Source organism: Catharus ustulatus, chromosome 21, assembly GCF_009819885.2.
Source record: "Catharus ustulatus isolate bCatUst1 chromosome 21, bCatUst1.pri.v2, whole genome shotgun sequence".
NCBI lineage: Eukaryota > Metazoa > Chordata > Aves > Passeriformes > Turdidae > Catharus > Catharus ustulatus.
Genome location: NC_046241.1, coordinates 11,257,701 through 11,328,175, shown reverse-complemented (window position 1 = coordinate 11,328,175; position 70,475 = coordinate 11,257,701). Strand labels below are relative to the sequence as shown.

General features: G+C 41.1%; 3 protein-coding genes and 1 long non-coding RNA gene across 10 annotated transcripts in view; 2 read left to right on the top strand and 2 right to left on the bottom strand.

The window, feature by feature from the left end:
- LOC117005818 overlaps positions 1–4,793 on the bottom strand; it is an 8,461-nt gene extending 3,668 nt beyond the window's left edge. Inside the window, exons 1-8 of one of the 2 annotated variants that reach the window (XR_004419881.1) lie at positions 4,747–4,793; positions 4,097–4,218; positions 3,447–3,568; positions 2,799–2,920; positions 2,150–2,271; positions 1,499–1,620; positions 848–969; positions 195–316 (exon numbers count right to left, since the gene is read on the bottom strand). This is a non-coding gene — a long non-coding RNA (uncharacterized LOC117005818). The remainder of the gene's footprint in view (positions 1–194; positions 317–847; positions 970–1,498; positions 1,621–2,149; positions 2,272–2,798; positions 2,921–3,446; positions 3,569–4,096; positions 4,219–4,746) is intronic. The other variant, XR_004419882.1, reaches the window with a different exon arrangement.
- Positions 4,794–18,022: 13,229 nt separating this feature from the next.
- Positions 18,023–50,788, top strand: GARNL3 (GTPase activating Rap/RanGAP domain like 3). The gene is made up of 29 exons (XM_033077424.1): positions 18,023–18,211; positions 20,340–20,409; positions 21,744–21,818; positions 23,108–23,207; positions 23,636–23,754; positions 24,396–24,460; positions 24,728–24,791; positions 24,985–25,011; positions 25,338–25,413; positions 25,998–26,096; positions 26,638–26,741; positions 27,914–28,022; positions 29,348–29,393; positions 31,262–31,368; positions 32,186–32,307; positions 32,966–33,070; positions 35,613–35,687; positions 36,604–36,715; positions 37,451–37,549; positions 38,444–38,560; positions 39,227–39,399; positions 39,709–39,867; positions 40,567–40,633; positions 41,268–41,375; positions 41,797–41,915; positions 42,141–42,276; positions 43,324–43,533; positions 43,840–43,951; positions 44,674–50,788. The coding sequence occupies exons 1-29, from the start codon at positions 18,156–18,158 to the stop codon at positions 44,828–44,830; spliced, it is 2,988 nt and encodes a 995-aa protein (XP_032933315.1). The 5' UTR covers positions 18,023–18,155; the 3' UTR covers positions 44,831–50,788.
- Positions 50,789–50,875: 87 nt separating this feature from the next.
- FBXW2 (F-box and WD repeat domain containing 2) lies at positions 50,876–60,293 on the top strand. Of its 2 annotated transcripts, none has more exons than XM_033077425.2 (7): positions 50,876–52,410; positions 53,935–54,444; positions 55,671–55,865; positions 56,663–56,796; positions 57,362–57,448; positions 58,088–58,257; positions 59,559–60,293. In XM_033077425.2, exons 2-7 carry the CDS (start codon positions 53,955–53,957, stop codon positions 59,845–59,847), a joined length of 1,365 nt encoding a protein of 454 aa, XP_032933316.1. In that variant the 5' UTR covers positions 50,876–52,410; positions 53,935–53,954; the 3' UTR covers positions 59,848–60,293. The 2 variants fall into 2 exon arrangements, with proteins under 2 accessions (XP_032933316.1, XP_032933317.1); XM_033077426.2 differs by having other exon boundaries at positions 52,230–52,410; positions 54,027–54,444.
- On the bottom strand, positions 59,958–70,155 carry LOC117005590. 5 transcript variants are annotated; one of them, XM_033077428.1, is made up of 3 exons: positions 70,071–70,154; positions 69,390–69,464; positions 59,958–64,251 (listed from the first exon to the last, which is right to left on the bottom strand). In XM_033077428.1, the coding sequence occupies exon 3, from the start codon at positions 64,189–64,191 to the stop codon at positions 62,896–62,898; it is 1,296 nt and encodes a 431-aa protein (XP_032933319.1). In that variant the 5' UTR covers positions 64,192–64,251; positions 69,390–69,464; positions 70,071–70,154; the 3' UTR covers positions 59,958–62,895. The 5 variants fall into 5 exon arrangements, with proteins under 5 accessions (XP_032933319.1, XP_032933321.1, XP_032933323.1 ...); XM_033077430.1 differs by lacking the exon at positions 70,071–70,154 and adding an exon at positions 69,646–69,853 and having other exon boundaries at positions 69,390–69,494; XM_033077432.1 differs by lacking the exon at positions 69,390–69,464 and having other exon boundaries at positions 70,071–70,155.
- Between the last annotated feature and the right edge of the window lie 320 nt (positions 70,156–70,475).

The following is a 70,475-nucleotide window of genomic DNA, read 5'->3' as shown; positions in this document are numbered from 1 at the left end:
GGAGTTAGAAGTCAGTGTGCGTGTGGCTGGAAAATGCAAACTTGTGCTGGTATTTTGAGTGGCTCCGCCAAGCAAACTGTCATGCTAAGAAAGGGACTGTGTCACCCAAGGTGCAACATCTCTGGGGTGGCCTAGTGCCTCGGGAGCTGGCATGGGGGCCGGATGGGAAATCAGTGTTGGGCTGGTATACTCACCGTGGGGTGGGCTTCAAGGCTCTAGGATGAGAGCTGAACTGCAGCAGAGCTGGAGCCACGACGCACATGCTGACTTTCCGAGCTGCAGAAGAGTCCACTGGCAGAGATGGAGAAAGGCCCAGCTGGAGGAGCAGAGCAAGCAGTTGAATAAAGCTTGTGGGCTGAGCAAGAGCTGAAATCACGGGCTGGGTAAAAGGGGGACCCTAAAATCACTGGGGCTGGGATAAAGAGCTGCAAGCAGGGTAGATGCTGCAAGGGCTGACGTTGGGCCTGTGGGGATCCCTGTGCGCTGGCGTCGCTTAGGGCCTGCGCTGTTCATGCTGGGGGCTGCGTCTTGTGCCTTACCATGGGATTGGACGGGCAGTGCTGAGAAGGGCAAGTGAGGACTGCTAGGGCCTGAAAGGCCACCCACACTTGATTGTGGTATGGGTGGGCAAGTGGGCCGCAGTAGGGGCTGGAGCTAGAAGTCAGTGTGCGTGTGGCTGGAAAATGCAAACTTGGTGCTGGCTATTTTGAGTGGCTCCGCCAAGCAAACTGTCATGCTAAGAAAGGGACTGTGTCACCCAAGGTGCAACATCTCTGGGGGTGGCCTAGTGCCTCGGGAGCTGGCATGGGGGCCGGATGGGAAATCAGTGTTGGGCTGGTATACTCACCGTGGGGTGGGCTTCAAGGCTCTAGGATGAGAGCTGAACGGATGCAGAGCTGGAGCCACGACGCACATGCTGACTTTCCGAGCTGCAGAAGAGTCCACTGGCAGAGATGGAGAAAGGCCCAGCTGGAGGAGCAGAGCAAGCAGTTGAATAAAGCTTGTGGGATAATCAAGAGCTGAAATCACGGGTTGGGTAAAAGGGGGACCCTAAAATCACTGGGGCTGGGATAAAGAGCTGCAAGCAGGGTAGATGCTGCAAGGGCTGACGTTGGGCCTGTGGGGATCCCTGTGCGCTGGCGTCGCTTAGGGCCTGCGCTGTTCATGCTGGGGGCTGCGTCTTGTGCCTTACCATGGGATGGGACGGGCAGTGCTGAGAAGGGCAAGTGAGGACTGCTAGGGCCTGAAAGGCCACCCACACTTGATTGTGGTATGGGTGGGCAAGTGGGCCGCAGTAGGGGCTGGAGTTAGAAGTCAGTGTGCGTGTGGCTGGAAAATGCAAACTTGTGCTGGTATTTTGAGTGGCTCCGCCAAGCAAACTGTCATGCTAAGAAAGGGACTGTGTCACCCAAGGTGCAACATCTCTGGGGTGGCCTAGTGCCTCGGGAGCTGGCATGGGGGCCGGATGGGAGAATCAGTGTTGGGCTGGTATACTCACCGTGGGGTGGGCTTGGAGGCTCTAGGATGAGAGCTGAACGGCTGCAGAGCTGGAGCCACGACGCACATGCTGACTTTCCGAGCTGCAGAAGAGTCCACTGGCAGAGATGGAGAAAGGCCCAGCTGGAGGAGCAGAGCAAGCAGTTGAATAAAGCTTGTGGGCTGAGCAAGAGCTGAAATCACGGGTTGGGTAAAAGGGGGACCCTAAAATCACTGGGACTGGGATAAAGAGCTGCAAGCAGGGTAGATGCTGCAAGGGCTGACGTTGGGCCTGTGGGGATCCCTGTGCGCTGGCGTCGCTTAGGGCCTGCGCTGTTCATGCTGGGGGCTGCGTCTTGTGCCTTACCATGGGATTGGACGGGCAGTGCTGAGAAGGGCAAGTGAGGACTGCTAGGGCCTGAAAGGCCACCCACACTTGATTGTGGTATGGGTGGGCAAGTGGGCCGCAGTAGGGGTTGGAGTTAGAAGTCAGTGTGCTGTGTGGCTGGAAAATGCAAACTTGTGCTGGTATTTTGAGTGGCTCCGCCAAGCAAACTGTCATGCTAAGAAAGGGACTGTGTCACCCAAGGTGCAACATCTCTGGGGTGGCCTAGTGCCTCGGGAGCTGGCATGGGGGCCGGATGGGAAATCAGTGTTGGGCTGGTATACTCACCGTGGGGTGGGCTTGGAGGCTCTAGGATGAGAGCTGAACGGATGCAGAGCTGGAGCCACGACGCACATGCTGACTTTCCGAGCTGCAGAAGAGTCCACTGGCAGAGATGGAGAAAGGCCCAGCTGGAGGAGCAGAGCAGGCAGTTGAATAAAGCTTGTGGGATAACCAAGAGCTGAAATCACGGGTTGGGTAAAAGGGGGACCCTAAAATCACTGGGGCTGGGATAAAGAGCTGCAAGCAGGGTAGATGCTGCAAGGGCTGACGTTGGGCCTGTGGGGATCCCTGTGCGCTGGCGTCGCTTAGGGCCTGCGCTGTTCATGCTGGGGGCTGCGTCTTGTGCCTTACCATGGGATGGGACGGGCAGTGCTGAGAAGGGCAAGTGAGGACTGCTAGGGCCTGAAAGGCCACCCACACTTGATTGTGGTATGGGTGGGCAAGTGGGCCGCAGTAGGGGTTGGAGCTAGAAGTCAGTGTGCGTGTGGCTGGAAAATGCAAAGTGGTGCTGGCATTGTGAGTGGCTCCGCCAAGCAAACTGTCATGCTAATAAGGGACTGTGTCACCCAAGGTGCAACATCTCTGGGGTGGCCTAGTGCCTCGGGAGCTGGCATGGGGGCCGGATGGGAAATCAGTGTTGGGCTGGTATACTCACCGTGGGGTGGGCTTCAAGGCTCTAGGATGAGAGCTGAACGGATGCAGAGCTGGAGCCACGACGCACATGCTGACTTTCCGAGCTGCAGAAGAGTCCACTGGCAGAGATGGAGAAAGGCCCAGCTGGAGGAGCAGAGCAAGCAGTTGAATAAAGCTTGTGGGATAACCAGGAGCTGAAGTCACAGCCGGGGAAAGGGGGACCCTAAAATCACTGGGGCTGGGATAAAGAGCTGCAAGCAGGGTAGACGCTGCAAGGGCTGACGTTGGGCCTGTGGGGATCCCTGTGCGCTGGCGTCGCTTAGGGCCTGCGCTGTTCATGCTGGGGGCTGCGTCTTGTGCCTTACCATGGGATGGGACGGGCAGTGCTGAGAAGGGCAAGTGAGGACTGCTAGGGCCTGAAAGGCCACCCACACTTGATTGTGGTATGGGTGGGCAAGTGGGCTGCAGTAGGGGTTGGAGTTAGAAGTCAGTGTGCGTGTGGCTGGAAAATGCAAAGTGGTGCTGGCATTGTGAGTGGCTCCGCCAAGCAAACTGTCATGCTAAGAAAGGGACTGTGTCACCCAAGGTGCAACATCTCTGGGGTGGCCTAGTGCCTCGGGAGCTGGCATGGGGGCCGGATGGGAAATCAGTGTTGGGCTGGTATACTCACCGTGGGGTGGGCTTCAAGGCTCTAGGATGAGAGCTGAACTGCAGCAGAGCTGGAGCCACGACGCACATGCTGACTTTCCGAGCTGCAGAAGAGTCCACTGGCAGAGATGGAGAAAGGCCCAGCTGGAGGAGCAGAGCAAGCAGTTGAATAAAGCTTGTGGGATAATCAAGAGCTGAAATCAAAGGCTGGGAAAAAGGGGGACCCTAAAATCACTGGGACTGGGATAAAGAGCTGCAAGCAGGGTAGATGCTGCAAGGGCTGACGTTGGGCCTGTGGGGATCCCTGTGCGCTGGCGTCGCTTAGGGCCTGCGCTGTTCATGCTGGGGGCTGCGTCTTGTGCCTTACCATGGGATTGGACGGGCAGTGCTGAGAAGGGCAAGTGAGGACTGCTAGGGCCTGAAAGGCCACCCACACTTGATTGTGGTATGGGTGGGCAAGTGGGCCGCAGTAGGGGTTGGAGTTAGAAGTCAGTGTGCGTGTGGCTGGAAAATGCAAACTTGTGCTGGTATTTTGAGTGGCTCCGCCAAGCAAACTGTCATGCTAAGAAAGGGACTGTGTCACCCAAGGTGTAACATCTCTGGGGTGGCCTAGTGCCTCGGGAGCTGGCATGGGGGCCGGAGGGAGAATCACTGTGGGGCTAGTATACTCACCGTGGGGTGGGCTTGGAGGCTCTAGGATGAGAGCTGAACGGATGCAGAGCTGGAGCCACGACGCACATGCTGACTTTCCGAGCTGCAGAAGAGTCCACTGGCAGAGATGGAGAAAGGCCCAGCTGGAGGAGCAGAGCAAGCAGTTGAATAAAGCTTGTGGGATAATCAAGAGCTGAAATCACGGGTTGGGTAAAAGGGGGACCCTAAAATCACTGGGACTGGGATAAAGAGCTGCAAGCAGGGTAGATGCTGCAAGGGCTGACGTTGGGCCTGTGGGGATCCCTGTGCGCTGGCGTCGCTTAGGGCCTGCGCTGTTCATGCTGGGGGCTGCGTCTTGTGCCTTACCATGGGATGGGACGGGCAGTGCTGAGAAGGGCAAGTGAGGACTGCTAGGGCCTGAAAGGCCACCCACACTTGATTGTGGTATGGGTGGGCAAGTGGGCCGCAGTAGGGGCTGGAGTTAGAAGTCAGTGTGCGTGTGGCTGGAAAATGCAAACTTGTGCTGGTATTTTGAGTGGCTCCGCCAAGCAAACTGTCATGCTAAGAAAGGGACTGTGTCACCCAAGGTGCAACATCTCTGGGGTGGCCTAGTGCCTCGGGAGCTGGCATGGGGGCCGGATGGGAAATCAGTGTTGGGCTGGTATACTCACCGTGGGGTGGGCTTCAAGGCTCTAGGATGAGAGCTGAACTGCAGCAGAGCTGGAGCCACGACGCACATGCTGACTTTCCAAGCTGCACAAGAGTCCACTGGCAGAGATGGAGAAAGGCCCAGCTGGAGGAGCAGAGCAAGCAGTTGAATAAAGCTTGTGGGATAACCAGGAGCTGAAGTCACAGCCGGGGAAAGGGGGACCCTAAAATCACTGGGGCTGGGATAAAGAGCTGCAAGCAGGGTAGATGCTGCAAGGGCTGACGTTGGGCCTGTGGGGATCCCTGTGCGCTGGCATCGCTTAGGGCCTGCGCTGTTCATGCTGGGGGCTGCGTCTTGTGCCTTACCATGGGATGGGACGGGCAGTGCTGAGAAGGGCAAGTGAGGACTGCTAGGGCCTGAAAGGCCACCCACACTTGATTGTGGTATGGGTGGGCAAGTGGGCCGCAGTAGGGGCTGGAGTTAGAAGTCAGTGTGTGTGTGGCTGGAAAATGCAAACTTGTGCTGGTATTTTGAGTGGCTCCGCCAAGCAAACTGTCATGCTAAGAAAGGGACTGTGTCACCCAAGGTGTAACATCTCTGGGGTGGCCTAGTGCCTCGGGAGCTGGCATGGGGGCCGGATGGGAAATCAGTGTTGGGCTGGTATACTCACCGTGGGGTGGGCTTGAAGGCTCTAGGATGAGAGCTGAACTGCAGCAGAGCTGGAGCCACGACGCACATGCTGACTTTCCGAGCTGCAGAAGAGTCCACTGGCAGAGATGGAGAAAGGCCCAGCTGCAGGAGCAGAGCAGGCAGTTGAATAAAGCTTGTGGGATAATCAAGAGCTGAAATCAAAGGCTGGGAAAAAGGGGGACCCTAAAATCACTGGGGCTGGGATAAAGAGCTGCAAGCAGGGTAGATGCTGCAAGGGCTGACGTTGGGCCTGTGGGGATCCCTGTGCGCTGGCGTCGCTTAGGGCCTGCGCTGTTCATGCTGGGGGCTGCGTCTTGTGCCTTACCATGGGATGGGACGGGCAGTGCTGAGAAGGGCAAGTGAGGACTGCTAGGGCCTGAAAGGCCACCCACACTTGATTGTGGTATGGGTGGGCAAGTGGGCCGCAGTAGGGGTTGGAGTTAGAAGTCAGTGTGCGTGTGGCTGGAAAATGCAAACTTGTGCTGGTATTTTGAGTGGCTCCGCCAAGCAAACTGTCATGCTAAGAAAGGGACTGTGTCACCCAAGGTGTAACATCTCTGGGGTGGCCTAGTGGCTCAGGAGCTGGCATGGGGGCCGGATGGGAAATCACTGTGGGGCTGGTATACTCACCGTGGGGTGGGCTTGGAGGCTCTAGGATGAGAGCTGAACTGCAGCAGAGCTGGAGCCACGACGCACATGCTGACTTTCCGAGCTGCAGAAGAGTCCACTGGCAGAGATGGAGAAAGGCCCAGCTGGAGGAGCAGAGCAAGCAGTTGAATAAAGCTTGTGGGATAACCAAGAGCTGAAATCAATTGCTGGGGAAAAGGGGGACCCAGAAATCACTGGGACTGCGATAAAGAGCTGCAAGCAGATGTTGCATACCCTAAAACAACAAACAAAACACTCAGTGAGCTGGCGGCAAACCCTGTTCCATAACCATCATCCTATCCCAAACAAAGAAGAAACCAGGCTTTCCAATTATTCTGCATTACCTCATATCCTGCTTTTAGTCCAGTGATGCCCCTTTTTCCCACTAAGGCAGATCTTGCCAAATTACTTGGTAAGACTTCAAACTGTGGATTACTTCCTTACAAAAGCAGCCTCCAAATTGTTCTCATGTGGCTTCTAGGGCTATCCCAGACTGGATCCTGGGACAGGACAGGATGCATATATGAGGCACACATTCCCTCTGCAGCCAGTTGCACACTGGTAGCAGCTGGTACAACACCAACACTTCAAAGGCACCCAACCCAAGTCACCCCCAGTGTGATAATCCGAGGTCTCGAAATCCATGCTGTAGAACACGGCAGGGAACAAGGCACATGGACAGATCAATCATCTCCAGAGGAGTGTTCTGAGCTGCTTTGCCACATGCCTTGAACCCTGTCCCCTTCACCCAGTGCAATGTTCAAACCCAGCCCTGGTCACTGTGCTGGTCACAACACAGCAGCCTGTCTTCCCCAAATCCCAGATTTCCATGGCTTTGGTGGCCTCAAACCTTCTCTCCATGGATCCTCAGCCCACCTCACTCGCACTGCTCCAAGGCACTTACCCCTCAGGCAGTGGGCACTGGCTGAGGCATGGCTGGCTGCTCTGCTTTGCCACCTTGCTGCTCTGAAATGGGGGTGGTGGGCAAAATCTCTTCTTTGGGTTCCACAATGCCTGACAAAATTTGTATGTTTATATTTTAAAATATTATTTATTTATAAACTCTGCCCCCCATCAAGTAGGAAAAAAAAACCCCCTTTATTTCAAACAATATTTAAATATATTTTTTTCTTTATGTTTTTCATATTTACATCTGTAATTTATATATCTCTATCATGGATAGAAGAATTTATCCTATTAGTTACATCCTGCATATATATGTACTTTTATTTTATATTTATATATGCATATATATTTATAATACTAGTTTTACAAGTCTGTATATATTTATTGTATATTTATATTTTTGATTATATTACTTATAAAAAACCCTGCCTCTAACCAAATAACACCAATAAAACATTTAAACTGTATCTTTGTATTTCTATTTTCATTCTTATATGTATTCCTTATATGTTATGCTATTTACATTATTTATATAGTATATATTTCATAGAAATTTGTTACTTGTATTTGTTAATATGTTATATTCTACAAATATATTGATATTTTTATATTTTCATTTTCCTATTATTTATAGCTCATATTTATACTAGCTATATAACACCCCACCAATGAAATAAAAGAGAATAAAATATTCCTGTAAAGCTCTGTTTAAGTGCTTTTATATTGATATTTTCCCTGTATTCTACACCCACCCCTCCCTGTGCAGGCTCTGGCCCCCTCGGGTCCCTCTGCGGGAGGGCTCCCAGCGCCACCCACCCCCCATTCCCACTCACCTGCCCCTGCCTGGGACTCGTCAGTTAACATCCGTCTCCATAAAGCCCCTGACACTGCCTGCCCCTAACTCTCAACAAGGGAGGAAACCTTGCCCAGCCTCCTGACTCTGGCACCTACACTCAACGACTGCAGTTACACAGGATGAATCTGTGCCCTTGCTCCTCTCCATACGCAAAATAAAAGCAAGTTATCACAACTCATTTGTTCTACATTTACTCTGTGTACAACACCTGCAGCTCTAAAAATAACTGCTGTTTACATCAATCTCACAGGGTAATTCATGTAAATAAACAAAAAATGATGGAAAAAGGACTCATTCTAATCTAAGTGACTATTTTTGTCAGAGTCTTGAAATAGAAATGCACTCCCAGCTCTCACAAAAACAGGCAGGAGTAGAATGTAAAATCCAAAACCAAACCTTCAGTAAAGTGGTACTGTACAGAAAAGTAAGTCCTCACTATCTCTTCTTAGCAGCCTTTCTGCTGATGTACCTGCCCTGACTTCCCTGTCCCAGCACTCCCTTCAGGGAAAATACAAAGGACTGAAGTGCAAAGTGGACAAAAGAACAAGTCAAGCAGTCCATGTTCCCACCTGGCAAAAGAATCCAAAACCACCAGGAAAACAGCACCTTCGGAGCAGCTCTTGCTTGAGACATTGAGAGCTGGGAGACCAAGTGGACCTGCCTTTAATCCCTTGCAAGGATCAAGGGCAACTAAACCCCAATTGGATCACTGTAACTTTGGTCTGGTGCACTGAGCAGTACAAGGCCACTCTGGGATTGGAGCTACATGCAAAGATTCAATGCACAAAGCTGGGTACAGATTTGTGTGCCATGAATAGTGCAGGACACTGCATGAGAAGCCCTGTCTCTTAGTCACCTATACTAAAGAAAACCAAACATCGGTGTATGCTCTGAGGAGCACATTAGCCAAAACCAAATAACTCCGCTACTCACCAGTTCCCAGGAATAGCAGTGTTCTGTGGGCCAAATCCCCACAAGTCAGCTACTCACCCTCTCCTGAGCGTGCTGGGGTCCTTGAGTCTCCAGCTTCAGCCAGAGCCTGAGGTTGTGGCTGTTACGGTGGGTACCTGGTTTAGGAAGAGACAAAGTTAGGTGGCGTTTCTGTGAGCGAGGTGGGTGAGCTCATGCGCTGTAAGATGTGCAAATACATCTGCCGCACTTGTGAAAAGTCTCAAGGGCCCACAAATGGACATTTTACAGCATACTGCCTTCAAACTGCTCTAAGGTAACTCCTAACTGGATAGCCTGCTTGCCCTCCATCTCCCAGTCACAGTCCTCCCTTTACTCACCTGAAGCTTCAACCTCAAACATCTTTAACACAGGTCAGATGCCTTTTGATGTCATATGACAAAAGAGCTGAAAAAAAATCTCAGGTGTCATACTTCACCTAAAATTTCAGGAAGCTGTATTCCACCCACAAAAAAAAAAAAAACCAAAAAAGAAAAAAAACCCCAAGAACACAACTACAAATTACAAAAGCACCTTATCACCGCTGAACACACAACCCAAAACTATGCACTTAAATGCTCACTGTATTTAATACTATTTCCTTCACTGAATCTTCAAAGTCTCTGCTTTAGATGCCCAAAAGCACCTGCTAAAAAACAAACTGAGAAAAGGTGAAACATCCTCTGCATTGAAATGAGAGGAGAACCCTTATCCCAGTTGATTCCCAGAGAGGGAATGGAGGCCCTTGGCAAAGGCTGCGGTTAATATACCCCTGATTGGGACTCCCCCTGGTTTGCAGGAAAAGGAGGAGCAAATCCCACAAGGTATAAAAGGCCTCAGAATAACAGTGGCTGTTTGGCTCCTCAGACTTGAATTCGAGGTGAGGAAATTCAACAAGAGAAAGGTGAATCATTTTTCAATACAAAAAATTTTATAGGAAATGCAAATACTTTCCTTTTTACAACAATTGCGTGCAGAAAAAGGGGCAAAAATTGTATCAGAAATAAAACTTTGCGTTTCAGCAGTATAGCTAGCTAACAGAGAGAATTTATTAGGTGGCATAATTAGACTTTAGTGAATGCAAAAACTTACTACACATGTAACTAACTAGGATGGACGAGAATAGGAATGAGAACAACGGTGTAAGTGTCAAGAGACCTCTATTCAGGGCTAGCTATGTTTTAAACAAACCAAGAAAAAGAGTAAATTCTCCGTGAAGTAATTCTCACCCACCCAGTTCTGTGATATCAGTAGGGAGGAGCTGTTTTGCACTGCAAAGGCAGCCGGGGTTCTAAGTGCTAGCAGCTTGTGTCTGGGAGAAATCCTGATCTGTCTGGCGTTGTAGCAGACGGAAGCCCCGTCTCAGGAACAGGGCCCTGGACAAGAACATTGGCACTTTGCCCTCTGAACCAAAACTCCACCTCCCAGAAGCATAATAGCAGTTTAAAAGAGGCATTTTGTACTGCAAAGGCAGTCAGGACTCTGTATGGAGCCTGCTTGAAGCCGCGATAAATCCTGATCCGTTTGAAATTACAGCGGGTAGAGCACAGTCACCGGGACAGGGCCCTAGACACAAAAGGTGGCCTCTTTCCCTGTGAATGAAAATTCACCCTTCCAGTGTCCTGATATCATTTTCAAGGAGGTATTTGGCACTCCGAAGGCAGTCAGAATTCTATGTGCTGGCAGGTTGGGTCTGGGAGAAATCCCGGTCCATTTGGACTTGTAGCAGGCGGAAGCCCGGTCTAAGGCCCGGGATGCTGGATACAAAAGTTAGCCAAATTTACTCTGAAAGAAAAGTTGCCTGCCCAGTTTCCTGACAGTAGTTCAAATGAGGCATTTTGCACTCCAAAAAGAGCCAAGGTTCTAAGTGGTGGCACTTTGTGTCTGGGAGAAATCCTGATGCATTTGAAATTTTAGCAGGCAGAACCCCGGATTGTGACAGCTAAAGGAACGGCATGACCCTTGCTCAGTGCCCGTGATTCACCCAAACAACATCCAGAGCAGATGTTGGTTGGGCTTTAAGAACTTGAAACAACTCTGAAGTAAAAGAAATCACCTATTTCTTGTGTTTATTTTTCTTCTTTCAGATGCTGGACATGCCTCTGTGGGTGTTTGATGAGCTCTCACTGCAGGGGATTGTCAGGCCTGAATTGCTGTGAGTTGGTGTTCATCTCCCTGGGGAATCAGAAAATATTATTAATTAGACCACAGAAATGCTTTCTGAAACCTTTCCCCTTTCCTGCCCTGTGTTGGTACATCTGCTCTTTCTGCCTTTGAATTTACAGCTGGTCCCTCCTGTCATTTCCCTGCCTCACTTCCATACAGATCGTAGCTGGAAAAAACGGGGATAATTTAGGGCGAGCACAGGTGACATTTTTAGCGGGATTTTTTATGAAATTTCTAATTATACTAAAATTATTTCCAATTCCCCAGTGACAAGAGCACAAACTCACACCTGTCAGCCAGTCAGGCCTGACAGTCACTGAGGGAAATCTGACTCAGTATTAATAAGTATCATTAATAAGTATCATCACCCCAGTCCTCCAGCCTTGGCAAGTTTTTGCTGTGAATGGACCCAAGTTCTAATGCTTAACCTAAATTTCTGTCAGCTTTTGTTACAAAGATACTGGACAGTACATTTAAAATTGCACAAAGAATAACAGGCACAGACCAAACCCAACCACCCCCATCACTGCTCCACCCCAATTTTGGGAGAAGCAGTGATAGAGTTGATAAATCCTCTCCTTCCATGCCATTCCGTCCTTTGCTGCACATCCCCAGAGAGGATTTACTCCACCTTTTGTTCCCGACAGCACCTCTCTCTCCAGCACAAATCCCACTCGGCACAGACGCAGAAGGAGCGGACCTAAGGCCGTGGTTCCGGCAGCAGCTGCGATTCCGAGCTCCCTGGAATCCCTGGATTGCTCATCCCGGCTCTCGTGCCCATCTCACCTCAGCCCGGACTCTCTGTCCTCAGAGGGAAACACGGCCTGATGGCACACGGCTCTGGCACCCCATTTCCTCTTGTTCCTGCTGACCTGCAAAGCCACAGGTAAACGCACTCCCTCAGACCTTGCACCCCTGAACACCAGGAGAGCTGGAGTTTCACCCAGATCCCAGATTTCCCAGGCAGTTAATCCCAGCAGGGAGGAAAAGAGGAGCCCTGCAGCCCTCTCACTCACCCCACTGCATGGGCAGGACCAGGAGCCCTCCAGGGCAGAGCCCTGGTGCTGAAGCCTCCTGGCTTTGGCTGCTCAAACACCACAGCTTTTGGCAGAGATGGGAGGAGTGTAATGCTTTTTCCTGTCCTGAAAGAGAGGAGGAAAAGAAAATTAAGTCCACTGCAGAAGTCAGAGATTCCCAGCTTTCACGTTTCTGCTAACTGTGGGATTTTATCTAGGTGACACCAATTCAAATATAAAAGTGCCTTTTCCCAGCATTTTTATTCCTAACTATTTCAGTCATTAAAAGGATGCTCATTTTTCCTATTGCATTCTTTGCTTTATTTTAACAGAACCATTTTCATCCCAGACCCCATTTGTCAGTTATTCCATCTTTTACCCCGGGACTTTGCACAAAGGAACACCTGAGGTGCTGCATCACATGAAATCCCAAAGAGAAACCCCTCCAAAACCTGCCAGAGAGAGGTTTCGAGGCACTCCAGGATAGAGACAGCTCTTCATGCCTTGTCAGGCCACACCAATTCTGTCACATCCACCTGAGGTGTGCAGGTGAATGTGAGAGGTTATATAGTGATTCGTGTCATTACAGAAATACACCATGAAATCAATATCAACAAGAATACTGAATTCAAAGTAAAGCATGAACACAGAACACAGAAAAATACAATGATTTCATTGTATTTGTTAAAATTACTTTGCTGTGCTTTTTGATTCTATGTGTTTTTTTTACTTTGCCACTATAATCATAAACTGTATCCATTTTTTTATGTATAAGGAAAATGCAGGCCTGTGTGAACAGGAACAGTCTTGTCAGTGCTGTTACCTTCTTGCAAAGAATGTAACCTGCCAATATGTTCCAGCCTTGTCCAGACCTGGTGGAGGCTTGTAGCCACTGCTGCTTAGGCCCTAGCCAACATGTTTGGGCTTGCTTGGACTTGTACCCCAGCACAGTGGGCACGTCACAGCCCACCTATAAAAGGGGCAGTGACAGACGTGTTGGTGGAGCACAGACTCCCTGTGTCCCCAGCGCTGCTTGCCTGTTCCTTATCAACGAATTAATAAATTGCCTTATTGATTAACCTACCCGATTATTAGTGAGTGAATTTATAACAAAATTGGTGACGGTGATGCGATGAATTTCCGTTTTTCAGGGGAGAACAACTGATCCAGGGAAGGCATGCCCCACCTTTGGTGGCTCCGGGTGACTGCTGGGCTCTGCTGGGATAGGAAATTCATAGAACAGATAAGGCCAAGGCAAGGAATTGGAGCTCCCGGAGGAAAACTGCAGTAAAGAACACCGGACTGTGAGTATTGCTTGGTGTATGACTGGTGTATGCTTGAGATGTAACTTTGTTACGAAGCAAGCGAAGATGGGATTTCTAAATAGAAATTGGAGGCTGGGAGCGCTTGTTAAAAAGGCTTAAAGTAAAGCAGTGGCCGGTGGCATCTGTTGAAGAAATTTTTATTTGAAAGATCAGGGGCCAGAGGCACCAGTCAGGTATGGGTCAGGTTTGTAAGAAACCTCAAAACCCAGGTACCAAGGGTTCAGATAAGAACTGGGGTTCATGTAAAAACTGGGGTACAAAGAATAAAGGGAGCTGAATGTTTCCTAGCACAGTTCACTAGGGAACAGGACAACAGTGGGGATCCCAAAACATTGCTGGTTTGAGTCATAAAAAAGCCCAAGAGCATCCAGGATTGTCCAACAACAAAAAAAAAAATTTGAAGACCAAAGTTTAAAAAAAAAAAATAATAGGGTACTTCAGTCTTGTGTTGTCTTCTTGTGAGTAAAAAGTAGTAAGAAAAACTTATTAGTAAAAAAAAATCGAATGAGTGTGAATGAATGTATATGTATTGTTATTTTAAAGTTTAACACTATTTTCTGAAAAAAATAAATTGTATTGTACTGTTAAAAAATGAAGATTTTCTGTGCTGTGTGGGAGGGGTAAGCAATATTTAAGTTACCAGAGAAATTAATTAGAAAAAGAGAGGCAGAAGCCAGGGACAGACAGAAGCGCTAGAAAAATAGGACAAAAATCAAGTAAGATAAGTTCGGGGGGGGGGGGGGGGGGGGGGGTAAAAGGACTGGGACCCTCTGAAAATATTGCCTTCCGCACTGACTCCCCGGCTTCTCCCCAGTCCAGCATGCGAGGTTTTTTCCCCCAGACTCAATCCCGGCGCCGCAACTTTTTCGGTCCCGGCTGCCCTTGGCCCGCACGCCTGCACTTACACAACTCTCGGCGTTCCTGTGCCCCGTCCCTGCCACGCGGTCCCGGGCGCCGTAACGCACGTGTCCACGCGCTCCTGCGGTTTTTAACAAAAAGCGCTACAGCAATTCCGGTGGCGGGCTCCACCCCCGACCCCTCTCCTTTGGAGGAGCAATTCTCGATGGTAAACTCTACACCCTCCCCCTACCTCTCTCTTAAGCAACCTTAATAACCCCGCCCTTGTCGTTCCCGCCTCGTGGCTTTTGCGGAGGCACAAGAAAAGCCTCCAGGCGTCCCCCAGCGCTCCGGGGACGGGATCGCTCCGGGGCCGGCGCCGCTGCACGGTGCCGGGGGGCCCCCGGCGGGAAAGCGAGCGGCAGGGACTGCGCCGGGACAGCTCCTGCCCGCCCAGAGGGTCCCGGCGGCGCCTGAGCCCCGCGCCCGGAGCGGGCAGAGCGGCGGGGACAGGCTCGGCTTTGTGCTTTGTGCCGCCGCTCCCGCCCGCCGGCCCGGCTCGGCTCGGCTCGCGCCGGCACGACTCTATCAGTCCTCTTAAAATCACAGGTGAAGAGGCATTCCCCGCAGTTTAAACACACACAATATTGCAAGAGGAGTTACTTCCCTCAATTTCAATTCTCTTTTGCCCTCGTAGCCCCCATTTTTTTTCTGGTGGAACCAGGGAGGGATCGGCAAGATGAAATTGAAAAGGGAAAGGAGACAAGTCCCCCCACTACAAAGCCCCGTCGGCTCACGTGCTCTGCAGCTGCTTCCTCGCACAAAGGTTTGTCCCTCGGCACCTCCTTTAAGCAATTCTCCACATCCCAGTGCTCCCCCAGATCCTGTGAGGTGCTCTCACCGCCATTCCACGAGACGCTCCTGAGAGCTCACCATAAACTGCTCTCTCCAGCAGCTCCACACCGAAGAGAGCAATGAGACCCTCCCCCGGAAACAGCCCCCAGCAGGGCCTGCCCCCTCCTCATGGTCACCTGGGGTGCCCTAATGCTCGCACCTGGGGCTATTGAGGGGCAACGCCCGGCACAGGCGTCGCATATGGAATATATGATATGTATCATATATACCATATAATATGTGATATCATATAATATTATCATAACAAATAATTATATCCTCTATCATGTTATATATTTTTTATATAATATTTCATATAGGGTATATTAAAAAATATATATTATCCTATATATTGTCATATATATTATATATTACATATATATGCAGTATAGGCCCATACAGGTCCATACAATATAGGCCCCTCATGTACCCATGAGCCGGTCATGTTGGGACAGGCAAATTCTAAAGTTCTGGATGATTTTTTTCTCTGAGCTCACATGCGTTAGCCAAAGCAATTGGAAAAGAACGATGTTATCGGTGCTGAATTAGCTTCTTTAGGAGAGATGGCAGACTGCAAAAATGGCTCTAATTTCCCTTTGTTATGAATTGGTTTGGGGCTGGTGCTGGAATATCATCTTGTAGCTTTAGATGGAGAAAAATCCAAATGAGAAAGTGCAGCTGTCTATGGTAAACAGTGTCCTAAAACTATACACAAAGCTGCTGCAAGGTATCATACCCTGCCTGAATAGCTAGGTTTTATGGAAGCGGTGACTTATGACAGTGACATGTGGCCCTGCCCTTCCCTTGGCTCCTAAAGTTAGTTCTCACAGAGGGAGTTTTTTGGTGGTCCTACAGTTGTGACATGAGATGGAACAATACAAGACTGGCGTGGTTAATTAGCACTGTGAACTTTTGATTAGTGGTTTAGCTAAGCGAGGCTGGTGTGAGCACAGCATCTCTGCTGCCTGCTCCTTTGTCCTTCAGCAGCTCTAGTGGTAGGAGATGCTGACAGCAGCAGAGAGATATTTGGGAAGGAGTGAGCAAAGTCTGGGAGTCACATAGATTAGTCTGGGTAAATTCTGCATCCTGGAGTGTCAGGCACTTGTGCAGCTGGTGTTGCTGCAGAAGAGACTTTGGATTCAGCAGGAGATATCCTTCTGAGTAGTGTGGGAATTCCTGCACATACATTTAAGAATGGCCACAGAGGCAGCTCAGGGCATCACAGTCTGTTGGAGGGTTAAGCTAAAAGTCAGAGAATTAGTCCTCTAATATTGCTGAATGCTAAAGGACTCTATTCCTTGTATACTTACTGCAGGAATTGGATAGTCCATTCACATGGCATAGACTGATGGTGAATCCATTGACCTACAATAGCGCTCAGGGTGTCATCCTCCCTGCTCTCTCAGGAGTTATCAGTGGCCTGCTAGAATTCAGTATCAAGAGTAAATGTACAAACTGGCAGGAGCAGCTCTGGGGTCACTTCTGCATGTGGCCAAATTCCTCCTGCCCGAGCAGAGAGGCCTGGCTTTGCGTGGGGAATTCAGTGACCAGAACACATCGGGTGAGTCTCCATTTCCCTGAAGCACTTTTGAGGGGAAGAACAGGGCTCGTGTCAGTTTTAGTTTTCTTCAGGTCAAGCTGTGAAAATCTGGAATTCCTTCCTTTTATCCTGGTCCTCTTGTGGGTCATCCTGAAACTGGAGCTCACTGAGTGGAGCCGGATGGCTGAGGGACACAGAGCCATCAATAGGTAAAGAGCATTTAGACCTAAGGCTTAGGCCCAAACTCACTCTCTGTCTCTTTGCAGTTACAGACAAATAAACCCGTGAGCTGACAGGGCATCAGTACTAGGCATGTCCACCAGACACAAGAACCAGCAGTGTGGGCAGAAAGAAAAAAAATTATGAAAATCTCTCATTACAAATTTTAAATGGATTCTCAGTCTATGTATCAGTTGTTTTCCCTCTGCTTTATTGTTCTACAATATCCAGAATGCACTGGCCTCGTCAGAGATGTCATCCCATGGCATGCACAGAAAAAACTGGATTAATGGGGCCGAATCCTTACAGCTAGCGCTGAAACCGGTAAGAACTGGTGTGGGACACCAAATGCTAAAGCCATATGAGAGCTGCAGCTGGTACTAAATTATTTACAGCTATTTTATATACAAGAAATTAATAAAGAATCTTTAGAACATAAGCCGCAGCGAGGAGGAAGGATTGCCTCACAGAATTCCAACGCTACAACTGCTGACAAAGCCGGGATTAGCAAGTTAATAGAATCGGCTCCAAACGGAGACGGAACGTGTCCAGTAAAGGAGGGGAGTTGTTTAGAGGATTTTCATGACACCTGATAGCTTCTCTAAGAAAATAAATTTGTGTGTGTAAAAACCCGTCCAGTAGGGGCAGGTGTTTCTGAGCCCACAGCCGGAGGTAAAGGGGTACTGGGTCAGAGTTAGGGGTGGTGCCGGGGGAGGGAGCCGGGTTTGGGAGTGGTTCTAGGAGCGGGGTGGTGTTAGGGTTAAGAGCGGTGGCAGGGGATGGAGTCCGGGTTAGGGGTGGCGCTGGAGGTTAACTTTTCTCATTGTATTAAGTACAGTGCTGTGTAGATGTGTCTTGTAGTCCTTTGCTTTTCATCTGGCAGGTAAGTCACTATGCAAGCTCACTTCCAGTCACGGAGTGTAAGCGGAATTCATTGTGGTGCAGCGTCTAGACTTGAGAGCGGTATTCCGCGGCAAATCTGACCTATCCGATTGACCATCTTGGAACTGACTTACTTTCTGCTACTCGCAGACATATCGAATAGGTGTACTTTCCGTGGGAAACTCTCGGCAGATGTCTGAAACGACGTTTTATCTTGTCGGCATTGGCGACGGGCGATGCTGGCTGAGGTCCCTCCTCGCAGCAGGGGCGAAGGACTCGTTCGCTCCCCTCGCGGGACTACAATTCCCGGCGGGCCCTGCCGGCGGCGCGGCGGCCGACGCGGCAGCCGACGCGGCGTGTGAGTGGTTGGCGGGCCGGGGCGGACGCGCGGGGCTGTGCGCCGGGGTAGCGGGATGTGTGCGGGGAGCTCCCGGCGCCTCTCCCGCTCGGGACGGAGCCGCTGGAGCGACGCTGGAGGATTGAAGCCTCCCTCTGGCCGCCCTCATGGAGCTGAGCAGCGCGGAAGGGGCGTCCACCCGGTTCCTCGGCCTCACTCAGCGGTACCGGAGGCGGGGGCTAATCTCGGGTGGGGCGGGGCATGGCGCGCTGCCGACGGGCGATGGCGGAGAGGGAGGCGGCGCTTCGCTTCCGCGGACCGGGGGCTGGAGGGGCCGGCGGGCGAGCGGCGCTGGACGCTCCCGCGGTGTGGGGCGGCTGGCCCTCGGGCTGGCGGAGCTGCAGGAGCCCCCGAGGTGCAGCCGTCTCCCTCTCGGGCTGCTGCAGGTGGCGTGGGCGGAGTCGGACGAACGTCTTCCGGGTCGGTTTCGCAGCGTATTCGGCGTTGAGCTCGTGCGAGCGGATAGCTTGGGATAGCGCTGGGATATCAGTGGAATTACACGATTGCTGACTGCGTTAGGACTTGTGTCTCTTTATTAAATGAAAAGAGATTGCCCGATACTGACAAGTAAACATATAGATGGTAAGGAGAATGGCAAGCCCGAGGGGCATGCGGGTTACATCCTTCTGGTGGCACAGGTGCAATCTGCAAACTCACGCTTTTGTGCCACTACCCTCCCGACCCTCAAGTGAAGTGCTTTCCAGTGCCCAGCTTCTGAAAGCCAAAACTTACGATTTGACACGAGGATCGAACGCCTACGTTTAGATTAGCAAATACGATTAATTGTGCTTCGTTGTTCAACTTTCAGGTCTGTTTTGTAGGAGCTTCTGTTGAAACGAGCGGAAGCTAGTCCTCTTTCCTCTTCATCGTTACTGTTCATTTATACAACTGTGCCCGTGTATCCAGACAAATGGGAAGGGGAGGTGGAGCGTGCTGTGTAGATACTGTACAGATGCCTGTAAGCCGGTTAGTTGTAGTCATGCGAATAAAGGTGCATTTAAATACTTTGCAATGTAAGTAAATTTTAAGTTATTAAGCCCAGCTAATCTGAGGCCCTGATGAACTATCCTCTTCAGTGCTGGCAGTTCATCTTAATAGGATGAAAACTACTCTAAAAGTGTCCTAAATGGAGCAACCATTTTCCTTATATAGATCAGGACTGAGGAAAGATGTAATTCAATTAAGAAAATTAATAGGAACAGTTGATTTTAATCACAGTGTATTTTTAAATTAGCAGATTGCATATGTGAGAGAGTTGAGTACAAATCTTGGTGGTAACCGACAATGGAGGGCCAAAAAGGTATGCAGGCTAACGTTCCTTAGGGAGTATATGTGCTTATGCAAATAGTGTGATAATGTGAATCTTACCCGTGTCTCAATGGAAGCTAAGAAGCCTAATTTTTATGAGGTCATCTCTGTAGCATTTATGTTGGTGTGAGATTCTGCGTTAATTACTAGATATGAAGCAGGTGATGTGTGATATAAAGTAGTTAGTAGAGATTAGCTCTTGGGTATAATTCTGATTTTTAAAAGGACCGCTAGTATGTTGGAAGGTTAGGTATGTTTTAGGTAGTTTGAGTTGGGACACAAATCAGAATATTGATGTTAAAGCAGTCTTGTTTTAATCATTAACTCAGATATATTCCTGCTTTTTTAATTATTGAGAGTGCTGTCAGAAAAATGATGTCTTCAAATCATTGGAATGTTTGTGAAGAGGTGGTGTGTAACGTGAAACGATGGTATGAGGTCGGTAATGCAGGTGGATTTTGAACTTTGTGTTCTAGGATTACTTGCGTTTGCTATCTTTAGGTTAACCTGGTGGAGGCAAACCTCTGAAATGCTGTCGTTTCCTTATGCTCTTAAATTAAAGTACCGGTTTAGTTTCTCATTGTGCGTAGACTGAAAAAATCAGCAGCAAACTGCTAAGTGTGGTCTTACTGAGTTGTACAGTGCAGTTGTCCTCTTTGAGGCCTTAAGTTTGGATTTTGAACACTGTTATGAGCCACTACCCGCTTTGGAACTCTGATTGCATCACGCCAAAGTATTTAATTTAATCGCAGCTTTTGCTTCCAGTCAGGACACGGACATATCCTTTGAGAGCAATGTGAAAGCCAGACTGCAATGGCTGCTAGAGATTGTGCATGCTGTAAGAACTGTTCCCTGCAGCAATGAGTTTGTATGCTGTGAACCTTGTTCAGCGGAAATGATGTTTTTTTAACGGCAGGGTATAGCATTGCAGGAAACGTAAGGCTAGTTGACTCGTGTACGCTGAAGAAGTGTTTCTATTCCAGCTCTGTCTCTGAGGATCTGGGTTGCAGACGTGGAGAGTTTAGCAGAAAGCATTACGGATCTGTGGAACTTGTAAGTATATGTAACCTGTCCTTCGCTTTATTGGCTTATAATGCAGAGCTGTAATCTTTTTCATTTCTGAGTAGAAGGATTGGATCCTAGTTTGGAAAATGTGCTTTCTCAGCTGGAATTGAAAGTTATAAGCTAAGATAAAGCAGCTTCTGAATAGATATTCAGCAGACCTATGATAGAAGATCTTTTTACTACCTTAATACTTAATATTTCACTGTAACAGGAAAGGAAGTTTGTCAAGTTATGTCAATACTGTGTTTACCTCCAGATGGAAATTGAGCCTTTTTTCCTCTAAGAATCTAAATATGGCAAAACATTGGGGTAGTATTTAACAAGTTATAAACTGTATACATGCCCACGTGTGTCATACATGTGTATGTAGTTTTATATGTTTGTGACTCGTAATAGTGGAAGAGGGCTTAAAACTAAATGAACTAGTCAGAATTACGGTTTTGAAAACGGTTCCCTAGAATCTGTCAGTTATTCTGCATTTTCTTGAAATTCAAAGATTAATTTGGCACTTCATTTTTCTCATATATAACTTTCTTCTCCACTGTGAAAATATGTCAGCAGTTAGAACAGTGTCATTCTGATTACAAGGTCATAGTGAAATTGCATAATTTTACTGTAGGATAGCGGAAGTGGAGAGGAGTTAAGAAAATGAACTCCAGCTCTGTTACTATGCGAAGAAATCACAAGTTTTCTACTAACTACAGTTGTAATTCCAAAGTTCTTGGGCTGTATATTTACTAACATGTATGTCAAGTGGGTGTAAATTGGTGGCCTAGTTGCTAGAAGTTGTGTTGTGGGAACACTAGATATCTTTCTTTTCTTTCCGTATATTCCACATTAAAAATGTGGTGTTTTAATCCTAAAATGCAAGTAAACTGTTTTCTGGAAGAGGCTCTTTCGTTCCTAGTACTTACAGTCTTTTGCTGGAAAAGAAAAAGTAATTTATAATTATAATTTCACAGTAAGTTCACGCAAATGGTCTTGTTTCTTGGTTGTTTTCCTTAAAAATTCTGCTAGCATTTTATGAAAGCGTGTAGTTTTTGGACTCCAGATGTTAAAAGGTTCTTGTTACCCTTTCAAATTTCTAAGTGTTTAATACTTTTCTTGCTTCATGTTTTTCACAGTAGCATCTCATTCATACCTCGTTGGAGTTCTTACTAGGTCTTTCAAAATCTTTAGTCAAATTGATAATAGCTAGACTGATTCCTTCCTTGTGGGGAGTCATGATGTCTGGAAAAAAAGGAAATGGTAGTAAGTTTTGATTGCTGATTGTATGGCCATTTTTGGAAATAGAACCTCTCTATGTTTAAACTTTCTTATAGCTTATATCTAGTGATGCTGATGGAGCCATTCAAAGAGCTGGACGGTTCCGTGTGGAAAATGGCTCCTCCGGTGAGGTAGGTACCCAAAAATACTCATAGGAAGCTGAAAAAAATACTTGGCTTCAGTTATGTTTCACCTACAAAAGATACATTTGCAGTCAATTACTAAGGAAGGGGGATTTTGAAAATTCTGTCATTTTGTCTCATTTTGGTAACATTTTTGCTCACTCGATCGTGTTAGGAGAAAAATATCTCTGAATGACACTTCACAGTCTCTAATTCATCACTCTATGTATGTGCTGTCCTGTTGGTACTATGGTGTTCAAACTGACCTCTGTGCTTTAAGGACTGCTTCTTGGCATGATGAGGTTTAGCCTCATTTTTTTGACCCTTAGCTGTCTTTTGGCAGCTGTGCTTATCTTGAAATAAGACAGAAAGAGTGGAGTGGAGCCTCAGAGAGTCATTCCTGTCATCTTTCTTGCCGCTAAATTCGCAGTGCATCCCTGGAACTCGTCCAGTGACGCTTAACCTTAATTTTTTGTCTTCCTTTGCAAAACTTTTTCATCTGTAAATACCATCTTAATATTGAAAGAAAGAAGACCTCATGTTCTGGAAATACTTGTAAGATATTGGTAAAGTGTGTATTGAATTAGTAGCGACAGCAAACTGTTACTGATTATCTGTTTGCATTGGCACTGGCTGCAGAGTTGAAAGCAATTTAGCTGTTCTGCGTTGATTCTTTGGGACAGTCGTGTTTGGTCTTTAGCTCAGTTTCATGCAGTTCTAAAACTGATTAGCTCGTATCGTGGAAAGATTCGTAGAGTGGGTGATAAACAGCCACGTGATGAATGAATACGGAGAATGGCTTTTTCTTCACGTGTTAATGCACAGTGGGAAAGGAATTGAGGGATGCTTGGGGATTTACCTTGATTTGTGAGAAGCAATATTGAAGAACTTTCAAAGCGTGCTTTGGTCAAACAAGGAGACTTTGAGGATTAATTTGGGAGGAACTGAGAAAATGAAACCTGAAGGCATTAATTTATTTAATTTTAAAAATGTTTGCCTTCAAATTCCACGTTGAAAGACCTTCTTTTCACTGACATTCTAAGACAATACCCGTAAGAGTGGTACAGTACGACAAGACTTACCTGCTTAGAGAGAAATTACCAAAAAGGGTAAATGAGAGGGAGAAACTTCTATTTCAGCTGCACGCCAACTGACTTCAGAAAAATCCTTGCTGTTTATAAAGCAGTGTACAGCTAAAATTTCAGGTGAATCAGCCAGTCTTTATTTACTTTTGCCTATATTTTGTCCTCTTTTTTTCCCTTGGCATTTAATCTAACAGTCTCCCTATTCTATTTCAGAATACAGACTACGCTCCAGGTACATGGCACAGAACGGATGTGCATTTGGAAAACCCGGAGTATCATACAAGATGGTACTTCAAGTACTTTTTAGGGAAAGGTAATTATTTTTTTGCAGGTGGATTGGAATTTGAATCAACGAAAATTTTGCATTGTTATTATTTCAATATGGGAAAAGGTATGGTGTTAATTTAGTAATAAAACATTTTCTGTCCTGTATGTGAAACAGGTCCTTGTTTAATGTGTTCTTAACCTGAAGACAGAGGATGGGTGTCTGTAAGGATTGAAATCCCTGCTACCAAAAAGGGATGTTTTGAAATCCTTCTTGGCTTGGAAAGCTGTACCTATCTCTTGGGGTGGTTCTTTTATGTATCTGTATATAAGTACGTAGTTATTTATGCAATGATGTATCGTATATGATATATGGTATGAATGCATATATTTACCCGTGTCTCTCTGATTCTGCACACGAGTGGGCGGATGTGTCTTCCTTATGGTAGATACTGCTGCTTGTTTTTCTCCCAACAGTTCATCAGAATTATCTAGGTACAGATGCAGAGAAGAACCCTTTCTTTCTGTCTGTTGTACTGTCTGACCAAAATAATCAGCGCATTCCGCAATACCATTCAATACTTTGGAGAAAAACAGTAAGAAACAAATATTTAACTGCTGTTCTGACTTTTGTTTGTTTTGAATACGTTTATTGTACTTTCTTCATCTTTCTCCAGCATTCCAGTGTTTATTACGGATTTTCATTTTATACGATAAGAACGTGTAATTCTACCATAGTAGATAAAACTAGACTAAATTTGCAAGTAAAATCGTACTAAACTTTTTGACAGAAATCTGTAATGTCAGATATTTTCTAGTTGTTCCAACAACTGCTTTGTTTTTTAGAAATGATGCCTAAATTGTTCTTGATTATGTCCTATGATCAGTTTAGGTAATGATTTTATACTGCTTTTAGGATTTTCTTGTACAATGGTAAGAAAATAGGGAGCTCTTACATTGGTTTCACCTTTTTCCCACTCGGTGTTCCATGAGAGTCCTTTATCCAAGCAATTGTTTTAAAACTCTCCTGTAGGCGTGCACGGTTTGCTTTTTTTTTCCTTTGCAACACCCATGACTTCTTTTTTTTCTCTAAATCAGCAGTAAATACAGTTAAGTGCAATTAGCTTGGTTTTCTTCTCATTTTTTAAAATTTAATTGTTTTTATTAATTTTCCTATTTGTATATGCAGAAAAAGTTGGTATGTCCTGTAATATATCCTAGATTTTCTTGTTTACAGGGTACTCAAAAAATATGTCTCCCTTACAGTCCCACAAAAACGTTATCAGTGAAATCTATATTAAGGTACGTATTTTTCAGAGCCCGAGTTCCACGGTTTTCACGATAAAGCTGTAAAAACCGTAAAAAGCAGTTTTGCAAGTCTATCATGAAGGCAGCAAAAAGTGGTTTTAAAGTTTGTTCTTGAATAGGCAAAGTGAAAACTTTTAATGAGGAGAAATTCTTAGCACGTTTTTTTTAGCAGAGGGACAATTTTCAAGTTAATTGGAGACTGGGTACTAAGTGGAACTTCAGGGATGGAGAAGAGATATCACTGTTTCATTTGCATTTTAGTGCTATGAGTCTTGATAAATTTGAGAAGAGCCCAAGAGAAATTTTTCATCCTGAGATACAAAAGGTAAGAAGAGACTTTTTGTTAGCTTCTTTTTCTTTATTATTTTCTGGAAATATAAGTAATTAACTATAAATGCTACTAGTTTGTTTCTTCCAGTAGTGGCTAATAAATGATGATTATATGTAATACTGCTTAAACTGCCTTGTAGAATACTAGTTTAATACGAGTGTGCTAAAGGTACTGTTTTTGTTTACAGGATTTATTGGTTCTCGAAGAGCAAGAGGTAAGTATAAACTTACTGCTTCTAGCTTACAGACCTGTCCAGTAAATAGAGCTTTGTGTTTTGACATGACATCAAAAATAACTTTAAGCACCAGCTTAATATCTCATGATAATAGATCACCGACTCAGATTAATAATTTTGTGCCATACTATAAAAGTTTAAATGTAAATTATTATGTAGTAGGAGATGGTATGTAGGAGATGGTATGTTCTGTTGTGTAGGATGTATATGAAGATACATATATAAAAGTCCTTAAAGAAAACAAATTTTTAGTTGTTCTGTTTGATTGCCTGTTTAGCATATGATAATTTGGTTTCATTTCTCAGGGATCTGTGAATTTTAAATTTGGAGTCCTTTATGCTAAGGATGGTCAGCTCACAGATGATGAAATGTTCAGTAATGGTGAGTTTTTTCATTGTCTCCTTAATTGTTTTATTCATCTGAATTAAAAGTAAGGAAGGTACTGTCTACAGCTGGAAGCAAGGCATGAGGTAATGGTTGTATAGACAGTCCTTTTGTTGGGTTTCATGCGTTGGGTGAAAAGTTGTAGATTAGGGCCTTCTAATTCTGTAAGAAGTTGCCATAGCAAGCCTCCTGTTACAGCTTGAAAGACAGTGGAATCCCTCTTCTAGAAATGTGTGACATAACATTTAGAAAAAAGAAGCCGTTGAAGGAGGTGACTCATTAACCCACTACTTGTAGTTCTTTCACTCTTTTACAACACGATCGTATTCTCCTGTGCACTTGAATAGCAATAGTGTTAGCAAAAGAGGTCACTGTTTAATGTCACATGATGATGCCTATTCTGCAAGGTTGGAATGCTGTTTCTGGAAAGGCAGTAGGTTTGGAAGATATGAAAGGAAGCTAATTTAGCCGAAACTTGTGTCCTGGAAGCGGGACCCATTTCCTTATTTTGGTTAGTTTTAAGACACGTTCTGTTACTGCGTGTGCACTTTTTTGGTAACTTTTCTCCCTCCCGCATGTAGAAACTGGAAGTGAAAGCTTTCAACGATTTTTGCATCTCTTGGGTGATACAATTACTTTGAAAGGCTGGTCGGGCTACAGAGGAGGACTGGACACTAAAAGTAAGAACTCACCTGCAGCAATAAAACAGGGGGTGGAGCTGCATTCTAAATGTGTCTTCTTATTGCATATTGCGCATATTGTATATATCGTAGTTACGAAACAATCCCAAAATAGACTTATTTGTATGTGTACTGAATGCTCTACTTCACCAGGAAAGAGTCAGGTCAGTTTAAGTTTTTGGTATGGAATGCAGTTATGACATGTATTATCAGGGTGAACAGTTTCCTTTTAAGTTGGAATGAAGTGAATGATAAGTAACCTGACATGTTACTTGCTTCGTGATAGTAGGACATTGTGTCTTGAAGACCTGTGTGATTTCACGAGGGTCGGTGAAAGGTGTCTTAGGTTTTAATTGTGAATATGCAGATTGGTTGCAAACTTGGGTTTGGACTCACATGAAATGTGCACTGTGGACATTTGTTAAAACGGATCAGACAAAAAAAGGTAACTAAAGAAGGTTCGGTAGAAGGGCTTGAAATATCTTTCAATCTTCAGAAAATTTAGAGGACGTACTCCTTAAAGTGTTGTCTTCCCTTGCAGATGATACAACAGGAACCTGTTCCATCTATACAGTTTTTCAAGGGCATGAAATTATGTTCCATGTTTCAACCATGCTACCATATTCTAGAGAGAACAAGCAGCAGGTACATGGTTCTCTCTTTCTGGTTTGTTTCCCTATTTATTTGTTAGATCATAAAGTCCGAAACTTTGTAAGAAATAAAGAATTTCTTGTCCATTCATCTTCTAGAAATGTAAGACTTGGGATTTTTGCACTTTTTTCCCCAATATTCTACCTAATGCTGAAAACTTCATGATGTTTATTAGAAATAATGCATCCTAGTGTCTCCATTAAGGTACAAAAGGAACTTGTGAAGGAGATCTAAGTTGGTTCGCTGACAAGTGATTGAGTAAGTGTGGTGTTCAGATCACTTGAAGAGCTTCACTACTGTAATTATTACCCCAACGGTTTTAGGAAAACTGGAAATTCGCCCTGTGTGTGAATTGTAGGAATAATCACATGTGTAACGCATAGCTCCTGCTTGAGTAGAAATTAGCGTAGCTTGGGAGAAATTTCCCGTGTGAGCGTGTTAATGTTGGTAACTGTAAAGAAGCGCTGTCACACTCCCATGGATTAACTAGGTGGGTTCTTGTTCAAATGTGCTGTCATTCTTTGCTCAAGCTTGTATTTGTATTTATGATGAAAAAAATACAGGCACGTGTGTTTACTGTACATCATGCATCCATAATGATTTACCTAAATTACTTACAAATTGCTTGGTTTATTATTTATTATACATTCTTACAGTAATATAGTTAGATGATATACTTAAAATGTACTTTTTCTGTTTGTCAGTTTTCTCATGCTTTTTGCTCGGACTGATGACAAGATCACAGAATAAAACTGAGGCAAATCAGGATATTTTTTTTAAAGAATAACTCGGCACCAGATTTTTTTTTTCCTTTTATTTCAAGCAGTAGATTTTCTGTTTTGGAATGCTAGCGATTCCATGCCTCATTTGTGAATATTAATTATGGAAACTACGAGTGCTTTTCTAAATATATGCAATATTGGTTTTTCTAGAACCTGCCTTGTTGTGTGCACCATGTCATTGCTAGGTTTACTTGCTTATAGTTAAATAATAATTTAATATCGCCCTCAGTCACACGAACTGTAATAATTCGGTTTGCAGTTTAGGAAGATTGTTTTATTATTCTGTCACAGAATTGTTATGATACTTATTTATGTCTTGTAAGTGACTGTGTCTGCCTCTTTTTTTTTTTTTCTCCCCCTTTTTTCTTTTCCTTTTTTTTTCAGGTAGAAAGGAAGCGACATATTGGAAATGACATTGTCACTATCATATTTCAGGAAGGTGAAGACTCTTCTCCAGCATTCAAGCCATCCATGATTCGCTCTCATTTTACACGTATCTTTTTCCTGACATTTTCTGATGTTCTGTTTTTGTTTTTTTAAGATCAATATTAATTTTATTTCTGCCCTAAGTCTTCCCTGCATGCTGTTTATGGAAGTGAAAAGTATTTTGCAAAGACAGTTGCATTCTTGCATTCTTTACCTTCAGCTGGTTGACTAGGAGTTTCCAAGTCTGCCACATCAAACTGTGTTTAAATCACTTAGAATATAAGGTAAAAGCAAGAATGTGAGTTTTAAATTGTGTTTTTATTGAAAGCACTCATTTGTATCATTTCACATTTAATTTTATACCTTTTCAAAAAATATAAATTCATAAATCTATTTCTCTTAGTGATGTCAATTATTTTGGCATTACATTTTGGCATTTTACTCAATACTGCCTTTCAATATTTAGATACTGTTTATTTTAAATATTTATATATTTTAGATATTTAGTATTTGTCAAGTTTGTTTAGACCATTACCGTATATCCTCCAGTTTTTTAATAGCCTGTGGTTTTCAGACTATATATCATTCCCAAAACCAGCGGCCAATCTCTTAGAACTGTCAAGGCATCACAACAGTAATAATCTGTAGACTCCAGCCTGGCATCTGTTAGACTAGATAGAATGGAATGAGGAGAAATGGATGAAGACAGGAAAACTCTGATTTCTATCTACACTCTCTTGCTCAGTTTTGAAAAGGTATCACAACGCTTAAGACTTCTAAACCTAATTCTTAGGCAGACTAAATGTTCTTAGAACCCACTTGCTAGGGGTGAATGAAAAATGAATAAAGATTGAAAAAATAATAAAAATCTTTATGTATCATAGGAACCTAAGAAGACACTAAGAAGAATTGTTTACCACATCAACATACCTCTTCGATAGAGCATCGACCTTAGTATAACTTGCACTTTAAATCATTCTCTCAATTTTCTTACAATTCTCTTGGCTAAATTATTTCATTGGAATCTTTTCTTCAGTGGAAGCTTTGGTGTAAACAAAGTTCATTGTCAGTGCTGCTTTATCAACTAGAATAATTTTAAATCACCAATATATCAAATAAAAATAAAAACAAACTTCTATAGTATGAATTATACTGTGTCTGTGGTAGTAGCTTGATTTTTAAAACTGTTGATCAAACAATAAAATTTTTGTATAGGACCTTCTTTATGAACAGTAAAATTTGTATAGTCTAGAATTGTTTCTATATTTACATTGACTTGATTAATATATTTTTCTTTTATTAAATCTGCAATGTACTGCAGGAAAAGGAAAGTTTATTAAAATACATGTGAGCTTTATTAGAACTGGATTAACTTCCTTAACTGTACGGCAGATATTTTTGCTTTAGTGAGATACAATAAGCAGAATGATAGTTACAGGTAGGTGCTGATTGTAACAAATACTTTTGCAATGAATTACTGATGGTTTAGAGAAAATGGGAAAACATTTTGGCAGTGGGAGAGCTTTCTGGCGTACAGGCAGGTCTACCTGTCTATGTTGCAGGAAGCCAAATGAGCTTTAGAAACTGAAAAGCTATATGGACCTGCATGCAGATGTCACTAACCTGGCTGTAAGTAAGATGTTTCTAACCATCAGAAAAATGGGACAGAAACCTGGGCGTACATCCCTCATTACCCTTTAAGAAGTGATTGTTGTCCTGACTGTAAACTAATAGTCCGTAGATGGGTTAGCCAGGGTAAAATGCTTTTTATATTGCTATTTATGTGGGGAAAGACGTGAGTTGCAGTAAATAAAAGAGATTTGTCTCTCTTGCATTAAGTAAGTGGCTGCTTTTACTAGATCAGTCCATCTTATTTTGGTTGCTTCTTTCTGCCAATCTTGACACATCTTGCCATAGCACGTATCACATAGTATTTTTTTTCCTATATGACAGCCTTGGAACATTATCCTTCAGCTTGGTCCAATTATGTTTCCTTCTGTTCTTTTATTGTAGGCCTGAATAGAATTTGTTCCTTCTCTTACTTTTTTCTCTCTGTGTCTGTGTGTGCGTGTGTGAAGACCGTCTTCCAAGCGGCCAAAGTTTCAGTCAAAACATACAGGGGATGCTCTAGGCTTTTGAGGCAAATTGTCCTTGTTTCAAACGCAATGCCACTATTAGGTCTGACACGGAATTTCTGTTTACAATACCTTTGTATTTTACATGACTCAAAAAGTCTATTTTTTAGTCAGTTTTGTCATGACTTTCCCTGTCATCATTCTTTCTGATCTAGTCAAGGAATATTTCACGCCTTTTGTAGTTATAAATAGTTGCTTTTTTACCTGAACGTAATGAAATGGACATATGTCATCTATGAAACTGTATCTCAAATATGTGAAACAAATATTAGGATGATCAATATTCATGCAAGTGTGGTACTGCATTTCATGCTGTATGCAGTTTCTAAGCTTTCGGGGAAAAAAGACTGTGTGAAAGCCTTGTATCAGTGTCAGTCAGTCGCTGTTGATTTTTTGAGAAAGCAAATTCTGACTGGTTTCTAAACCAGCAGATGTGGATTGAATCTATAATTTTGCCACTTACCTTGCTGTGACCTGTGTCATATGCATGTGCCACTTGGAAGACTTTTGTTGGCAAAGTATCACTTGAAATAGCCAAGAATGATTACTTATCTTAAAGAAGCTATGGACTGATGAACAAATAGGCATGGGTTTGGTATCTGCCCATCATTATTGCTGTGCTGGATTTCTTATGGATCAGAAGAGCTCAGCAGGTCCAGCTGTCACAGAAGTCATTCTGACTCTGTCGTCCTCAGTGAAAATGAATTTGCTGTTCTCGGGCTGCAGATTCATATGTCAATGTAAGCCATTGTTACTTTGAAAGAATCAAATATTTCATGTGTGTGGTGAATGCATAGGCAATGTGGAAATCTGTAAGGAGAACATACTTTGTAGGTGAAGACCTATTCTTTCACAGCTTTTTTGAACAGGACCGTATTTTGCTAATGTCACTAAAACTATTGCTGTATGAGTAGAACTGCAAAGTTCTAATTCTGTGTCTCAGTGTTGGTTTGTGTAAAAGAAACATAATGTTGCTCTGTTGAGCAAAGTGAAAAAGCAAATTATTCATTCCACGTGAATGGTTTTTTGTTAGACCCTTTGAAATTCTTATGTAAGACGTACCCAAATAACGATTTCCATTTTTTTTTTTTTCAGTTCTGATTAGTGTCTATAAAAAAGGTAGGGTTTGAATGTGATTTTCAATGTAGATAAAGATTTGTGCTTTCAATAGGCTGAAAATATTTTCAGAAGAAAGTGTTCCTCTCTTTGGGCCTCCCCTTCCATCCCCACCTGTGTTTACAAATCACCAGGAATTCAGGGATTTTGTGTTGGTGAAATGTAAGTCCGTTTTTCTTTTACTATGCTCTTTCAATAATTGTGCTAACAAATTAAAATTCACGATGCTTAAAATGTATACACATTTTCTTGTGTATTCTGCTGATCTGTATGCAATTATTTTTTTCAAATCAGTAGCATAGATGGGATATCACTTCCATCAAACGGTTACAAGTCAGATTAACAAAAAAAATATTCTCCTCAGGCTACTACACAGAGGCTGACTTACATTTGCAGAATGTGCAGCCATACTTGGTTTTGCATTTTTGTAAAGGACTTGGGAGAGCTGAAAAAATTGATAATGCTGTTCATTATTTAGTAATAGAGGGTGTTAATTTAGTAGCTCCAAAAACCTGAAAATAGCAGCTTTTCTGAATGTATTCTTAAAGGTGCTGAAGGACACCTATGCTGCACTTCTTAATCCTGTAGTCATTCAGTTCCAATTTTCGTATTTGCCCTTCTAAATCAGCAAAAAAGAAACCTTGGAGAATTGATCATGTTGATTACAATTAGATGGTTACCTGATGGGAGCTTGGTAGCTTATTTTGTCTACTTAGATTGTCTAGTACTTAGATTGACTGGCAGTTGGTCTGTAGTTTTTTTATTACTTAGGTATTTATTCTGATGCCTTGTGGAATTCTTCTATTACTAATTTTTCTCCTGTAACTTAAGGGAAAGTTATTCACTTAAAAAAGGCAGAAAGGAAGTAATTCTGAATTAATAAGGGCAGAGCAGGTGTTTTGGTACAGTGGCAAACTAGAATTGGTGGAGACTGTTGAAGTTCATTTATGTAATATATCTTTTTTCCATAATTTTTTAGTAATAAATGGTGAAAAAGCCACCTTGGAAACACCAACATTTTCTCAGAAACGTCAGCGTACTCTAGACATGCTGATCCGCTCTTTATACCAAGACATGAGTCCTGACCTACACAAGGGAAATGTAAGTCAGAAGTTCCTGCATCCCTCACATGTACTGTCTTGTTCTAACTAGTAGCTTGAATGTTCTGTTACTTTAAAGGACTGTAATCCTAATGAGCTCTGAATTGCCTGTGACTAAACTAAATACTGATTATCATATTACTTACTTTACATTTATATGAAAGCTGACAGTCCTTTCTGGACTTCACCAGGTGTGAGGAGAAGCATGATAATGTCATATTTTGTGTAAGCTTACCTGTAGCAAGGGAATAGGGAATTTAGATACTAGAGGCATTAGTGGTATATCTTATCACCATAAAATCTTCATTTGTTCCATTATGTGTAAATTTGGGTGATTTTTACCCTTGGATAGCTATGAGGTAGCTTAATTTTAGATGATGATGACTTAAGGTGATTCTTAACTAACTAAAAGCAAGTTCAGTACTTTTAAAACTAAGAAGGTGCTATTTTTTCCACCAATGTTTATCTCTTTTATATATATAGATCTGCTTAAACTTTTCTTTTTCATGTGTTCTTTCACATATTCATGTGGTATTGTACAGAATGTGACAATGGTAAACTATGACAAGTTGAAAGGTAAAGTGCTCAAGGATTGGAAGAGTTGCAGTTTCTCTTCTCGGAGAAGCTAAGCATTTAGAAAGAAACATTTTCTGTTTTAGAACATGCTTAATAGAAGATCCTTCAGCGATGTGTTGCCAGAGTCCCCAAAATCAACACGGAAAAAAGAGGAAGCTCGACAGGCAGAGTTTGTTCGGCTTGGTCAGGTAGGATCGGTTTAGAAGGTATGCAGCTATATTTACAAAGACTGTGTCACTCCCTTTGTCTGACTAGCTTGCAGTTATGTCGGGATTTAATGCAGTTTACTGTGATCAGAAATAGTTTAGTAGCGTTGCATAAATAAATAAAATATGAATAGAAGTATTTATATGTAATGCCTGAGGTGTACATGTACAAATATTTATATAGTACGTGAGTTAAATGAAGGGTGTAAAAATTGTACCTTAGGATCAAACCTGAAAGGTCTTTCCCTGCTTCATGCAGCAGATGCTTTCTCCGAGCAGAAGAGTGCCGTGTCTTTTTCTGTGCTTTGAAAAAATATAATCTTTCATAGATTTCCTCTGCATGTTTTTCTAAGATTGAATTTCTTTGAAAATACTTGGACTTCTTTAGTCAGGAAGAAATTTTGACAGTCTCTGTTAAATCAAAGTTTGCCACCCATCTTTGAACATATCAAATGCTGACTGCCATCTTCTATGGCCTTATTAATTTTTCGATTCTGTGAGAAGTACAACCTGCTGATGGTTTGCATCAGTCTGCTTTGATCTGGCAGTTCATTGCAGCAAAAAAAAGCCAACAGTGACTATGCTCATCAGTTCCCCTGTCCTTTCTCACTTGTTTCTTCTTGATCCATGTCCAGGTCCCATGGATCTGCAGCTTATCTTAAGAATACTTCTTTTAACTCAGCAGGAGTTAACAGAGCAAAAACAAAAACAAAACAAAAAAACAAACAAAAAAAAGCCAAAATCCAACTAACCAGAAAAACTTTCCACAAAACAAAACTGAATTCAAATGACCAAACCCAACCAACCAAAAAAAAACCCAAACCCAAAAAAAAAAAAAAAATCCCACCAAAACAAAACCAAAAAAACCCAAACAACCCACCCTACCAACAAAACCCAATTCTTTTCTCTCCCTTTTTTTTTTAATTTTAGTGAAAAGTTAAAGATTAGGAGAGTCTGAGAAGTTCTAGATGTTGTTAAAGGTAGAGAATTGAGCTAGGCACTTAAGAGCTGGTTCAAAAAAATATCACCTTGCACTCCCAGAGCTGCAAAATCTCCTCTATGCTTTTCCTGTCCTTTCCACAGTCACCTTGAAATAACTAGTCACTTTAGGCAGGCATTGGAAAAAAAAGAAAGCTGAATGTGTAATATTCAGACAGAAGTGACTGATGATTTATTCCGATGTTTACTTTACAGAAATAAGGAAAAACAGGAAAAGCATGGTTATTGAAAGTATGGGAACCTATAGGCTTATGCCCCTTCCACCTCCCCCAGGTTAAATGCTGATGAGATGCTCATGTAGCAAATCTAGTTGGGAACCCGTTTGTTAAACAAGACTTCCATCCTCAATATGGTCTTCGTCAAAGGGAAATCTATTGTCTGGCTTATAAATTGATAGATACCTGTTAGTGTTTTTCTTGGATGTCATTTTAATATTTAACTATTTCCCTTCCCTACAAGATCTTTCTTCTATGTTACAAACAGTAGGCTTGACCATATTTCAAGATACCTGCCACGTAACTCAAACATTCATGACTAACTAGGAATGTATTTCCCCTTTAGTTATAGCCAGTTGACTTTTAAGACGGTGTACAAATTGGTGGACTGACTGATCCAGCAGTATATTTAAATCACTTATTTATTGTCAGGGTGATCTATTCTGACTGGTGAAATGAAATTAAAATGTTCATACCATGAGGTATTTTGTGCATCTCTGTAAGCTGACAGCCATGCTTAATGCAAATATGCAAGTGATGCATGCAGGTGTTTACTGCTGCTTCACAGAGAGCCGTGCTTGATGGTAGGCAAACTTCGGGGCAGTAAAGTTGGTATAGGTTAGTTCTAAACTTTGCATTAAGGAATGCTGTGACAATTCCATGTATCACAGTCTTCTAGGAATACCGTGGAAGTTAGCAATGAGGGAATATAGGCTACAACAGACTTACTGTGTAAGTCAGTGAAACTATGTGTATACGACACTTCTCTGGAATTTTTCGCCCTTTTGTCTTTTCGCCCTTGCTTCTCGTTACTTCTAACTGACGCCTTTGCAATCCAGTGACCGTCTGTCCTTGGGATGCCTGGCAGTGTATATAGTCAGAGATATGTATAATTTGCCTTAATGTTTGTTAGGAAGTTTTGCAAATTAAAGGTTACTTTGTATAATTGACAAGAGGATCCTCTATCTGGCTAGATTATAAAGTAAACTGTGTAGATGGTATGAGGTGGCAGTTTTTCTCTGTTGCTATGTTTGACTCTTCTGAATTGCCATTTAGAAAGCAAACAAATAAAAAATACTGAACAAGAAACAGCCAACATACATTTTGGCTAAGATACCTAGTAACCACCTAGTGGTTTATACCTACCTTGTTGAGGATACAGAATTCTGCTTCTTTTTTCATTACTTACAATGACATAGGAATTCCAAACTGAAATTACTTTCTAGTCCTAAATTGTCCTTTTTATATCATCATTAGTTTGGGTATTGCTGACAAAAACTCAGTTTAAATAAAACATCTGTTTGTATTAGGCATTGAAATTGAAAACCACTGTGAAAGGGGATACCACAACTAACTTGGCAACTGCAGGCTTTTGTAAAAAGGAGGTGAGTGAAACTGTCTGAGAAGTTATGAAACATTAAACATTATGTGGTGTGGTATCTATTTATTTAGTTACTTCTGTAATTGGATGCTGCAGCAGAACAGATGAAAGGTACAGTGTCAAAGTGATTCTGCAGTCACTATTAGATTAATAAAGGATGAGCCTGGGGTCAGAAGCACTTCTCAAGTTAAAGCAAGCATGGACATTTTTATACCTGAGAAAATGCAATGGAAGTAACATCTTCCATATGCAATCATCTTTAATTTCAACACGCTTAAAACAAAATTTGGTTTTGTTTTCATTTCCTGTGATAGTGGATTTTGTTTGAAGTCATTAGGGAGTGAAATATGAAGAACTGCACTCTTCTGCATGTGTTTCATATACAGAAGCTTCAGAAGTGCTTCTAGAATTTCAGACATTCCAACTAATAGATAAATTGGAAGAGGAGGGGCAGGCACTGGGAGGTAAGTACTGAGAACACAGGATGGAAGAGCAATTTGGCAGAAAGGCAGTTTTAACTGTACCATGTTCTAGTCACTAAACATCACAAACTGAACCATAAAATGTAAGCAAACTGCGCGTGTGTAGGGGTAAATACGTTTTAAGTATATAGGTTTGGGTTTTTTAAATGAAAAAGATATTGTGTGAGGGTTGCACTGAGTTTCAGCTGCATGTGTTTTAATTCTAGCATTTCAGGTATGTGTCTCACACTTGGTAGTCTCCAAACCAGAATTGATACGGAAAGTCTTCTGCAAGAAAATTAATTCAATCTTGATATTTCAAATTCCAACAATATACTGTTTGAAAATGTATCCTGCCAAAAGCATTTACATGTTATTGACATTGTCCATGACATTCTGTATCTGTATGATCTGTATTTTTTAGTGTACTTAATATGTATCCCTTATGTTACTTCATAGCCTTGGGAATCTCAGTCTTTCTGCAGTAATTTTCCTCATGAGGTTGTCTGTGCAGATTCTTGGGGCCAGTCCTTGCTGGTTTCTACAGATGCTGGCATCTTGTTAATAGATGGTTAGTAAATGATCCAGTGTTTTTGTGTCAATTTTTATGTATCTGACCATTTTCTTGAAAATATGTGTTTATAGACTCTGTTCAGGTGTTAGTGGGCCTTTACGTAGGGAGGTAGTTACTAATCCAAGTAAATTTATTACTTTTATGCAACTAGTTGCAAAGGTTCGTTCTGTAGTAGAATCAAACCATATTGGGGAGTAGTGTTAATGCAGACTCCTGAATGTTTTCTTATTTCAGATGTTGTTTTCTTGACCATCTGAAAAGCCGTAGGAGGTCACATCCAGGTTCAAGAAGTGTCTAAATGGCTTGTCTGGTTTCCTTAGCCCTTGATAATAGTGAGCAGGATGCCAAGGGCTTATGTGACGGTGAAGCCCTACTTCTTCCCTTAGCAATGATATTGCTGTTCTGATCCCTTATTATCCTCTGTGTGCTACGTCATGCTAGTGGGACTGAGGGAATGAAGTTAGTTCTTGGTCATAAGTCTCAAACTTGCCAAAGGAATGTCACTTTTAGATTCCAGTGGCTTAATCTGATTCATGACAGTAATAAAACTCTCCCGTGAGGAAGTATTGACTATGATGCTGTGGCATATGTAGGAGCTTTGTGCAGTTCTTTTTGGGTTTTTTCCTCTTCATTTTTATAAGAAAAAACCCAAGAATTTAATTAGAAGAAAGAAACCATCGTCCAGCAAGTTTTAGTAGGATTTTGAATGTATATATATGTTTTGTTTTTTAGATGGTCAACCATCAGTACCAGTATTTGATAAAACTCTCCAAATAAAGCAGATGAATGTGTTGGAAGCTCTGGATCTTTTGATTGCCCGAACGGACAAAGGTAGGAGAGGTCCCTGTTCTTGGATTCTGTGTGTCTCTGGGTATATATGTCTCATGACAATTGTGTCTCGTTTAGAAGGATTATATGTGCATGAAATCTGTGATTTTTTTAGTGAGGTAGTTTTTACCAGGTAGCCTGTGATTGAGTTTCGTAAAGGGAATGTACACAAAGCAAGGTCAGGATCTTTATGTATAACTCAGGTTGGTTTATTTGTTTTTACGCTGTTATGTGTTTCCTCAGTATTTGCTGCAGTTCTGTTTACCCAAGCTTTGGATAAAACGTTGTTCCTTCTCTACCACTGGGAGTTGCCCAATTCGGTTGCGTCTGATGAAATTCACCCTGAGATCTTACAGAACTAGCTCAAACTACGTGAGAGCCATTTGCAGTTCTCTCAAGACACCTGGAGAATGGGTGACATTTCTGAAGATCTGGGAAGTGTAGCTATATTGAAACTTAGTTTGTGAAATTTCTAGAGAAAACCCTTCTGTATCCTGAAGGGTTCAAACTCTGTTAAGGATCCAGTTATCAGTTGCTCACCTGGCTGGTTCCAGCTCTTAAAGTTAACCCTTTTACTCTTTCCCTGTAGTTTATATTTTTGTTATTTTACAAGATTTTATATATTTGCAAAGCATTTTGCGTTTCACTGTTTGGAAGCTCTCAGATCATTCTTTGGTGGAGCACCACCTAATGGAATACTCAGCTATTGTGCTGAAGGGGTTGGTTACTGGAATTGTAAATCCCTGAGAGTTCATAAGTCTTCAGTCCCCAGAGAGGTATTATGCTTTGTTTACTTTTGCTCTGTTTGTTAGGTGCTACTTCTCGTTAGAAGTATTAATTTCAAACTACCATGTTCTTTTTTTAACTTCTTTTTTCCTGGTTCTCTCCGTATATCAGGGAAAGACTCTCGTGTCCTTGTCTTCAGACTCAGTGCTATCCAAAAAGCTATAGAGACTAAAAAAATGATAAGAAGCAAATATGACTGCAGAGAAAATAAACTGGAGAGAACAAAAGGTGATACTGTTATCCTGTGTTGAAAACATCCACTGTATTTTGATGCCGGTAGTTGCCAGGGGCTTATTAGCTCTCTTTAGGCAGGTGTAGGTGTTCACCTTTAGCTTTTTCTCTGGGCAGTCAATTCACACTTTGTTAACCTTATATTTGAAAACTACTCTAGTATAGTCCAGCATGACATTTTTGAATGTTGTAAAAAGACCCATGTTACTTGGCAATTGCTGCTGATGAAAAGCTTTAGAGAAAAGTAGGATTTCAGGATTGGGAAAAGAATTTTGTGGGGATGTTAGACTGAAATAAAGCACACTTTAAGTTGGCAAAACACTGGCAAATCCCCCATTAAATAGTAATGCTTAGATTAGTCTGGGTGTTGCCCATTATTTTTGTCAAAATAAATGTTTCCTGGTCTTCAGAAGCAAGCTGCTTTGAAAAGCTGGAACTTGCAGAACAGCGACAATCCATGTATCTAGGATTAAGGGTAAAAGATTCCAAAAGAGTCATAGGCTTTTGTCTTTTCCCAGAAGTTGATGTAATCCTGTTGAGTTTTTAATTCTATGTTGCCAAGTCATCCATCAAAGCCCTGTTGTACTAATCATCATACAAATACAGAAAAAAAAAATCAGACCCTACCCCAACCACTTAGAGTCTAGAGCATTATTTCCTCAGGCTGCCATTTGTATGCCATTAATACTCACCATGGAAGTGAACTGAGGATTGTTGTGGCTATTCGGAACAAACTACTTCTCGTCACAAAGAAATATAATTCACTCAACATTTTAACCAGCACCTCTCTGCTATCATCTCCTGAATCTCCAGTAGAGGAGTTCCAGTACATCCGGGTATGTGTAATCTAGTTACTAAATATCTTAAAACACTGAACAGCACTCAGGTAGTGTGGGGGGATGCAGGGAGAGCAGAGTATGCATTATCATCTTCCTGAACCTACAGACAAATCAAAGTGAGAAGTCATACGGTGGAGTTCAGTCATATCTATGCTAAATAAAACTTTCAAATTTTTAAAGAATTGTTTCTGCTTGTTCTTTGTTATGCTTCTGTGCTTAGAAAACATCCCTTTAAAATCATGGAGTACCTGCAGCACTCACAGTAGGAACTTGAAAAAGAGAGTAATTCTATTATTTACATTATAGGAAATATGCCTTTCTGACCCTCCAGTGGTTATGACGCTGGTGGATGGGCCTACTGGAGACAGTGACAATATGATCTGTGTAGCATATCGGCATCAGTTTGATTTAGTCAGTGAGAGCACAGGGGAGTCCTATAGATTGCATCACGTTGAAACAAACAGGGTAAGTTTTCATCATTGAAACCTTTTTTGCAGACCTCCACTGAACATAATTTGTTGCAGACTCAGTGCATTCTGTGCTGGCCTCCTTGGATTGTGATTTATGGAGGTGCTCGTGTGTACTACTTTTTACTTCTATAACCACTGCTTTAGGGCACTCTGAGGTATTTATTCCTTTTGGGATAAATGATGATAACTCCCAAGTGAGGTCGTTATAAGCTATGACACTGGGGAAAAGCCTGTGTTTCAGGCTCTGGAATGTTGTTGTCAAAAATTCATTTTTCTTCTTTCTTAGCCGGTAGTTAGCATTTTGTTTCATTTTTGTGGTGTCTGTGTTTTATCGTTTAAAAAATTGCATCAAAATAACTTCAGTTATTGGTTGACCACCAAATCTTATTCAGATTTACCTATCTGCATGTACTGTGGCTAAATAAATTATATGCTTTTATTGCTTTACGCTGTGGTGTGGTTATGAATGTTCAGCACTGTACAGAACCAAATACAGAAGAAACAAACTTTTATCTTGAGAACGTCCTGAAAATTACATCACAAAAGAGGCTATTTATATTTTTTTAAATTTTTTTTTTCCTTTTACCTGTATTGTGCACTTCCCCATCTGATTATATTGCTTATAAGTTGCAATCCAGTTGTAATAACCACAGTATCCTCTGCCTATTGGTAATCTTTTCCATTATCATTGCAGGTTAATTTTGTTGCAGCTATTGATGTATATGAAGATGGTGAAGCTGGTCTATTTTTGTGTTATAACTGTAAGTGTTTAGGGAAGGCCAGAAATGGTAATAGCTCAATCTGCATATGTAGATCTTCTTTCACTGGAGTCTAGGTCTGTATCTGTGTTTCATGGAAAGTTTGTTTCATGAAAAGTTTGTCAAAATACATTCTTTGGAACTTAAATGCATATTGGAGAGACTAGAAATTCCAGTATTTTAGTCATACTAGCTGTTTTATAGATGTGCAGGTTATATGATTAATGAGATCTTGGTGTCTGTAATAACCCATGTGCATAACAGTCTTCAAAGAACGTAAATTACATGAACATATGGCTACATAGGGCAGAGTGGTACAATTCTGCAGACACTGCTTTCTGAATTTTTCTTGCCCATTCCTGTCTCTATAGACGAGTTAGAGATCTGATAACTGTTGAAACTGTAATACTCCGTAAAATATGACAACTTATTTAAATGTAGGTCTTTTAATTTGATCTTTCCAGTGTGTTGACAGAGAAAGCAAATTTTGTTTTGCTCTTTGGCTATAGAGGGACTTTTACATGAATATTTGATTGTGTGCGTAATGTCCACCCTTCTGCAAAATCTCCCTATAAGATGGGTTGTGGTCACTTAGAGTGTAAAGTGATGGATGCTTTTTTTTTTCTGTTTGCTACAGATGTTTGTCAATACAGAAAAGTATATCCTTTCAGTGGAGGTTCTCCACTGATCCAGCCATCAGCTTATGACTTCCACTTCAGCTGGAATCAAGTTCCTTATGCTGTTGGTAAGAAAAAAAATCTCTTTTTAGTAGATGTTTTTTTCATTGCCATTTTTTCCTGCACTTGGCTCTTGGTGGAATTACAGTATTCTGGGAATAAGCATGTTACATTCATTATTCTACTTGACTTAACCTGAATATGATAATTTTGAAAAGTGGCGCCTTGGTAGCAAGTTCATCCTTTGCTGAACTTTCTCCTCCTTTCTTTTCTGTGTTTCTCATTTTCCGTTCACTCTACATTCTGCCAGGCATGGAGAGTGAAATTTTCTCCAGACTCAATGTAGTTCAGTGTGCTTCTGTGTATTAGACAACACTTTTCATAGGAAAGGAACATGCCAGAAGAGGCCAAGAACAGTTTTCGTGGAACATCCAAAAAACTTCTGCTTTAACCATTTTTCCTTGCCAAATAACTTCTGTTTCATTGCAGTCTGTGCTTTCCCTTATGTTCTTGCCTTCACTACTGATTCCATTGAGATCCGCTTAGTGGTGAATGGGAACTTAGTCCACACAGCAGTTGTGCCTGAGCTTCAACTTGTAGCATCAAGGGTAAGACAGAAAAATCGTGTTTGACAGTTTCTGTGATATGTTTGGATCTAATTAACATTAAATGTTGCTACCGCTAAAAATGTAACAAAGAAAACCAAAGTATGTGCTACTTTATCTGAAGTAATTGTTCATCTGTGTACTCCTAGTTGATATCAAGGACAGAGAGAATCAGAAGATGATTAAGAAAGTCTGACTGTACTAATGCTGGGTTATTTGTCATTTCAGTCAGATATTTATTTTAAAGCTACTGCTGCAGTAAGTGGATCATTTGACAGCACCTCTAAGGAAATGAGTTCAAAGAGTTCTCCTCAAACACTGACAGCTTACGAAAAGCCAGAATTTCCTCTTCCTTCTCTAGAAGGTAATGTGATCTCTAATTGTTCCAACAGCTGTCACATCTCAGTGTGGCCGATCTTCAGTAAAGATGGTAAAAAAACGTGAGTTCCTACCTGAAAGTGTGGAAGATAAGAGATTTTCTATTTTCCACACTATATAGCACTTGGCTGAGCTTTTGCAATGTAGTATCTTTTCTGAGTACATGATAGCACTTTTCTGAAAAAATAATTTCTATAGGAAGGGAGGAATTAAGCCTCAGTAGCTTGATGAATCTTGGCAATGTGACCACAAGTAATTATGCAAAAAGGGGCATAAATTGTGAGAAAGCTTGATATTTCACATACGCTATTCTGTTCATTTAAGAAAGGCTGAACGACCACTAAATGGCTGAAGTTCTTTTGCAAAAGAAAAGTAAGGAACCTTGAAAAACTTTGCACAGACAATTTAGTGTAGCATGATCTGTGAACAGTCAATCTGTAGTATAACAACAAAGGAGAAACAAGGGAACATCAACTAGATAATTCAAGATATGGGTACACCTTTCTTCCTTACATCTGCTGCTTTACTGTTAGCAGAAAGGAAAAGGAGAAGGTAATCACAAATTTCTTAAAGGTAGTAGTATTTGATAAGTTGGGACTATTTAGTAAGTTTGGGATTTTGATTTGTTTTTCTTCTAGGAATTAGGAAAATGTGTTATTTTGTGTTACCTAAGAGGAGGAGTCATAATTTAAACCACTTGGGATCCAGGCTCCAATATGTTTGCAGTGTATTAAAACACATGGGAAATATTGCACAGAGTACAGTGTAATAGTCAGGGTACCAGCCGCAAATTTACTTCCAGGTTCTGCTCCTGATTCATCATGTTGCCAAGAGTCAGTCGTCTTTTCCTCTCAAAGTCAAATTGCTTGTATTTCTTCCTTCTCCTAGCTTATTTGTATTGAAAGATCTCTAGAGCAAGAAAGATCTTTGTCATTTCAGTTAAAAAGTGCCCGGCTCTATAACTTTTCATTTGGAATTATTAAGAACTGATTCCGTTGTGCAACTGTAATCTTCTTTTTCCTTTGTGTTTCAGGTGAAGTTCCGTGCAAAAACCTGTACAAAATACCTCTCAGCAATCTGGTTGGGCGAAGCATTGAAAGACCTCTGAAGTCACCTTTGGCTCACAAGGTCATCACTACTACGACGTTGAGTGGCTTTACCTCTCTTCCAGTTACGCACTCACTATCTTTATCTCGTATGGAAATTAAAGAAATTGCAAGCAGAACACGTAAAGAATTGCTGGGTAAACTCTCCTCATTCCTCAGTGTTACATATCATTTGACAAACAAACATATGCTTTCTAATCTTTGCACCATCACAGGTAGGTTTGTATCATGCAGCTAATATTCATAAATTATTAAAATAAAGAAAGGAAACAGTGAGGCAGCATTATTTGTTAATAGTATAGCTATTGTCTGTGCATGTATAAGATGGCTATATTCTAAGACAGGTAGAAATGTTAATAAAGGAAAGCAGCAACAGATGGTTAACATTTTCATGAATGCTTTGTTTTCTGTTGAAAGTATTAAGTCTCTTATTCTTTATTGAGGCCTTTTGGATGAGTCTGTACCCAAGACAGAATGTCCACAGAAGCTCAAAAACGTTTCTCGAAGACAGTCAGACCCCAAGCAGGGAGCTGTAAGGTCATCTAGTAGTGACAGGTAAATATACTTTAGAAAAGAGCCTAAGTTAGACTGTAAATATTTTCAGAATTGATTGCTTGTGCTTATCTCAGTTGGCATGAGGCTGACTGAGACCTTCGTATATCCATGTTTGTTTCATGCTAATGTGTTTTTTAGAGTATCTGAATATATAAGTACTGAAACAACTACACTTTTTGCTAAAGACATGTTAATGTAGCAAGAGAAGACTATACACATTTTGTGGGGACCTGCTGCAGCTGAACCTGTTATAAAGATATGGGCTACTGCAGCTGCATGTGCAGACTCTTGTTGCTTTCTTTGTATGCTCTTGTGTTGCTATTTTCAGAATAAATTTTGTGAAAAAATGCCACAGCATTTGTCTTTTGGCACTGACCCCAGTGCCGTTCTCTTCTTTTCAATGTTTCCATAACATACATTTGCATAGAGTATTGGCAGAATATAGAATACTGGCAAGATACAGAAGACTGAGAGTAACAAAACCAAAAATCTCTTGCAGTGTAAAACTATGTTTGATATGTTTCCCTATTTGGAAATTATTTGGGTGAGGAGCTTCATTAATGCCTTTTGATTATTTTTAGAAGAGTAAAACAGGAGGAAACTCAATTGTAATGATCTGTGTCTGTCTTTAGGATAACTTGATTGAATCTAGAAGTAGCCATTGTTCCTTCCTGCCCTGACCTGTGTATGTTTTTTAGTAACTTTTGTCTTCCTTTTTGCAGGATAATCTCAAGCTCATTTGAAGGCTATTCTGAAAGATGTCATCTTTCCACTAGTTCAGATCCCGATACTTTAGCAAACAGGGAGGAGAGTTCACCATCTAGCTATCCATTTCAACTGATTTCTTTATATGATGAAGACATCATTGACTTAAAATGAAGACACTTTTAAAACCTTTCTTCCTTACTTCACATTTTCTTACAACTCTGTAGGCTCTATGGCAATGTCACAAATACTGCTTCTGGTGGTAAAATGTGGCTGGAAGTACTGGTGACAAATCCTTGTAGGACCCATGTTCTGGTTAGCAGAGCCTGATTTGGTGATGCTTATATCTTTGACATAGGTATGTTTTGTCAGTTAATGAAGCATTACTTTTCATGGCATTTTAACAGTAGGCAATAAATGAGAGATTTAGGCTGAAACTGAAGTAAACAAAAATGATTACTTGTTCTAAGCTTCTTATAATTTGACTTACCTAAATGACGTGCAGCAAAGTTAATTGCTGTTATTACTGTCGTGAATTGTTTTACAACAGTGTATGTCATGTTGGGAGAGGAATTTTACAACACAGATCACTGCTTTTGGTTTTTCCATCTTTAAAAAACAGCAACAACAAAAGGCTTGCAGGTGAGGTCATTTCAAACAGTGCAGTCAGTCCCTAAATTGATGCATCTGTGGTATGTTCACTGAAGTATCAAATGAGATATGAAGATGGTGCTTCCTTTGCTCGTTGTTTAGAGAAACTTGCACTCTTTTGGCATAAATAATCCCTGAGCAGAGAAACTTTCTATAGGAAACGCAAACTTCCAGAGTATTTCTCAAAAATTGGAAATTAAAAAAACCAAGAAAATCCGCAAGCAAACAAAAAATGCCAAAACAAAACCCCCAGTCCATCTACTGGAAAGCTCTTACTGCAGTGCATCTGCACATTTTTCCTTTAAAGGCAGAAGAGCCAACCCCAATTTTCTTTGACTGCAAAAAGATTCTTATGCAGACCATTAGCTATTGTCTGCCCTTACACCAAGAGTGTAAGTCATTATTTCATATAGTTGTATTTATTTAACTGGATGCAGACACTGCTAATAAGCTAGTATTCTAAGCTAGTATTAAATAGTTGTCTCTTGCTGTGTTAAAAGACAGGGGTTTGTATTTAAAGTTTGATTTTAATTTTTTTTAACCCTTTCCTCTACACCAACCTTTGCAAGGATTTTATTTGGTTTTGGTTTTTTTTCATGAAAGCCTTTCTAGTTTTAATAGCAAGTGTTGGTTGTTCTATATGTAGAAATACTTTTGTATCTTTAATTTCATTTTGTAATACTACTCATATGTCAGGATTTCATTTTTGTTCAAGTATGATCATCTGAAGATGTGTGACTTTTGCTGCCATCTGTCTGAATGTTAAACTGCTTTTGCAAAGTGATTTTTTCCCCCTCAGTTTATTGTATATAATGGCTGAATTGCTTCACTTAAGAAAATATGCAAGGTCTAATCTGGAAGCATAATTTCTTATTCTCAATTGGGGTGGCTAATCAACAGAAGAAGCAATATTTTCAACAGTAGTTAGTTTAGGAGCAGAAGGCTATAATTGCTTTAGTGGGTTTTGCATTCATGGATGTGTGGGGTGAACCTTAGTAAGTATCTAAAAGGAAGTATCAGATCAAAGTCTTTGCAAAAACTTGTAATTATTTTTAGAGAATGTTGTCTCCAGAGATTATGTTACTTTACCCCATCCTTATTTATTTGGACCGTTAAGGTTTAAAAAAAAACAGTCTGAAATTACCACATGGTACTTATTTTCCTGGAAGTTGTAAACACTTCTGAAACTGCTTTTTGGGTCACTGCTGGTGCTTACTTTTTAGAAAGGAAAAGAACCACTTTTTTCCATTAACAGCTTTCTCAATGTAGTATTTGATTTCTGGCTTGTGGCTGTTTGGAAGACTGTACCAGTGTGTTTAACTGGGGCTTTTGTTAAAATTTTAACTGGAAACTTTGCTTTACCCTGCTAGGATATTGGATTTTAAATATACTGCAGATATTCACCTATGGTATTACAGCATGATTTAAAATGATTAACCATTGTTTGATAGCAGTTGAAGCAATATATAGACATTTTAAAACTTGTTTTGAGGAACCTGAGCAAACATATACTTACAAATCCTGAAAGACTGCCTTAGAGATGGAGCACTAGGGAGAACAAGAATGAGAAGAGCTTGACAGAAATCTTGAATACTGGCTATGATGGTAGTCAGAATGCATAAGATACAGCGTTTGCATTATAACCTAAACATCATTATAGAACAAAGGGCTATAAAGCAGGACTTACTTTCATCAACCAGAAGTGCAGCAGTGTCTGTAAAGTATTACCATGAATTAAGAGAATGCTGTGGGGGTGGGAATGTATGTATGGGGGGGGGGGGGGGTTGTGTGTGTGAGGGAGTGGGTGTGTGTGTGTGTGAAAGAGAGAGAAAGAACCCTTTGAAGGTCTGCCTGTAATTACAGCATTATATAAAGAGTACAGATAGTGGATTATTGAAGCTAGACAAAACCAGATCATACTGGCTTCATGGTACATAACTGGAACAGGATGTTGGTATCATTTGAAGAGGGAAGCCCAGCAACCACATCCCTGCCCACTTCCCACCTGCTTTTATGCTATAGCTTGACTTAATGGGTCAGGTACAAGCTGTTAAGCAAGTCACACTAGGAACTACCAGACCTTAACTGACCATTATTCATACAGGACAGGAAGGAGCTGAATCCTGGAAAAAAATTAATGTCTTCATTCTTAATGCATCCAGTAAGCGCCTTAACAAGGCTTTGACTTCTTGAGTTTTCTGTACTTAATCAGAGTGTCATAGAGGGATAATATCTAATGTGGCAAAAGAAGTAGAGAGTGATACAACATTTAGTTTGTGTTATACGACACCTAGAGATGGTAGCCGAGGCTTTAGAGTCACATATAGTAGTGTACTACCTACTTATTCCATAAGAGTTGCTGAGAACATAGGTAGAAGGCAGAGAACATGGAAATAATATCCCAATTTATTTGACACAAGCCACAGGAACCAATCTTTATCACATTTATTGTATTGAAAGATCAAATACCAACACAGTCGTGTGAAATTGCTGGTGTAACAGGAGAAACCTCTATTGTACAAGGATGTGGCTCCTGTTTTTAGTAGTCTGATCAGACCACCATGATTTCTGTCTTGTCATGTGAGGAACACTGGCTTATAGCTATTGTTTCTCACAAAAGATCATCCTTACCATTCAGACTGCTAATTAAAATCTAGAGGCAGTTGGTGGTATTGATACGTGAACTTTTGTGCATCATTTATAAAGGGCAAAGTTCTCACACATCTGTGGAACCTCTCCTTCTTAAGACTGGTGTAAGATAACAAGGCTTGTTGGAAGGCTGTTGGGATGCCCGTAGCGTCATTCACTCCAGCGTTGGAGCCATTTTGTTTGCCTTCTGTTTTTCCAGCCTGTGCATGCATATACTCTCTAAAACTTAAAAAGTAGACTTAGACACAAATTTCAGCCATATCCACCATAAGCACAATCCTTCCTCCTTTATCAGTGAGTGTCAAAGCTGCCTGTAGGCTGCATTCTTGATGCTGGCTGACCATCTCATGGTTAGGAGAAAAGATAACCTTTGAATCTACAACTATGTGAGATGGATGTTGTTCTAATAGGAAACTGAAAAATGTTGCTATAGATGAATGGAAGGAATGGTTTTCACAAAGGAAGAATGGTTAAATTGTTACCAATTGCTATCAAGCTAAGTTTAACTGAAGGTCCATTCTGTACTCTTGGCTGTTTCTGCAAGAAATACTTTCTATTCCAATGTGCTGGATTTGTTGGCAGGGCTCTTAACTCCTTCTGGCTAAATGGCATCGGTCACCACTTCATCCCTGTGCCTCAGTCTGACTAAATTATAGGAATGTCATTTACATTGGTGCAAGCATTAGATGGTACTTAATTAGTTAATTTAGAATGTACTTGTGCATTCTCAATGGCATGGGTAATGAGGCATGAAAGCACAAAACAGTTGAGGGTAGAAGGGACCACTGTGTTATCGTCTAGTCTGGTACACACACCCATGCAGCACCATTCAAAAATCTCTTCAAAATGAATATGCAACATTTTGAGCTACTTGTCATCTTTGTACTGCTTTTGAATTACAGCATGCACATAAACCATCACCACAACTTTGAAGTGTTACTAGGACTCAAGAATTCCCAGACACATGAGCTAAGTTAATTCTTTCACACATACACAAAATATGGAACCCTTAAGGCTGAGGCTTTGATGAGTCCTTCCCAATGTCCCTAAAGCCCAATTTGGGCTTTAGAAATCAGTAGAGACTAATAGTCTTTTTTGTCCAGTTCCTTATTCTAGTGGCAATGCAGTATACATAAATATTTTATATGTGTTTGAAAGTAAGAAAACACTTCCTTCTAAAAAGAAGTAAAGACCCACATGCAATTTGAAAGGGCTATGGCTATTCATGGTAGCAAGAGAACTGCTCTCTAGATTCAGTGAATGCATGCATACATTCAGTTTCCTAGTTTGCAAAGAAGTAAGGCCTGTTCTAATTACAGTCCTTTACTGGTTTTGGGGGTGTGGCAGGGATTCTTGTTTGTTTTGGTTGGTGTGGTTTCTTGAGGCTGAGGGTGGGGGGGAGGGTTAGTTGAGATTCTTTTTTCAGGTTTTGTTGGTTTGGTTTTTGGGGGTTTTGGGGGAGTGAGGGTTGGTTGGTTTTGTTTTATTGGTTTGCTCTTGTTTTTCAGTGCATAACATATGTGCAAGTATGCACCTGGAATGAATAGCAGGTTTGTTCTCTGCCTTCACGAGATTATTTTTATAAATGGGCAAGTATTTGTAATTGATAGATTCAAATTGAATTTTTTTAGTACTGTGACAGTCAACTGAATAAATATTTAAACAGTACTTAAGAGGGCAGGGAATGTATAACATTACTGCCTAACTAGTTACATATGGTTAAGGTTGCTACATATATTTTCTGCTGTTCTTAGTCTATGACCAGTAAAGGCTAGCTTGAACGTGTTTTCCTAAAGGTGTGGGTCTTCAACTCGTGCTTGCAGATGCAAGGGCTTTTTCAGAGCTGTTGGCTTATTCTGCATTTGAAATATATAACCCTTTTCATTTTGATTTTCAATATATATACATATATAGGTATATATATTTGTAATTTCTACTGTAAATTTTCAGGGATTTGAAATCCTGAGTATAAGGAATTTAAAGTAATGGGATCATAAAAGGCAGGGGAAGGAAAAATCCCATCAGCAACTGATAAGGTATTTCAGAATAATTTCTGTTGCTTTCTGTGTATGAAAATGAATATCACATTATTTTCATTGTTAACAATTCAATGTCACGGTTCATAAGCACAGTGTTTGCTTATTCTGTTAAAGCACTGTTTCCTCAGATAGGCTTAATCTGTTTTTATGAAGGACTAAATTATTCCCTGGGAACCTGATGTTAACAATAATGGAAGGCTCAAGAGATTATGCAGCAAATATCTGTACTTGCATGCAGGTTAGAAAGTATTTTTACTCATATTAGTTCAGCACGGCAACTTCACCAGCCTGTATACTGCTTAGCTGCTTCACTTTGTTGCTGATCTGTAACTGACTGACTTCTATTTGCTACTGGAAACTGTGGTACTAGCACCTGACTTAAAGAGAAAATGGAGATAATTTTCTGCATATTTATTTATAGCTCTATTAGGTATTATGTAAATAACATTTACATAAATGGAAACTGTTATATAAAGGTTTTATTCAGAGTGTTATCAATCTGGAATGTCAGTTTAATTGTCTTTGAATGGTAGCTGACTGCTTTGTAATTTAATAAGAGTGTATTGTTAAGACTTGCTACATTTGTGATCAAACATTTTACCATTGGTCTTAAATGCTGATGTATTACCATTGTTTTCAATGTCATATGATAGCATGTATGGTTTGTATTTTAGATATGATAGCCAAATAGAAACAGTCCTATCACATCTGAAACTGTTTTAAGTACTATTTATCACCTTTGTGAAGAAGAAACTTGATTTATTTCTTCATCTGTAATAAACGGTAAATTTGATCCCACCTGTTTCTTTAACACACACAGGACTAATTGCTTTCAAATTCAGAAAGTAAAAAGACAAGAAATCAGGATGTAGCACAGAGCATTGCTTTTTCCATTTGAGTTTTCTGAAGTGCTGTATCATAGCTATGAGATTGCTGTTTGTGTCTTAAGATTTACCCATCTTTGACAAAAGCCATAATCTAGCATTGGTTTATGTTTCCAGGAATCTTTCAGACTTTTGGAGACCTGCTTCAGTTGGAGAACTTTACTCTGTAAACTAACACTACAAAATAGTTTTTCTCCCTTTCTGGCTATTTATATATTCTTACTGTCACCAAGACCTTGCAATTCCTTTTGAAAAAGCAGTCATCTTTCCTGAAGTATCAAAGCTATTCTCGTAAGAGCTACACCCTTCTTGTGATTAAAATGCATTCCTAGCCACCTTGACAACAATAGGGAAAAACCTTGAATCCACGAAAGCCAAGAATTCATCTCCATTTGGGATTAAGACTTAATTCTGTGGTCAGGCATCCCAGAAATAACAGCCACACAAACGTCAAGTACTGCAGTCTGAAACCAACATTACCCAGGCTGCATCGTGCACTTCTTCACTTTAGAATGCATAAAAAGAAAGAGTGAAGCAAGGATACTTATTTATTTATTTAGATTTTATTTTACATCTTAGGAAAAAAGATACTGGCTCCAATGCAATTAATATTCTCATATGGCCATTACAGTTAGTACATCAGGTTAAAAGAACAAAGGAACTGAAGAAATAAAAGTAATTCATGATGCTTACTATAAAATCCTGAAATTCTTTGGGATCCTAAGGCGGCCATAACCTAGTTTGTTAACATACACGCAGCACTCGATATGCCTCTCGCTTTAAGCAGGAAGATTTCCAATATCAGTAACCATGGAGCTGGACCCTAGCAAAGGCAAAACCTGCAATTACAAAGTGAAGGGAGTAAATGCAAGTTAAGTAGGAAAAAGTAAACTTTGTCCAAATTGATCAAGTAAGATGGATGCAGTTTTCGCGTTAGATTTGAATATGTGATTTTAAGTCAGTATGATAAACGCTAGTGCATTTTTCATCATAATAATTACAGGAATATTAACGAACAGAACTTGCCAAAACCTCGAGTACGAGTCGGAAGCGGCGTAACCCAGCAGGCCGCGAGACCGCCCAGCCGCCAAGTCTCGGCCGTGGGGAAGCGCCGACTCGCCCGTGCCCGGCCGCCTCTGCAGGGGCCGCCGCTCCGAGCGGCGCCGGGCAGCAGGAGCGCGGCGGCGGGGAGTGATGACGTGCGGATGCACCGGAAGCCGCCTGATCGTGAGAGCGGAGGGTCCGGGAGCGCCTTCTCTCCGGTGCCGGCGGTTCGCCCGGCGCGGGCTCGGCCCAGCCCTGCCCTCCCTTCAGCGCCGCGTGGTTGTGAGGCCCTGGTCTCGTCTTGAGGGTGACCCTTCTGTCGTGGGTGCCTGCAGACTGTGGCGTGGGCTGCGGAAGTGCTGAGAGCCGGTCCTGCCGTGGGAACGATGGCCGCAGGGAAGCACCCGGCCGTGCTGGGCTCCAGGAGTCCGCGCAAGCCGTGGCGACTGCCCGCCGACGGACACCCCGCGCCGGGCTGCTACCTGAGGTGAGCGACGCGGAGCTATCGGCAGCAGCGGCGCTGACTCTGCAGTCCCGCCGTGCTTTTTGCCTGTGGAGGTATACTGGGAGCGGGCGCGGGGAGCGGATGGGGCTGGCTTTGTAGCACCTGGAAAAGAGGCTCGAGCACCGGTTTCAGCGGTCTCACAGCAGCCCTTAATTTCAGTATTAGGTTCACTTATTTAGTACAACAAACGCCTTGGGGCACACGGAGTTTTTATTCGTAGCCGGCCTCTTAGAATTTTTTACTTGGTTTAAAGAGAACACACGCGTGTTTGAACAGCAACTATATTCACTGCTGTATGTGCCGAAGAAAGCTGGTAAGTGCTGTCTGCAGTAAAAATTACAGTAATGAACTTGTGACTTAATAGGAGCAGCTGCTTCTGTGCACTTGACGTCCAGAACCTTCTTGTGTGTTTTACCAACAATTGCATGCCATGTGCAGCCTTTTATAGCGACGACTGCACTTTTCTGTACTCCTACGTACACCTAAGAGATGTCCTCTATGTTCTTATTCTATGATGGTAAAATGGTAATTTTCTGTATACGGTAAATTTCTGTATAGAAATAAACATGCTATTGAATGCCACTCACATACCTCAGTTCTTTCAGTTTGGGAGTACTGTGAAATTCAGATAGTTGTCTAATGAATTAGACCTTGAGAGGAAATAAATAAATAAATTTTATTTTTTTAACTGTTTACCTGATGTTTATCTTGTTAATCAATGGCCCCAGGTCACAGAATGAACTTGAGATGTCACAGGATAGTATAAGTGCATACAGAATGTAGTTAGGGAGGTGGTATTCAATTTCACAGTTAAGTCTCAGTGGAAATAAACTGAGAAAAAAGGGTTGGGGGGGAAACGCAACTGGATTTAAAAAATGTGTTTAGGACAGTGTGGTGCAGATGCGTCAGAATTGATGCTAGACCCGCACAAGCTCAGGTCTTTACATGGGCGAAACAGGAATATGACTTAACATATCCTCCAGCACAGTTTGTCAGACATCTCTGTATACATTTTTTTAAAACTAACTAGTTACATGGTTTGTGTTTAAAATAGTTCAGGGCAAAGATATGAGCAAATTATGTCAGTAACTAGCTTATCACTCTGCTTATGAGCTTTGTATTTTTCCTTTTATCAGAATAATCCATGAGTAAATTCTAAGACAGTGTTTATTTGCTGTAATAGGTTTAAAACTTAAACTAACTCCTACCTTATTGGACTCAGAATTTGAAAGTGTTGATCTAAAACAAGAAATATGTTAACATTCATAATGAATGCTAACATTCACTGACCACATGCAATTTACTTTTAAGTCTTCTGTGGGACAAATGATAGTTCACAGTATATGCAAATGCTTAGTCCTAACCTAAAGAATATTTTAAAATGCACTTGGTCTCTTCAGTCTATGTGTTAACATGCCATTTGGAATACTTATGTACCAGTAATAAAGATGTGATTCGTACCTTATTTTCTGAACGGAACTAATACAGTATTTTGATGTATCACAGGTAAATTTTTCCATAACCTTATGGAGAAAAAGGACTTTGAAGCATGGCTTGATAACATTTCTATTGCATTTCTTTCTCTGACGGACTTGCAGAAAAATGAAACTCTGGATCACCTGATTAGCTTGAGTGGAGCAGTCCAGCTCAGGCACCTCTCCAATAATCTAGAGATTCTCCTCAAGAGGGACTTCCTCAAACTTCTTCCATTGGAACTTAGTTTTTATCTGTTAAAATGGCTTGATCCGCAGACCTTACTCACATGTTGCCTCGTCTCTAAGCAGTGGAACAAGGTTATAAGTGCCTGTACAGAGGTGTGGCAGACTGCATGTAAGAATTTGGGTTGGCAGATAGATGACTCTGTTCAGGATCCTCTACATTGGAAGAAGGTTTACCTAAAAGCTATTTTAAGGATGAAGCAACTGAAGGACCATGAAGCCTTTGAGACATCCTCTTTAATTGGACACAGTGCCAGAGTATATGCACTTTACTATAAAGATGGACTTCTGTGTACAGGTAGGAAGGACAGACAACTTGGGAGTCTTAAAATTCTTTGTCTTCTCTTCCCCCTCATAAGATTAATGACAATTTGCTTTTCTTTTACCAGACAAATTATTTTCATAGTGCGAATACAGGTGATGATTCTAAATTAATTACTTTTTCAATTTCTGAAACACCTGGTGTACTAATAAACTCATGAATCACTTTAATAAGAACACAAGGAGACAGGTGTCTTTGTTAGATAAAGAAATAGTAACAGCAGGCATCATTGTCCCTGCCCATGGCTGGGTGGTTGGAACTAAATGATTTTTAAGGGCCCTTCCAATCCAGATTTCTCTATGGTTTCGATCATGCTGTTACTATAAGTAAACCCATTTGAGAAGTACAGTTATGTTAGCTATCCTCTTAGACGATGACAGCTTTCAATTAAAAGGACTTTGGGCTGTGAGAGAACTTCAGTCTCCTGAAGTGTGGAACAAAAACACCTATCTTCTTCCTTGAAACAAGGCTGTAAGTTCTTAACATAAGTGCTTTATGAAGTGCTGTAAAACTAGATTTAACCTTGTTACTAGTTGACTTGCACATAATTTCAGCTTCCTCCCTGAAGAGTACAGACTTCAAGATTTCAGTTTAAACTTGAGTTACAGACAGAACATATATGAAGCCTTAGTATCAAAAAGAGTAACAACAGAGTTACAATGAACTGCTGTCAGAGCATATTCCAAGGATTTTCCAATCATTTGGAATGACAATGTTATACACTGTAAGTTGGGAATATTGACTTCAGTCGCTCGTTCGTTGGCACATTAGAATGCTTACTAGAAGCCAACCACTACATTCTAGCCAGTCATTCACTTACCTACTCAGTAGTGAATGTTACGCACAGAAAACAGCATTGTCAGAACTTTCTGATGACTTTTGTACTGAAAGCCCAGGAGAAGAAGCAGGTGTAAGGGTTTCATTTTGCTCTCCAAAGTTAGCAGTTTAAAAAGAGGAGCTTCAGGTACAGATAAGAAAGTGGCAGGATATGGGGCCTGGTATTCATTTGTATTTCAAGATTTGGTGGACCCCTTTCCTTCCCGAAAGAAACTAAAGCTTGCAATATAGTCAGTGGCTCTGCATACCTGAGAGTGACAGGTCACAGGAAACTTGCATGCATCTGTTTCACAGTAGACACCGTCGGTCAGAGGTGGTGCCAAAATCTACCAATCTTGCAATTGTCCTGTACTTTTATATTCTAGGATCAGATGACTTGTCTGCAAAACTGTGGGATGTAAGCACAGGTCAGTGCATATATGGTATCCAGACACACACTTGTGCTGCAGTGAAGTTTGATGAACAAAAACTTGTAACAGGATCTTTCGATAATACAGTAGCCTGTTGGGAATGGAGCTCTGGGGCAAAGACGCAGCATTTTAGAGGACATACTGGTGCAGGTATGTTGAAGTTTTAAAATTGTAATTTCACCAGTGAAGTAATGTACATCATCATCTAACAAAATATAATTTAAGTTAGCTTATTGCATGCTAGCTTTTTCAGTTTGTTCAGCCTCTGTTTTCTGTCACCTGAGTCACCTCAGTTGCCCTTGACAGGGGAAGTGACCAGAACAGATGCACGCTTGTCCTCGAATGTGCCAAAGTTTAGCCATGCAGTGTTTTGCAATTGCATGGAAGTAACAATAATTGCCACGGTTATTCAGTAGCTTCAAGTAAAGAGGTGCAAATCTTAGGTAGCAAGGCGTACATGGCCATTGCCATTCTTTCTATTCCCAGACTGGACAAGAACTTCAAGCAAAGAGCAAAATAGGATCTTGGAATACATATTTGCATTGCCCTCATAATTAAATTCTTTGTTGTGTGCTTAGAAATATCCTCAGCTCAGCTGTATTTTTTTGCCCTTTTATTTATAAAATGTACTGATTCTGTGGAATTGTCTTACTAAAACTCTGGAAATAGGGACTAGCTTAAGCTACACTTTGCCATAACCTAACCATAAAGGAACTGCTGATATAAATGCTCTTAATTTGGGGGGAAAAAAAAATCAAAATAGTAATTTTGCAATGTAAACTCAGGCATCCAGAGCAACAATTCATGTGTACAGTTCAAGAACAATTAAGATGCAATAGCATATGAATTTAGAAGCTGCTGAATTCATATAGAGGCTACTAGTGTCTCACAGAAAAATGCATGCATAGAGACTGGTATTCCTTATTTAGTTCCATCTCTGTTTGAAGTTTTTAGTGTGGATTACAATGATGAACTTGATATTCTGGTCAGTGGCTCTGCAGACTTCACTGTGAAAGTGTGGGCCTTATCAACAGGAACGTGCCTGAATACCCTTACTGGACACACAGAATGGGTCACTAAGGTGGGAACATTGATTTGTAATTAATCTCACACATTTATTTCCACTAAATTTGTGCCATGTTCTAAATTTTTATTTCCTAATCTTGCAGGTAGGTTTAGAATCTGAAGAACATGTGGAAATACTACAAAATAACATTTCAACAGAAAAAAATATTTCAGCTATAATTAAACCTTTCAGACCATTGAAGATATTTCAATTCCAAAGCAGCTGAGCTAATATTAGGAAGCAGACTTTTGTTCAAAGACTGAACTAAAACTGGTTCTGAAAGAATACGGCTTTAAAAGTTATATAAAAAAATCTAATGATCCTGATAACAAAAAACCTGAGCATAAAACAATATTTTTCTTCTGAAAAGAAAGAAGAAAGGTGGGGGGTGTGACTGTACAGGTGAAGTATGTATGTTTGCTTTTTAATACAGTAAGTGGTCACTAGTAGGAACAAGAGTGTAATTTGCCGTTGTACATGGGTACACTATGCAGGTGGTCAGTGAAGTGAAAAATGCAAATGCAAATTTGTTTATTTAACAGCATCCACATAATAAATCATTACCATCCTTCAATTACAGGTCGTTTTGCAGAAGTGCAAAGTCAAATCTCTTATGCATAGTCCTGGGGATTATATTCTCCTAAGTGCAGATAAGTATGAAATCAAGGTATGTATCATGCATATATTATTTTGGTACACTGGGAAACAAAAAGCTTGAGTACTTTGCTGAAGTTTACAAGTAATAGAAGGATTTAGTTTTTCCCCACATTTCCTGCTTTAGAGCTGCATGCAGAACATGAAATACTTTGGAAGCTAATTTTTCAATGTTCATTTTAGCATTTAGTTTTAAATTATAACCCTACAAGAATGGTAACGCAAAGAATCAGTGCTTTCAGGTCATGCTTACTGTGCTAACTTGGCAGTGAAGCAACTAACTGCAAATACTGTTGCTATTGGGGACTTTGGGCTTGGAGAGTGCTCTGTCTGTGGCTATAGAAGTGCTTCATAATTGAAACACTGTTTCCCAATTGGATGGTTGATTTATTTTTGTTTTCTTGTTATTCATTCTTTAAAGTACCAATTTTCACTGGGATTTTTTAGGCTAGAAACAACAAGTGCTGCACCAATACTGCAAGACAAGTCACTTGTAGATCTGATGTTCCTAGCTGAAAGAGATAAATATTTCTAAAAAACCCTCATACACCCATTCACCTGATGCTTAAAAAGAGACTGTGAAGCTTGCTCTATTTATGTAACAGTTTATAATGTGAATTTTTTATGGTGTTAAACTGTGTTTTAATTTTAGATTTGGCCTATTGGGAGGGAAATAAACTGCAAGTGCTTAAGAACATTGTCTGTTTCTGAAGACCGCAGCATCTCCCTACAGCCCAGACTGCACTTTGATGGTAAATACATAGTGTGCAGTTCAGCACTAGGATTATACCAGTGGGACTTTGCCAGCTATGATATTCTCAGGTAAACCATTCAGTTTAGGATTCAGTCTTCATTAAATAAATAAGTAGATCATACTAATTTCAATAACTTACTTTAGATGTGGACCAAAAGAATCTTGATAAAAATTCTGTAAATATCTCGTTTTACACGTCGAGTGGTTTAATTCTAATTTTGTCATCTGATAATATAAATTGTTTCATTACTCTTTTAGTTTGTGGGCACATGCTAGTTCTCTTCCATATTTTCATTCTGTAAGCTGAAGTGTTTCAGTATAAACTTAAACCAGACTGCAATGTTGTAGTTGTGAATGTGAAAATGTAGTGGCCCAGACTAATGTTACCATGGTGACTGCTATACAGAGAACCAAGCAGGCATTCCTGGGGATCCTTTGATAGGACAAGAAATTAAAAAGACTTTTTTCCCTTATAGCACTACTGATCTGTCACTCCTGTTAATGCTGTGGAATGATAGTGAAATCTCTCAGACTGCAATAAGGGACCGAACATGATGGCATTCCATTTCCACAAAAAGAATCAGGCTATATGAGTTTGAAATGGTGGCATCAAAGATAGTAACTTACTAAAGGAAAAAAACAAAAGCACTTTTAGAACTGCTAGCAGACTCTTCAATTCAAATAGCCTGAATATTTGTGGATATTTGAAAGCTCTCCAGAAGTGCTTCTTACCAGTAGGAATAACTGTAATTTCACTTCTTAGTTTACCCTCCCATCTTTCAAAACAGAAATATGGTCTCTTACTGCTCAGAGTAGGTTTTCATTCCCACATATTTTTGTGCCTCATATTTTTGTTCCAAGTTTTATTTATTAAGGGAAGACATCATAAAGGTGTTGGGGAACTAAAAAATACTTTCATTTCTCCCCATGCTCAATTTAACATAAAACATCAGTAAAACAGCATTCTAAGGACCAGTCTTGGATGATTTATCTAACCTGCTTATCACAACAAGGCATGTCTGTGTTTTACTTCTGCCTTTTTAGAAGCGTGATCAAAAGAATAATAACAACTTTTACCTCTTAGTTTAAAGATATTGAGGCATGAAATCCATATGGAAATTTACTGTAAAACACAAGTGCATTTGCTCTTTTGTTTGTATGTGGAAATGGCTCTTTTTTACTTGTGCTCTGCAGAATAATCCCTTTCAAACCTGTCCTGAATGCACAAAGATTTGCATCCAGTTCTTTCTAAATTATTTCAGAATGATGAGTTTAGGCATATTTTCTTTAGACACACAGGATTTGGTTTAGTAATTCAAGCTCATGAGTACATTGTAAGGGAGATTCTAACACTGTTTTCTTGTTCTAGGGTTATCAAACCTCCAGACTTCTCAAATGTGTCCTTGCTGGGCTTTGGAGAGATATTTGCTCTACTGTTTGACAACAGATACCTGTATATAATGGACTTGAGGACAGAAAAACTGATAAGCCGCTGGCCTTTACCAGAATATAGAAAGTCAAAGAGAGGTTCAAGCTTTTTGGCTGGTGAAATATCTTGGTTAAATGGACTAAATGGCCAAAATGATACGGGCTTGGTTTTTGCCACCAGTATGCCAGACCATAGTATCCACTTGGTGTTATGGAAAGAACATGGCTGAAAAGTTCACACATACAGAATCTTCCGGAACATATGGCCTATCAGCAGTGTGTCCATAAAACGAGACTTTGCATGAACCAAAGTTGCACACCCAATGGTATCATCATGCAATGCACAATCATTTACTTTTATTTCGGCATTTGGGAATGGGTTGTTTTGGACATAATGCAATGCAGCATGCTAGCAGTATTCACCACAAGTTTTTGTCTACATTCATGTTTAAATATACCTATTTGGGCTCTGAAGTATAGCTTGTAATGTTTAAACTATTCAAATCTGCTATCAAGTCTGAAATTAAGTTGTGCTTGAGCTGACTTCTGACCTATTTTTTGTTGCTGAAACAGAAGGTGAAGGTAGGCTTTTGTACATGTAACAGCAAATACTGGTTACAGTGCATGGCTGCTTAACAAAAAAAGAGAAAATAGCAAACCCTTTTTCTCTCCAGAATCTTTCTCTTCAAAATCTTTTTCCATATGATAGCTTTAAATACTTAGCCTTTGAAACAGAAGAATCAAATGAGTCCTTTAACAAATACTTGTCCATGTATTTTTGTGCTATTTGACACGTACTCAAAAGTTCTATCTACAATATCACATGCTTTAGAAATGCTTTAGATTGGTCTTCCTTCCTTCCTCCCTCTCACCTCAATGTCAATTTTTTTTTGGTGATTTTTTCTTCCCACTATTCAAGGAGACCTGATTTTATACTTAATACTGAATGAAGGCCAAGATTCCCAAATGTATGTGGTATGAATTACACCAGTGAGGGGGAGTTTTCATATGCAAGAATCAGTATTTGAGTGATGCCATAGGAGTTGCATAAAGTCGCAGTAGAGCAGTCTCTTAAATACAGGGCCAGACTCTTAAGCACACAGTTTTTCCACCTTTACTCACACCAATTTACTTTGAAAAATGTTGTCTGTACTCAAGGATTTTTTCAACTGGAAGCCAAATTCGCAACTCTCAATTCAGACTGCACTGTGTGGGCATAAATGAGCTTACAAAAGTGAGCTTTTGTTGTCTCACTCCAAAGTGAAGAACGCTTCCATGAAAAAGAAAATTTTCAATAACTTGTCTCTAAACCCAGTTCTCATCATTCCTAATGCAGGAGTAACATAACAGTATCATTATGATGTGTGCAGTAACTCAGCTTCTTCTGAAGGAGGCACCTGTACAGCACTGCATTAACTTTGAAAGATTAAATAGAGGTGTGCCAGAAATGTCCTTGTTTCCAAATCAGCAAAACGGGAAAACTTGGTCAACTACTTTTTGTTAGTGACCTTGATCATGCAGAGTCCCCACAGAGGTGGAGTACAAGGTGGCTGAGAAACTGAGACCCAAGCTGAGCCTTCCAGAAAGAATGGTGGGAAAAGGGAAGGTAGTGGGCATGGGATGGGGAGGCACTGTTACTGTCTCAAGCTAACTAGTAAGCTGTAAAGAAAACAATGTCAGACTCAGTTTGGCATCTTGCAGCAAGAAATGGTAAATGGTTCTTGTAACAAGAGAAATTCTCCACAGCGAGGTTAGTTTAAGGCTGAAACTGGCTGCCCAGCCTTCCTAGACTAAGTCCGGAGCACATCATGCTATAAGCAGGGAGTTGGACTTTCAGATGCCTCTTCTAAACAATGAGTCTGAAATTCTAAGTGGACCTACTACCACACAAGATTGTATGACTGACAGCAGCAGGCATCTCAGATACTAATATAGCTGTGAATTTGTTTATACAGACTGGGAGATGCTGCAGTCACTGTGAAGCAAAATTCCCTTTGAACGTCTGCTAATAATACTAATCCACTAATGAGCTCTCTAAGGGCACAGGTATGTGTCACCAGCAAGTAGATAAAGGAATGAAAGCATGACATTAATGTAGAAATTTTAAAAAGAATACTTGCTCTCACACACACTTCTCTCTGTCAGACACCAAAGTGTCAGGCTATCGCTGCCTTCAGATGTGCCTTCAGTAGGAAGGTTCTAATATATTGCCACAACATATGCAATTCAAGTAGTTCTGGGAGCTTACCAAACAGCAACTGAAATTGTGAAAGTAAAACTGTGAAATGGAAGTGAGCAAATGGTTTTTATGTTTGCTTTCGTTTCCATCTGACCTTCAGCAAAAGTCACTACTTAACACTATTTCCATAGAGGTTGGAAAAAATGCAGCTTCTGTACCCTTACACCTACCAAGAATTCTACTTACCCATCACATAAAGGACTAAAATCCAACTTGTGTCTAAATTTCATGAAACATTTTCCTATGAGGCTTCAAGACACCAGAAAAAAACCCCAACAAATGATTACATTTCATAAAAGTTGTTTGGCCGCTATTTTTACCTCCTCAAAACAGGTTCTTTTCAGTTCACAAAAGTATCCTTTTCTTTGAGATCAATCTGTATCCCTTGCCTCTATTAAAGCTTTCCAACACAACTCAGCACTTAACCACTTTAGTAATTCAGAACAGGTGCGATCACTCTTCTCAAACATACATGTCTCTAAAGCCCAGATGAACAAGACATTTTTTATCAGCAAAACTCCAACTGCTGTGCTTAGTATTACAATCCATCACATCTTTAACATATACTATTTCCAAGAACATAAGGGTTAATTTTTTTACAATGGAAAGGAAGATTGTGCTCAGTTACTTGTCTACCTTTTACTCATATTGATGCATATAAATTTGGTACCCACTTACATACAAACTGAAAGAATTAAGCAATGCTACCTTTAATATTAATGACTGTATTTGTACTTTTTGTACATAGGTTGAAAACTTTTTGCATTATTTGAATCAGTTGACAAATACTGATTTTTATTATTGTTTTAACTGAGAACAAATTGTACATTTCCCAGAAAAAATACTGCAATCTGCATTGTCCCTTGATATCATTAAATGATTTGTGGCTTTGCTATAGATTCCCTTAATAATTACAACAAAGTGTAAACTCCATGTGGAAATCAATTTCATGTGATCTTTAAATTATATCCCCTGTCTTCCCACCGTAGAGGTAAGCGCTCCACTTTTACTCCTTATAACCAAGGCTTCACTTTTGAGGTTACAGCATGGTTTGAGATAGCACCTTGTTAACATTCATGATTAATGATGAGTTATATCTCCACAGTGTTGTGTCCCTGATGAGAGATTGTCTGGGAAGGTCTCCTTGAAGGGCCTTCCGACAGTGGTAAATTAGGGCAACATCCATAGGAACATTCACACTGTTGCCATAAGCACGTAGGACAGAATGGACTGAAGTCTGAATCACCTTTCGTGGATCAACTATCATTTTCCTGGGATTGATTACATCTTTCCTGTCAGGCTCTCTGTATACATGCTGTAATATGTTAACACCTGGCACAGTATTCCAAGATGAAATGTTGAACATGTGAGAAGATACAGTTTCTGGGAAGATATGGTTCTCAAAGAGGAAAACACTAGTCCCTGGGTTTTGTTCCTGAAGACTGTTCATCATTGTTTTCCAGTCTGGGTGTTTAAGGGGAAGAATTATTTCATCGGCATCATTGAGGACCACAAACTTGCTCCTTTCCATGTTACGGTATATACAGTCATTTAGAGCTGTGATTTGTCCATAGTAGCCAATGTGCATTCCATCTTGCATGAAGTGCCATTCGGAAGAAACCCTGAGGTGTGAGTTTATTGGCCAGGGAATTATCTCGACAGTTCCTTCTTCTATATAAAACTTCAAGACTTTCTCCATCAGATGGCTGCAGTTGTTCTTATAGATCACCACTTTCTGTACTCCAAGAATCTTGTACATTTCCATACTCTGTATAAACTGCAAGACATTGTTGTAGTTTCCAAACATGGCAGAAATGCACACAGTGAAGTCAACAGAAAAGGTCTCAGCCTTGCGGTTTTTAATTTCAAACCTTGGCAGCTGGTCAATATTTCCATGTGGAAACTGATTAATTGATACATGTGTTGGATCACAATTTTCAGGTTCCAGACAAACTATATCTGCTGCACCATAAGGGAATCCAAATCTATCTGAGTGGACATCAATTTTTGCTTTTGATACATATATCTTTCCATTGGGCTGACAGCAGAACCAGCAGTACAGTTGTTTTACATCTTCATGGTGAACAATCCCAATCAGACGAGTGACTTTGCTTTCTCTATCATCAAAGTATGGGGATATAATAAAAGTTTTATTACCTTTTAATGCTGTTATTGTGCTATTGGCAATTTTCCCTCTGCATCTTCTACCTTCTTGAATTATTTGTGGGCGAAGAGAAAGTCTCTGTAACCTCAGATAAGAAGCTGTGAGCATTGAAGTTACAATAATAATGCCCACAGCAGCAGCAAAGTAAGATTTTTTCCCAGCACACAACATTTTGTATGTATCTAAATATGCATGTAAATTTCTTTGTTCTTGTACTTTATGCTGCCATGTCTGCAGAAGAGAAAAGACATAGTATGAGATAATACTGATGCATGATCATTGCTCAAGAATTTCACAAACAAGATGGGGGTAAGTCTCTATCATGGTGCAGAGACTTACTCAGAGACCCAGCTACTGTGCTTTTATGAAACACGAGTCACAGAACACACCTTTAACGATGTGTACAATACTGCATGTGACACTCTGAATGCCTCTATTTGTCAGATGTGTGGAGCACTTCCTCTACATGGAGGGTTCTGTAGAATAATATAACAGAGGTCCATATACAGCAATACAAGGAGTATTTAATTTTCAATAATTCAAATTTTAGAATATCTAATTTAATAATTAGGCAGTAATTCTTAAAGCAAAGTTTTTCTCTTTTTTCCACCTATGCAGTGTGTATGCAAATTATGTTTTAAAAACCAAACTCTACCAGATTTTTCACAGACAAGCTAGAGGCAGATAAATTAAATATATATAGAATTAATCAAGTTCATAATAAACATGCTAATAGGGGATTACATGCGATGGTCCAGATAGAATCACTAATGAATTCCCTAACTTGCAGATCACCACAGATGAGACCATACAGAGGAAAGTCAATTCATACAGTCCAGCGGAAGGCAGGTGAAATCCATGCAGGTATAAAAGTCAGTCTCAGTTAGCCACTCTAACCTCCGTAGCCCTGTGCAAGGCGGGAGTTGCAGGAAAGGCCACCTCATATTAATGCTTACTAGAGATCTGGGTCTCCTCACACTGCATTGATGCTGGCTCAGCACCTGGCACAATTTGGGGGTTAGGGCTAAAATTTCTTGCTGCTACAGGAACAGGTAGGCAGTCCTGAGTGCCTGGATGACTCAAGTCTTCAGCAGCACTTGTGCTAGCAAGTGTTAATGCCTGAGTGGGATTTTATGGCACTCTCAAGCACCAATTCCTGCAAATAGAGCCTAGATAAATTTTCTCTACAAATTCATCTTTAGGTATTCAGATATGATTCATAAACAGGAAAGTGACAGCAGTCCCCTCAACGGCCTGCTTGTACCACAGAGATTCTTGGGAAAGAAGTGTCCCAGATTAATGAAATTAATGTCAGATCAGAGAACTGGACTGGTAGAAGAGAGTTTCCCCAACTGCCAGCAGGAAGTGTGGAGTAAAATGCCAAGATGGAATGAACTGATGCTATTGCACAAGATGACAAAAATGTTTCTAGCGGGTGAAAAGTAATTGCCTGTGCATTCAAAATAATATACAATATTTTCACAATTGCTCTTTCATGAAAAAGTTAATTAGGGAGAACCACAGTCACAACACATCCCTGAAAATGTCCCATATGCCAAGGCAGATGTGATTTACAGCAGTCTTTTCTAGCTACCAAGAAATTGCTTTTCAGACAAGAATAATCATAGGGGCACCAAAAATCTCACTACATCATACTAGGCACAAAGCAGAAGAGGAGCAGCATAAAACACTGACTCTTCTATCTCTGAAATGGAGAGTCCACCCCATAAGTCCTTAAAATTGAGAGCAGAATGGCATATACATAGTCAGAGTCTGCTATTGCCATACAACTTCCAGCTGGAGATTTGTGACTGAAAACGACTCAAACTTTTTACAAAACATTCTGAAGTATGAGTTTCCCCCAAACATTCTTATTCCAAGGATGTTACATATTTTAGCATTCTTACAACATAGAGAAGGTCACATTTAACATTCTTCCCCATGGTTTTATCTATTTACGACTAAAAATATTGTTCTGTCTTACAGAATAAATATTTTTAATTGAAGAAACATCAAACCATGTCAACAGTAAATAACAAAAAAAATTTGCTACTGTTCTTTCTTCTGTTTTTGCTAGCAATAAATAGCTAACAAGAAAAAATATATTTTTTCAATTGTGTTTTGAACAGCGAACAGCGGAAAGGAAAAAGTATTTTTTAAAGCAGATAGCCAGGTGAAGTTCTGTTCAGTTCATCATTCATCTTTTGCTAAGTTATTTTGCTAAAATAATCTACTAACTGCTTATTTTAAACAGATAAACACTTAAGGAAAATTGCAATAATTGTCCGCTACAGAACAATACTGAGAGGAAAAAAAAAAGGTACAATACCTAAGACCCTTCCTGGCACATTTTATTTCTCATAGCTGTTGCTCTTTTAATGTCAGTAACAGCAGCCACACCTACCAGAAAAACAAGTTTTCCTTCTCTTGAGCAAAGCACACAGCTATGTTGCAAGAACTTAATTTAAATTACAAATGAGTATGGAGTTGTTGAAGCAAATCAAACATTTTTCACGGATTTTTTTTTAAGGCTACTTAAGTTTTCTTCTGAAAATTAATCTTGCATGTTGATATAAACTCACTTCGCACACATACTTAACTAGAAAAATACACTCTATATATATATATCTGTATTTCTTGGCAGGCAAACTATTTTTGGAACATGCTATAGGCCTAGTTAGAACACATAGATATAGATTCTGATTAGGAACTGTGAGAGAGTGTTGAAACAACAGTGAGTTCTAGAAGCTGAGAAAAAGAGCAAAAATCAAGAGCTCAACAAAAAACATGAGAACACCAAATCTTACAGAAAAGAAATATGTAATTATTTGACAAGCTAAATTAATTGATTAATTAATTGTGCTCTCCTGAGATAAACAGCACAAATAAAATACATGAAGTCAGTGCAATTAAGAGCACTGCATTTACATTTCCTCACTATAGAGAAGGCAAAATGCCAAGGTTTAACTTCAAAAGTATGCTTTCAGCATATTTAAATAAGTTCCTTTTATAGTAACAATTCATTTTGACTTTATATTTTTTAATTCCAACAGATATGCAAGTAAAGATGACACAAATTAGGTAGATTTGCTTTAATACTAAATTTAGCTAATGGTAACAATGGCTACTTTGCAGTATTCCACTTAACTGCAAACAGGCTTTCTTCCTCCCCACCACTCTGACAGACTGCAGTAATATCACCTCCTCGTGTCATAAGAAAATCTTCCTTCACCAATCGTTTCTGTGCAGTTGGCCCAGTTTCCATTACTCTCCAGCACAGGAGACTAGAAATGTCTGTACCTTATCCATTTGTATGTGGCAAGTAACAAGCCCTCATCGTTGGAAATTTTCATTTTTAATGCATGCTAGGATTACATTTTTTGGAGATGCAACAAATTGCACAGATACATCTGAGCTTGTCATCAGCAACAATTAAGGCATCTTCCCAGCGAGCCAAGCAAGTGCAGTTACACAATATGTTTTCTTCTGCAGCAAGGTCATAATAAAGAGCTCTTGTCACAGTTAGAATTGTTGAATGGCTTGGGTTGGACAGGACTTTTAAATATCATCTAGTTCCAATGCCCTTGCTGTAGGTAAGACATCTTTCACTACATTGAGCTGCTCAAATTAATGACGCATCTCCTTACTTCGTTGGTCACAGTCCTAAAATTTACTCTAAAACCTTGTATGGGACCAAAAATGCACTTACAAACTCTCATATATTTAAATAATCTTTTTTTCCCCGTCCTAAACCAAGGAATCACTCATGCTTTAGCCACATTGTACCACTATGCTCACATTTATTAACCTCTCATTATACATTCCTTCAATAGTTCGTCTTTTTAGAATTTTGAAATGGAATTTTTTTATCACCTTCGAATCAGATGCTGTTTTTACCTTTGTTGTCCAGCTTCTACTGTCTACTTGCTCTTTTCCAACATCTTTCTAAAACTATCCACAACTAGCACTGTCTTTACTAAAAGCTGGTACCAATCGCTAATTTAGTTCAAGAGTCATTCCTGGGTAATAATCCTCTCTGCATTGTGGCCATCCCTTGTAAATTGTTTTGTTCACATGGAGACGGCTGAAGACTCATTTCAGTATCTTGACAATGTCTACATTGCATTAAGTTTTTCATAACTCTCATCTTATTACTTTATCTCCCAGTCTAGGGTAAGGATAGAGGGCAACTGACAAAAGGTGACTACCGAGTTTCAGTTTCTAATATGAAGTATTAGCTTCAGCAGCGTAAGAACAACAAACAACCTAATCCTTGTTTATCCAGAGTCTACCTAACCCACCCTCCCACTAATACAGTAGCCTTACAAAACTTACCATTTTTGAAAAAAAAATTATCCTCTATCCTTTAGTTAATGATTTTTGTCAAAAGCAAAACCACAGATCACTGATACCTAAATAAGAATTCCTAATATTAACAATCATTAACCATCTTTATCTCAATTCCTGTCACTCATCTTTTGATAGCTTATTTTTTTGAGAAAGGTTATTTGACATACCAGTGTCTTTCCTCTCTTATAAGATCCAGAAGCATATTGTTTGAAGGATTAAACTGAAGGCAGTATTTTCCAATAATACAATACTACACTAAAGAACTTAAAACTGTCTATTTCTATTCTAAATATGAAGACAGTAAGCCAGAACAATCTACAGTGTTGTCATACAACTGTCAATATACAGTTGCTGTACTTATTTTGTGCTGACAAAATAACTGACAAACCACATACTTCCCTGTATACACTCTGAAACTTCTCCATTATAATCTGCTCTGTATAATCACCATCATAATCCCTAAACCAAACTCCCACATTTCAACTTTGTGTCCTTTGAAAAATCAAAAGATTGGACAAAATAAAAACTGCATGACATGTAAAAGACTGTTATTTCAACTTTTTTGCTTTCACACTGTACTTTTTTTGCTAGGACCGAGTTAATTTTCTGCCTAGTAGCTAGCCGGATGTTGCGGTTTGTGACCAAAGCAAGTGCTTCAAACACACCGATGTTTAGCTGTTACTGAACTGTACTTACACAGAGTCAAGGCTGTCTCTGCTTCGCCTGTGGCTCCCATCCCAGGAGCTGGGTGGCACAAGTAGTTCGCATGGAACACAGCTGGGACTGCTGAACCAAACCAACCAAAGGCCTATTCCACACCACATGATGCCACGCTCAGCCCATTTAAGCTGGGGTAAGAAGGAGATGGGGGAAACACATGCGACATGACCCTATAGGGCTTCCTAAATCACTGCTAAACCTGATGAAGTCGTGCTTTCCTGGAAATGGCTAGAAGCATGCCTGCTAGGAGGACATAAAGAAAGGATTACACATTCTATTTTGCATGCAGCTTTGCTTACCTTTTAACTGTCTTCATCTCAGAGAAAATCCGTAGGATTTACCACGTTTGCCTTTCTGATTCTGTCCTCATACTACTGCAAGAGGAAGGGTGAGGGCTGACCTGCCTGCCAGGATTAAGCCACAATACGCACTGGAACTATGTTTTGGAGAAGTTTTGCACTCTTCAAATCTAAAGTTAAACTCCACCCTTAGTACGAATTCAGACAGAGACTCAGAAAATCTGGTTTGGACAAATAACATGAACCTTTAACTTACCGTCAAGCGGTCAACCCCACTACCGAAAAATAATGCTACAGCTGATCACCATCCTCCTATTTCTTGAGTGGAAATAAAATCCCGAATTTGTCGCGCCTCTCTCGCGGGCGCTGCCAGGCAAAGGACCCCGAGCAGGTGCCGGACCTGCGCTACAGTCCCGGCAGGTTTAGCACTCCTGCTCGCAGCCGGCACCGCTCCCGCTTCCTGCGCCGCGGGATCCGCCCTTCCCCGCGCGCGGGGCGGGCAGAGCGCGGGAGCTGCGCGCAGCTGGGTCGGCGCTGTCGGAACCGTCGCGCCTCGTACGCGGCTCCCTCTGCGCTACCCACGGCCGCAACCGCAAGGCGCCCCTGCGGCCCGGGGCCGGCGGGAGCGCTCGCTCCCCTCGCCTCCCGCGGAGACCCCGCGGCCCCCCGCCCTGGCCGTACCTCAGGTAGAGCCCACGCCCAGCGTGGTCCGGATGGGGCCGTTCGCGCTGGGCGCGGCCCCTCGCCGCTTCGAACCGCGGCTTGCTGCGCACGGCATCAGCAGCGGCGGAGCGCGGCCCCGGGTGAGACCGCGAACGGGGGACGCGGCGGCCGCTGCGCGTAATGCGGCGCGAGCTGGGGAGCAGGGCTTGCCCACCCTGCCGCGGATCCGCACGGCAGCGGCTCCGCAGCGCTGATTTACCAGCTCCACATGCTGTGCCCCGGCGGGAACGCTCCCACAATGAACGGCACAGACGGCGCCAAGTGCAAAAGAACCTCAGCAGTGGTGCACTGTTCTCGAGGTCTCCGGATTCGACCCCGACGCTTAACTATCAAATTAACTTGTGTAAAACGGAGAAACACAAG

Bases quoted from the DNA above. Each gene is read 5' to 3' on its own strand.
- FBXW2 (XM_033077425.2), top strand. From the start codon at position 53,955: ATGGAGAAAAAGGACTTTGAAGCATGGCTTGATAACATTTCTATTGCA. The intron at 54,445-55,670 runs GTAGGAAGGACA...TTTATATTCTAG, and splicing joins AGATGGACTTCTGTGTACAG to GATCAGATGACTTGTCTGCA. The intron at 58,258-59,558 runs GTAAACCATTCA...TTCTTGTTCTAG, and splicing joins GCCAGCTATGATATTCTCAG to GGTTATCAAACCTCCAGACT.
- GARNL3 (XM_033077424.1), top strand. From the start codon at position 18,156: ATGGAGCTGAGCAGCGCGGAAGGGGCGTCCACCCGGTTCCTCGGCCTC. The intron at 39,868-40,566 runs GTAAGTTTTCAT...TTATCATTGCAG, and splicing joins ATCACGTTGAAACAAACAGG to GTTAATTTTGTTGCAGCTAT. The intron at 41,916-42,140 runs GTAAGACAGAAA...TTGTCATTTCAG, and splicing joins TTCAACTTGTAGCATCAAGG to TCAGATATTTATTTTAAAGC.
- LOC117005590 (XM_033077432.1), bottom strand. From the start codon at position 64,191: ATGTTGTGTGCTGGGAAAAAATCTTACTTTGCTGCTGCTGTGGGCATT.